This window comes from Artemia sp. Qi Xiang Cuo, chromosome 15, assembly GCF_049724085.1.
Source record: "Artemia sp. Qi Xiang Cuo chromosome 15, ASM4972408v1, whole genome shotgun sequence".
NCBI classification, from domain to species: Eukaryota; Metazoa; Arthropoda; class Branchiopoda; order Anostraca; family Artemiidae; genus Artemia; species Artemia sp. Qi Xiang Cuo.
In genome coordinates this window covers 24,457,730-24,527,268 of record NC_142808.1, presented here as the reverse complement: position 1 = coordinate 24,527,268, position 69,539 = coordinate 24,457,730, and the positions used below count along the sequence as shown (strand labels likewise).

Here is a 69,539-nt window from a genome sequence, read left to right as displayed (position 1 = left end):
TTTGGGGGCGCCGGTGTCCCTTTGGGAGCTTGGGGGGGCTTTGAGGACCGGGGGCTTCCTTGGGGGTTGGGGTAGGAGGATCGGAACCCTTGGGGGTTGGGTTAGAGGACCTCACAACACTGTTCAATTGAAGCTTGTGTATTATAACGACCACACTCAAATTCTCTTCTAAAATCTCTTCAAAAATCTTCTTTTAAAATGTCTCTATCTGTTTCACCAAAATAGTTCCATAACCTGTCTAGAAAAGTTTCGCCCAAATTATCCTTAAACATAAATTCAGCGCTTTCCTTCGTTATTGGCATCTCTGTGCAAACGCATTTGAAATTAATAGGAAACCTTCTCGCGCGCTAAAACAATTCATCACTAAGATGTTTCTTGCCTAATTGTTTCCATGGCCTTGGGTTATTAATATCTTTTGGAGTTCGACCAAAAGAGTTGTTCCCGAGGCAAAGACATTAATGACTTGGATCTATTCCTGGAGCAGTACCTGTCAGACATTACTAAACTTTGCCCGGAAACAATTTGATTAATGACTGACAGCAAAGTGAAAAAAATACTGTTTTTCCATTCTCACTGACAAAAACCATGAAACATACATAAATTGCTGTTGACATACATTAAAGTGATAAAGTTACTTTTTTTCCATTCTCACTGACAAAAACCATAAAACCATCCAAAATATGAAAAAATTCATGTTTTTCAAATTCTCACTGAAAAAAACCATAACACATCCAGTTTTTTCAAATTCTCACTGACAAATTCAATGAAAACATACAAAAATGTGAGAAAATTCCTGTTTTTCAAATTCTCACTGACAAAATCCATAAAACCATCCATAAATGTGACACAATTCCTGTTTTTCAAATTCTCACTGACAAAGTCCATAAACCACGTGGTTCTATGCCCATATATGGTGTGCCAGTAGGAGATATTATGGCATCTCTACTGACCTTATATACTTTGGGCTATATATTTGCACATTAGGAAGGGGAGGTAAAGTATAGCGGGTCTCCCTGCAAAATGTGTTAGCTACATTTATTCTGCACATTATGAAGTAAAAATTGTTTTCTAACTTCACGCTGACCAAATACTTTACCCCCAACCCCCTAATGTGCAAATGTATAGCCCAAATTATATAAGTCCAATAGGTACTTTTGTCTTATATAGCCACCACACTCAAGGTATTGTATCGCGAGCATGAGACAATAACCGGTTTTTATGGTCTTTATGCCAGACAATATTAGCTTCGCTCGGTGGGAAACTACATTGTAGCTATATTTTAATTAAATATTTAGTTGGTATTTTGTTTAGGTTAGCTTAGGTTAGGTTAGGTTAGGTTACGTATTCAATATAATGCGGTCGGGACGGCCCCCATTCCATAATTCTGTGTTGCAGTTTTCATAATTTTGTTGAAAAAGTAATGTATTTTCATCATATTTTGTTTTATTTCATTAGCATTAACCAAATTTCACTTCTCGGCAGAACTTGAGCGTGGTGTTGAGAACTTGAGAATAAGACACTAGTGCCGTTGAATGTATTCTGTCACCCGTCTCTTGTCTTTGCGGCTATGAAACCGGTTTTCTCTGATCCAAAATCCCTGAGTGTGTTCTGACTAACTAACAAGTACCGTATTTTTATTTAAAACATCAAGAATGAAAGAACTTATTGATTCGCATTTCCTTAAACAATAAAAGTATCAGTTCAAAGGTTATAAAAGGCAATCGGATAAAAAAACTTGCAACTCTTTATTAACCACATTTGTTACACTCGTAAACACTGTCAGTAGAGTATTAAGAAACTTTAGTCTAAAGAGTCGAGTTTGAGGAGGCGGCACTCACCCTTACGTATAGACTTTATTGTGGTTATTTTAAGTTTTAATGTCACTCTTTACTTTAGCTTCAAAAGAATGAGCATTTCTTTATTTAATCCTAAAACTAGGAACGGGATCTAAGTCAATCATAAATTGGAATTAATCTTAGTGGACAAAGGTACTGAAAACCCAGGTTATCTGGAAACAAAAGACCTAATTTTTTTTTATGGAATTTGCAATCTTTAGAGCACATGTTCCTCTTTTCGGATTATCATGGGGTTTACTCAACTAAATTATAATCGAAATTTAATTGCAATAAAAAACTATATTTGTCAATAATTTAATTGTACGTTACCCAAACCCCAAAAAGAAAAACTCGGGTAGCCTTTAACCGAAAAAAGAAAACAATTCAACCAATGCTTGCATACCTTGTCCTTACATGGGTGGATCCAGGATTTTTTAGGGGGGGGGAGCAAAATAGGTTGATCTGAAAAAAAAATTAGGGGGGGGGCAAAATAGGTTGATCCCATAAAATTGCGTTAGGAACAAATTTAATTAAAGCAAACTTGAGTTAATTAAGTAAATTAGACTACTTTAGAATACGCTAGGGAGGGCCGCGCGGCCCCCTCGCCCCCCCCCCCTCTGGATCCTCCACCGAGTCCTTACCCCAGCTCCTGAGTGTGAGTGTTGCCATGCGATTATTCTCGATTCTAACAATCATATATAGAGCAAGGTAAAATTACTCTTTAAGTATATTAATCTTAGTATGCAACAAGCATTTCCATTTCGAATCTATTTCTGCGCTAGTATAAGCTGACACCTTTCGATTTATTTTTAATTGATTGGACCTGAATTTTCCTTATATTTCTTGATCCAATTTCCCAGATCGGTTACCAAGTAAATTGTCTCCTCAACGCCCAGCAACCGTTTCTCTCCTTTTGATTGGCTGTCGCTTTCTGCCTTCCTATTGGCTAAGGAGCTTATTTCTGTCAACTATTATGTAGAATCCAGAATGCCTCCAAGAGAACGAGGATCAATATAAGTAGTTTCATTCTGATCACTAGATGGCCTTGTACATCTTCAAGACTGGAAATTCTCGAAAGGTGTTGCAAGACTTTTTTTTTTTTACAAATCGAGTAAGAGCTAAATTAGGATATTATCAAAAAACTTATTTCTTCTTCGGCCGAGAAATTTCTGATATTTGTAATTTTTGGAAACGATTACACAGTAGAAGTAGCCTGTATGAACACAGATCAACTAGACTATAGTCTTTTCCCTTAAATGCTAATTTCTTGGTTGTTAATGTTAATTCCATTAACTGATATTTCTTGGAATATCGCACATATCATGGAATAAGCGTTAAAAAAAAATCAAACTAAAACAGCAAAAAAGGAAAAATGCTTGACTGATGAAAATAAAAACTGGGAATAACACATATATATAATATATATAATATATATATATATATATATATATATATATATATATATATATATATATATATATATATATATATATATATATATATATATATATATATATATATATATATATATATATATATATATATATATATATATATATATATATATATATATATATATATATATATATATATATATATATATATATATATATATATATATATATATATATATATATATATATATATATATATATATATATATATATATATATATATATATATATATATATATATATGCATATATTTATACGTATATATTAATATATGTTAATGTGGTAATGCAGTAGCTAGAACACATAATTAGTGCTTTCTAGCACACGGAAAGCTATGCTAAATGCTAATACCCTGAATTTATTTCTTAGATTTGAAAATAGTATATAGCGTGTCTACGAGTATTTACAGTAAAGGCCTAAACTACATAAGGCTTACAGAGCATATGGATGTAGCTGATTTGTAAGCTGGTTCATTCAAAGAAAAATCAAGTAATGTGTGACTGCCGCCCTATATTTTGAAAAAAATAATTTTTTGAGGATTTCCGTCAAAAAGTGTTATGTTTGGGATATCCATTGAAAGAAATTGAAAAAAAAGTTTTTTTTTATTTTGATTTTGATGTAGGATGCTAAAAAAAAACTGGAGTAAAAAGTGGTAAAAGTAGATGATTTTAAATGAAACAATTTGGAGAAGCCAGTTCATACATTGACTTTAAATTTAAAGGAATTTATTAAGCAAAGAAAAATGGAAACTTCGATTTGTACTAAGGAACAAATTGCTCGGTCCCGTCCAGCTACATTTTTTTTACTATTATCTTCGTCTGACAAGCTCTGCTAAAGTAAATTAACAATGCACAGAACTCAACTCACTCTGAGTCTAATCAGGCTATTTTCTATACTTTTTTTTTGGAAATTTAGCCGGATAATAGAGAAAAAAAGCCAATAACGCTCCCTGTGGGTAGGTCAATAACTAATATTTCCATTAGTCTCCTATATATCAAAATAAATCAGTACACTCTTATACCAGTAGATTTCTTAAACCAAGCCTGTCCTTCCAATGCCGAATTATATCTTAATTTTTATGTTGGTATCAAGATTCTTATTTCAAGCATTGCATTAACACAAAGAATAGCAAGTTACTACAAGAAGTTTACAGCTTTTTGGTTTGTTTATGTTATATTGTTCCCAATCTATATTATATTTGCATAATAGAGTATTTATGTGCAAGTTGTGCTACACCAATCAACGTAGCGTTCTTATGGAAACTAAGCATTAATAAATAGATGGGGAAACGATGTGAAAGTTACTTTAAACTATCAAAAACGTAATAAAACTTAAGTAATGTTTGCGGTAGAGGGGGAGACTGATACCAAGGCCATATCCAGGAGTGGGTTAGGGGGTTCACCTCCTCCCTCTGAAATGATTGTACGACTCGTAAAACGTAACAAAATGATATATAAACAAATTTCGATGCGTTTTTTAAGTTTTTTTGTAAGACCCCCCCCCTCACCCAGAACAAAATCATTTTGTACCCCCCCCCTCCCCCAAAAAATCCTAAATGCGGCCCTGTCTGATACTAAATCTATTTTTATTTTAATGAAGTCCATTCAAAACATTTTCGTATTGCACTTAATGTTTTCGTTTTCATAAGAAATGAACCTATTTTTAAAAGTAGCAGGTTAAATTAAAAATGGTAGTTTTTGGCTGTTATCGCTTTTTTATAAGCCTGCATCTTATAAATCCTCAAAACCACGCCATTTCTGACGGCTTTACACTAGCAATAGGATTTTTTAGTAATATTTACCACGACTAAGTCTATTTAATTGTAATTCCCTATAGGCAATCGTAACTATTTTTGGTACTTGTATGATAAACCCTCTACCGCTCAAGTCGTCCATTCATTGACGCATTGCAGAACTGATTTTTTCGTTTGTTTCTTTCAGCTTAGTTTGAGACAATACAAAGAGAAGTGAAATATAGATAATTTGTAATATAAGATAATAGATAATATATAATTTGGGCTTTATATTTGCACATTAGGGAGGGGGATACAGTATTTGGACAGTGTGAAATTAAAAAACAATTCTCACTACATTATATGCAGAATAATTGTACCTAACACATTAGGTATGCAGACCCAATACGTTTTACTCCCCCCCCCTAATGTGCAAATATATAGGCCAAATTTGTTTCTAAAGTATTATATTTTTATCAAACTTTGGTATATTTCATTGGGATTGAGCGTCAGAAAAACATATTAGAAGAATATTAGGTCGGGGGCTATATCATACAAGTACCTTTTTTATTTAAAAAAACATCTACATATATTATGAAAAGAAAGCGACTTCTAACTAGTTTAAGATGATTTCATAAAGTCAAAAAAGGTTATTTTAGAATAGCCTCTAGCAGCAAAGCGGGTCCCCTCCTCACTATCTCCTTTTTATATTATAAGAAAAACATTTATTATTTTTTGTACAATATTAACATAAGTTTAGGCTCTTCTATAGTGCTTGGGATTTTTCGCAAGTATTCATATTATTTTTTCAAAAAATTACAGGTTGACGCCAAGATTCGAGATTCACAAGTTTTGCACCATTTGAATTTGTCACCATTCATAATTATCGGACCAAATGATAAATGTCCGTTTGATCCTTTGGGTATTATAAATAACTTCCAGGTGACATTGTACATTATGATGGTCATCATAAAAAATGTCCAAAACAAATATTTAAACCAAAATAAATATTTGCAATAATCTTTGGCACATATTTAAACTTTTTTATTAGTCAAAGGTATGTGTTAAAAATTGAAATTGGTTCTCTAATAATGAAACAAAAATATTATTTTCTTTCACAAATAAAATTGTATTTTGCCTATCCAATTTAATTCTTAAAACGTCTGAACCCAATATTAGCCTTTCCTTTTTATTAAAACAAAAGCAAGGAAAAAAAATTCTGACAATTTGAAATTAATTAAAATATCATCAAAGTACTTCCACAGTAAAATTTTTAAATTGATATTTGCTATTCGTTGAGTTAATGGAAAGCTTAAACCAGTGTTGCTACAAATATCACCCTTTGGATATCAGCATGAAAGTTAACGACTCTTTTTACGATTTTGCACCCGTGCATAAGCATTCCCAAATAACTTGAGGGAAATCCTTCTCTGATAGTAAAATTTTTATGATTTTGCCACTGCATTCAGCAAAATATTATGAGCAAAGTTGTAAAACTCTAAAATGGAATGGCCTGTTTACAATCGACAGATAAACCCTGAAAAGTTTGGCTCAGAAAAGGGAACTATAAAAAAAAGCGGGAGCTAAATGCGGGCTAAAGTAATTTCATGCTTTTATTTGCTGATAATTGTTTAAAGTCCCTGCTTTCGCAAGTTTTTGAAAAACAAACCAAGGCTAGGAAAAATCAAAAGATAAGCTAAAAAGGCTTATCAGGGATTACAAAATATTTTTACTTTGCTAATGAAGACATTAATTATTTATTATTTATATAAGAGTCCAGAACAATAATCTTGATGTTTTATAAGTAAAGTTATCGAGTGGACAGGCAGAAATTCTAGAAAAAAATACACTGCGAGGCTTAAATATTTAGATTTTTTTTCTATATTTTACTACTAGATGAGATATTTCCATAAAAAGGGTGTTGATTCTTTTTATGCTTCTTGGAGGAATTCTCTTACTACAGAAAAAGACTTGATCCAATGACCTCAGGTTATTAGTATTCTTCCAATATTGTTTGAAGTGTTCCTTCAGGTGTAAGGAGGCTTCTTGATTTTCAACAATCTACAGGTATAATATGTAAATACAACATATTGTAATATATGGAATATAACAATCTACATAATGAAAAAAATGAAAAACAAATTATACATCTTTGTGTTTATTACTCGCTTCGTTCAGCGAGTAAAAAAAATTTAATAAAGATCAATATGGTAATGATAACGATGGCTTGCAGTAATTGTCAAGAAGGGGGGGGGGGGTGAGCATGCCAAGATAAATCTAATCTAACGACTCAGAGATAGCAAAATCAGCCTCATATTTAAAGCAACAAGCTAAGAGCCTCATAAACACAGAAAAGTATTAATAACTATTAAATTTCTAATCCTTCGAAAACATATAAGCGCTTTCGGGCTCTTAGTAAAAGAAAAAAACTTCACACAATTACATGTTCAGCATAAAAGAACTTGGCCACTAGAAAATGGAAAAAAAAAAAATGCATAATGAATGAAATATAGATTCATAAGTAAATTATAACACATTTAATTACCTTGAGTTTATTATATCCATAAATAATTCAAATATATAAATAAATTTATTATAAACGCTGCCCTATTATGCCAAATCATGTCTATTCCAGTGGCATAATTTCGTCAAAATTGTGGAGGGGCAAAGCTGGAGCCAATTTTCCCAAATCAAGTGAAAATTAAATTAAAAAACGAAAAATGAGCCATGTAGTACCATAAAGGCGCTGACTTAGTTCTCTGGATGGTTGAGTTATGCAGGCTTATCTTATTTTTGACAAGATTTTTTGCAGAAACTAAATATCAGCTGGGGGGCAATCTGGGGTCTGGGGGGCTAAACTAGGGTCTGGAGGGGGTAATTTCCCCCTGATCAATAGAAACTTACGCCCATCGTCTATTCTGCTATATCTAATCGCCTAATTTTTAAATTTCAAGATTTATTTTACGGTAAAAAAATGAAAAATTATCCCTACAAATTAATTTTTAGCAAAGCTCGGATTGTTACATTAATTTCAGTTACTAATATGTGCTGTCGCATATTTCTTATAAAACGCCGATTAGTAAATCATGCCTTTTCATTTTCCGCTGTTCTATGAAAAGCGGGAAAGGGGCTTCACTCTATTCAAAATAACACCAAAGACATTTAATAGTAATAAAAAAGAATTTTGTCTTCTGCAATATTTCAAGCATGAGACTATTAAAACATTTACTTACAAAGTTAAATAAAGAATCCTAATTATTAATATAAAACATAATCTAGATATTTTAAGTTGAAACAATTTGGTTTAAAACAACCAAATTAAAATGAGTCAACAACAGGACACTTTGTGCAAATAGACATGTAAATTGTTTTTAACAGAATACCAATTTACAACCCATTGAATTTACCGTAGTAAAACCCAAATTGAAATACAATATGATGAAAATGTGTTTATTCTAGTTTAGAAATAGGAAATACAAATCTTATTTTATTTAAGCTTATGATGTTTTAGGAGTTGGTATGGGTATTAGTATCTAGTGCAAAAATTATGATAAGCGGTTTCTATTTTATTTAAGAGTAGTTCAAGTGTCATTAACCAAGGATGGAAGAAATGAAAAACGGATTAAAATGACAGCTTTAAAGGTGAATAGTGTTTTGTTCGTAATTAATGAATTCAAGCTAGAGAGAATGATAATGCACATAATTTTAAATATTTGACAATAAATACTATAGAAAAAATCCATTTTCTTCTGAAAATATTAACTGAATGTTCTCTTACAAAGGATATTTTCAAAATTTACCTTTCTGTTGAAATCAAAAGTGATATTTTCATTAAAACAAATCAAAGATCTTTTAGATTCGGTCTCCGTTAAGCAACTGAAATGCTATCCAGGCGATGCTAACTTGAAAATGAAATCAGGACGCATAATACATGACAAACTAATCAATGTTTAGAAGCCATTTTCACCATGATTAGCGTTTAACATACCGCATAATGAAGGCCTGATTTCCTCGTTAATGATAAATATTTCTCAAGATAATGTAAATCGAGCTTTCTGTTAAGGTATACGCTAACGAATTAGTTCTTGAGTTTTTGGTTCTGAGAGTCTGGTTCTAAAACTATGAAAGCCTACTTTTAGAGACTTCCATGTGCGTAAATATGAACCAAATTCTTATAAATCTTTTTTTATTGGCAGAAAAGAGCAGCTTTTTCTGTGATTTCTTTTTGAACTATAAAGCTTTATAAAGTTATAAACCTAAAGACAAGGTGCAGTTTCTGCGTGACATGAGCCGGATAAACTGGTCTTAGAAAAATAAATAAGAATAACTTATTTTCGACAAACTATTAATTCTTTTCTTTAAATAAAATAAAAGGTGATTTGGGGACCTTTTCAAGAATACAGACCAACTGCTTCTCAATGTAATGTAGAAAAGTTTCATCAAGAGTTTCTAGTTAATCCAAGGAATTCCAAAAACTAATAAGACTTTCCATATCCTTTTGGGAACTATTCCATTTTCCAAAGTCACCGAAATCCTGATATATGCATTCGTATATTCAACTCTGTTAACGAGAAATTTCTCTTGTGTCAAGAGATCTTTCCTAAGGTGGAAATAGTTGTGCATGCGGAGGGGTAGTAAATTCTACTTTCATTTTCCCCATCTTTATCCTTCCTATACTTCCCTATTAAATTAAATGGACGGTGACAGTTATGTTTCCTAATTTACAGAACAAGCATTGAATTTCCCGTCTTCTTTTGTTCTTCTAAAACGATGGTATAATTTTATAAGTTTTGGGATAGTATATACCGAGGAGCATTGCAAAAGATAGGATTTCTGTCACAAATAGAGCATCATTAATCCGGAAATGAATATCTTATATTCATGTAACAATAATTGTTTCGTTAGTTAGTAATAAATACAAAGTGAATAATTCTTAGAAGCAAAAAAAAAAAAAAACGCAAAACAAATAAAAGTTAAATATAAAGTGACAAAACAATGTTCAAATACTTTATAGGTGAATTTGACAGTCTATTTTACTACAATTTCATTGTGTTATCTTCTACAAGCCCTTTATAAGGACACTGTTTTTTTTTTTTTTTTTTTTTTTTTTTTTTTTTTTTATGAATCAACTGAGGTATTCGATTTTTTCCTAACGGAACGAAGCTAATTTACGTAAGTTTAATTTATAATATTCTAACTTCTGTTAATTGTTAAGCTAACTATTTTCAATTTTTTTAGTGATAATAAAAGAGCAATGTTATTCATTTTTTGTAACATCCACGGCAGAGTGAAAATAGCACTTTAAATTGGGCATTAACCTTTTTTTTTTAAACTACCCATTTTATTTAAAATGAAGATTTAATATATGGTTTTGCTACATATTATGACATTACAGGCGTGTGGAATATTGCAAGAGAGAAGCAAAAAACAATTCGTAAGCTTTTAATTCAAAGCAAAAGTTTGGTAAAAAATTTTAAAACCTGGATAAGAAACTTCTTATATTTAAAACCTCCTTCAAAAAGCCACAACTAAACTTAATATTTTCTTTACAATGATAATTCACCTATTTTTTTTAACTCAATGTTTTAATTACGAATCAAAACTATAAACTATTAATGGTATTCCAAAATAACCATAGATATAAAAGGTAATCTATCTATAGTATATTTTTGCAAATTCACTTTAGTTTTCTCATTCCAAAGGTCGGTTTTACATACAAGTCTTAAAATTCCAAGGTGAATTTCACTTAGAATACTTCTTCTTTTGCACAAACAGCTGCATCAACAAACCAGTACATGGGCGCACATATGGGGGGGGGGGGCACCCCCCCTGGCTGAATGATGCTGCCTTATTCTTATATTTTTGTTCTGAAATTTCTATTATATAGCATTAAAAGTACCAATTAGAGGTTTGCCCACCCCCTTGGAATTCAGCTTATGGGCACCCATCAGGGGCGTCGTTTGGGGGTGGCAAGGGGGGCAGTTGCCCCCCCAAATAATGTGGAAAAAAATATTATGCATCCCATGCCCTTTGACTATCGGGATATGGACCCCTCTCCCCCCCCCCCAATAAAAATGCTGGAGATTCGCCCCTGGCACCCATGAACCAGTAATCTGTTATAATTGTTAATTTTATGACACTACGCTAACAAAGACGCTTACGAAAGAATTTTGTCTGGTCCATGTTCCAGCAAGAGGCATTTGTCAAAAAGCACAACCTAATTTATAGTATACAAAAATTGTAAGAAAGTACGGACGAAACCTTTATACCAATTTTCTAACAAAATTGCAATCTTAGTAAAGTGTGTTTAATCAAGAAACTTTTGCTATCAAGAAACCAGAGAAACGCTTACCTATCAAGGTCAACCATACAATCAATTAAACGAAAAAACGTCTCCGCTTCTTAAAAAAAAGTATTGCTCTGACAACGACACAAATACCACTGTCGTTTCGGCTGCAATATGAGAAAAAAATAAAAAAAACGAGTACTTGAATATCCCAATTGGTTTGATGATGCAAATAATAGGGATACAAAACATAAACTATTTTCCCTTATGTGGTCCATGACTGAATACATTTGAAGAACTGACCAATTGAAACGTCGCTAAGATTTTTTTTTGTCAGTTGCAAAAACTAGGAGGAAATTGCTTTTTCTGACAAAGTAAAAAGGGTTTACTTTTTTTAATCAGACATGACTCCACAATTGGTACCCATAAAGTGAAAGGCTTAAGTTTTTATATGCAAATCTCGAAAAAAGGGTTCAATTAAAATGCGCGTCTGTGCAAAAAAAGTCGGGTAAAGGGGTTTCCACATTTTTCGTCAAAAGTCAGAAGAAAAAGATTGAAACAGGCGTGTTAACCGTGAAATTAGTACAGAAAAATTTATAAGTGAATGACAACCAGAATTGAAAATTGTAGCATCTAAACACTAATATGGACAATGAACGTAATTCAAGCCTTGGATATACCTCACTAATAAGGTGAATATGAATGATACGCGGAGGCACTCTTTAAATTTTTGTACAGGAGGGGGAGAACAGTTTGGAAAAATTGTCAATTGACAATAATTTTAAAGCGAGAAAATGAACAAGACTGTAAAATTTATTAAATTTATATTTTTCAACTTTTGCCACAGACGAGAGGTGGAGGAACGTTTGTGGTCCACAAGTCTTTCTGTAAAATCTCTTCCAGATAAGAAGAGAGAGCAGGATAAGAAAATTTTACTTTAAAGGACCAAAAACGGTAGAATTATATGGAAAATACAAGAAAATTCATGTGGAATGGTATTACGTAAAAAAAACTTCTTCCCCGCTGTACGCGCCGGCTAATACCCATGGAACTTTCTGGGAAGGGAGCCCTCTGTGCTCTGTACCATATTATAGGACATATATTATATTTCAGATTTGCACGAAACTCTGGGCAAAATATAAAATTTCAAGGTTTGGTTTTGGTGATATTGCCTTCCTCTCGTTTAAGCTAAATAAATAACTCTAAAACAGTGCCGCGTCCAGACTTTTTGTTCGGAAGAGGGGATTGTACAAAAAAAATTCTTAAAACACACCTAAAATTTGTTTATATCCATTTTTGTTACACTTTTATGAGTAAAAAAAAAATTTCAGGGGGGGGGGGGCAAGCTCCCAAGTCCCTCTTCAGGAAACGGCCTTGTTCTAAAGATATCATATATTTTTTGAAAGGTAAACTAATATGTGGTACAGGTCCGTATTCATTAAATTACTGTTACCAATTTTCCAAAGAGTAATGTTTGATTTTAATGAAAATATTATAGCACAAAGGTTACAACTGTATCTTCAAGTAATAGAAACATAAACAGGAGAAAGAGGCCTATTCCCCCCCCCTAAAATTATTTTTAGTGGATGAACCTATTTTGCACCCCCCCCCCCATAAAAAAAAGAAGAAAAATCCTGGATCCGCCCCTGCTATAGAAAACGTACAGATTTTTAAAATTTCTTTAATAGTTTTTCATGTTTAATTTTAACAGTTTGACTGTTTTTGTTTTGTTTTATTTTAAATCCGTCCCTTAAAATAATCTAGAACAGGATTTTTAATCAGTGCGTGTGGGCTTTTTCTAGAAGCTTATCAGATTCAGCAGGGTTGTTCGGAAATTAAAAGAAAAAATTATTTAATCGCATATTTTGAGATAAGTTTAAGGAATCCTTAAAAATTTAATAGCTTGGAATAATAATTCAACAAATAAAAAGTTTTATAGAGTAAGAAATTATTAGTGTTCCAAGTTATTTCATTTGTATTGAAGTTAAACTCTTCAATAAAATGTGTGTAAAGATCACAAGGTGTGTCAGTAGGTCCAGGGCTGGTAGATTTGGCTAGTTATTGAGGAATACAGGGTTCAACTCTCACGACAGTCAGGGGCGTCGTTTGGGGGTGGCAAGGGGAGGAAGTTGCCCCCCCCGAATAATGTGGAGAAAAAATTACTATATATCCCATGCACTTTGACTATCGAGATATTGACCCCTCTTGCCCCCCCCCCCAATAAAAATGCTTGAGATTCGCCCCTGACGGCAGTAGCCGTTTTATTTCAACCGATTATCTTCACTTGGAAAATTCTTAAAATACAAGTTCCGAACTGGGTATATACCCTCTGAATTTATTTCAGGGGTCAAGTTTCTTCGAACAACCAATTATTTCAAGTAATTTTTATAGGTAAAGGTACTGAAAGTGTTTTTTCCAAGTCAGAGCTCATCTCCTGTCCTTCATAAGTAATAAATATGGCTCTCTTAGTGTGACCAGTGGCTAAATATCTGTTACTGAAATGTCCCTCAATTTTAAACTTTTTTTCTGAAAGGTCTTTAGCATTCTGTTTCATTTTTGTGCATGGCAAAGGAGCTCTGCTATTCGCTAGAAAAAAATTACTTTATTCACTGCTAATCTTTTGTCTTATTTCACTTGAAATATCGCAGCTTCAATTATGTACTTTTTTTTAATATAAGATTACTGATTATTCCGATACTTCAGTATTTAAATAAACTGTTTGCCACCCAGGCCTTGAATATATTCTTATAAGTTGCTCAATATAGCTTCAAACTTTCATACTTTTTCTCAATTAATTTTAATTTATGCTCAGTTCACAGGAGTGTAAGCGCCTATATAATTTCCAACTCCAGATGTAAGGAAAAAGTAGCGTGAGATATGTTTATGAGTAATGACAGCTGTGTAATATAAGAAAATTTTTCTAAGGAAAACCTCAATAACCATGCTGTGCGCTTTTGTCAAATAGCTGCTTGTCAAATATACAAAAAGTAATTGCTAATTATATATTTCGAAGAAGAGAGAGAAAGACAATATTAGATTAGGTTGGTGATTTGCTGCAAGAAGCATACTTAGTTATTCGATATAGGTAATGATATATGTTGGCGCTCTATACGCAGTATAGTGACTTCGTTATACAAAACCACCCCTTTAACGTGTGCCGTTTGATTTCAGGTAACAAGCAGTTTGTGGTAATAAACTGTAAGTATGGAGCGACCCGGCTCAATAGTAACCGAAACTCTAAGAAAACGGAATTTTGATACCGATAGATCCATTAAAAGAATTTGATGCTGATTTCAAATATATAGCCTAAGTTCCATCAAGTTTAGTCTTACCCATGAAAAGTGACGAGCCTGAGAAAATTTGCTCTATTTTCTAAAAAAGGGGAAATATCCCCTAAAAGTCATATAATCTTAATGATAATCGCACCATCGGATTTAGCGTGTCAGAGAACCCTACGATAGTGGTTTCAAGCTCCTATCTGCAAAAATATGGACTTTTGTATTTTTTGCCGGAAGATATATCACGGATGCGTGTTTATTTGTTTTCTTTTTTTTTGTTTTTTTTTCCCAGGAGTGATCTTATCGACCCAGTGGTTCTCTAATATTGCGAGCAGTCTCATTCAAACGAAAATTAAAAGTTCTACTGCCCTTTTAAGTGACCGAAAAAATTGAAGGCCCCCTCACATGCTCAATTTTTTCCCAAAGTCACCGGATCAAAATTTCGAGATACCCATTTTGTTCAAAATAATCGGAAAATCTAATAACTATGTCTTTGAGGGTTACTTAATCCCCCCTAGTCCCCGGTGGAAAGGCTGAATGTTATGAACTTTGCCCATTATATTTACATATAGTATTGGTTATTGGGAAGTATATAGACGTTTTCAGGCGGATTTTTTTCTGGTGGTGCAGGGTGGGGGTGGGGATGGGGGATCTACGTGGGATAATCTTTCCATGGAGGAATTTTCATAGGGGAAGGGAATTTTATATGAAGGGGGTGCAGGATTTCCAACCATTATTTAAAAAAAACGATCAGAAATTAAATAAAAAACAAGTTTTTTCCACTAAAAGTAAGGAGCAACATTAAAACTTAAAACGGAACGAAAGTATTATGAATATGAGGGGGTTCGCCCCCTAGTCAATACCTCGCTCTCTACGCTAGTTTTTTTAGCACTTTCAAAATAACTATTTATTCTAATTAAACGGCCTTTGTGATTTAGAGGTCATTCTTAAAGAATTAGTCAAATTTCAGCGTAAAGAGCGAGGTATTGACTAGGGGGTGGACCCCTAGCCACCATAAAGTTCAATGTAAGATCAAAACTATGTTGAGCAGTATTTTTTTATTATTTTCTTGCTATAGTTGGTTTTTCCGGCAAAGAGGATTTAACTTTAATTATTTAACTTTGAAAACCCTTATTCTGATACTTGTTATTTAGTTGCTTATTTTAATACCAAATTAACAAATTAACATCAAATTATCTGATTTATTATTTAGAGAATTGTTGAAACGGAAAAAACAAAATATCCTGAACAAATAGACAGGTGACTCCCCCCTCCATCCGTTCCCTATTTATGCTATAGCCTAAATTATACTTTTTAAAAGTATAGTTAATATCTACAACAAGCAGAATCTTTAGTACAAAGAGCGGAATTTCTAGGGGAAAGAACCCCCCCCCTCCGCCGTACATAGGAGAATGAATATTTGTTTTTAAGCTTCAACGTTACATTTTATTTTTGTAGGATTTCATTAAATGACGTGTTTTTCTTTAATATTCTGTTTAGAGCTATCCTAAATATGTGACTGCTACCCCTACAGACTCTCACTCTTTATGCTAAAGCCTAGCATGTGCCTAAAACTTCTTCAAAAGCAATAATCCTCTCTGAGAAAAGTACAGCCCTTAGTTTATTTATTCTTTTTTTTTGCTGGAGGGGGGGAGGGTCTGAAATTATTAAAACAACCTAACAGGAAATAATATGTTACTTCTTAAATAGAAAGGAGGGATTCATCAAACAAATATTGCAAGGGGTGCTGTCGACCCCCTAAAAATCTATATTGCAAGCTCAATCCAATGTATTTGTCCACATTAGGCGATGATAGAGAGTGACTCTCTCCTGAAAATTCTGAGATAGACAATCAGTATATAACTATCAAAAGGTTCTTTAAATGGTATCTAACTTTCGGATGGTGCCACGCACATAAAAAAGGCACCAATATCTGCCAATTTGTCCCAAAAAACAAAATATTTGTTTGACTAGGGCCAAAAAACTATCAAACACAATATCTTGTACATCGGATCGGTTTAGAACTATCGTAGCACTACCCCACAGTTGCACATTTGTCACGATGCATATATAAGACGGGTTGTTACATACAAAGCATATAATAATGAAAGGATGTTATATAGAACGAACATATATACAATATTATGCCTACAGACGGTTATACAGCGTTTTTTGTTGTGATGTAGTATTTGAATTGGGGAGGTTAGCGGATTTTATTTTAGGGGGAGGGGTAGTAGAAGCTTGAGAACTGTAGTGTAGGGCCAAATTTTCAAAATCCCATGAGAGGTTCTTCAGATCAGCATTTTTTTCCCCTAACATCCATTTTCTCGAAAGGATATACTTGGAACAAGGGTATGATATTGATGCTAAAATGGTTGTGACTCGCCGCGTATTGAAAAAATACTTTTATTTGCAATATTAGATTCAATTCTTACATCAAAGGTGTAACCTACAAAGTTGGGAGAGGCTGGTCCATCCCCCAAATCCCCCCCCCCTTAAGAATCCAGACCCTGTAAAATGAAAAATAATTTTCGGAAGTTACAATGGTTATAATTAATTACTATGCAGTAGCATACAAGAAGTACTAATGACAGCAAATAAAATGAAGTTTATGAAGCCGATAAATATATCGGCTTTGCTGCCAGAAACCCTTGTCAATAGGAAAAGCAACATTAGAAGACTCGGCTAAAACATACTAATTAATAGTATAACTGAAAGAAAACATTATAAGTAAAGAAAAAGATAGAAAAACTCACCTCTGAAAAACTATTTGTTTTGCGAAAACTCCCCATAATTCCTTCCAATGATAACACTGCACGCAGTTCTACTGAAGCTGAAGCAATAACAGCGCACAGGTCCAGCATAATGAATACTGTCTTCTGACATGAGATTCTAACGAAATGACTTCTTTTTTTATAAACATCTTGAAACAAGCCTACGTTAAAGTTAATTAAAATAACAGAAGGTTAATGACCTTTTAATATAACGAAGATTAAAAAGAGAATGTTTTTTTTTTTTTGGTTGCTACTCTAGTTGAAGCAAGCTGGCCTCAGAAATTATTATGAATTTCTTCAACGTTCATTCAATTACATTGACCTTCACTAGACAAGTTCAAATTGTGAGCGTGCTGACTTTCCAAAGTTACATTTTCTTCTTCTATAATCATATTATACGGAGGTTTTGCTTAAGTGGGGTTTCAACTATTGTAAATGGAGTTCAATCTTTAGCCGCTTTACATTTCTGTTTGTTCTCTTACCCTCATTAAATAAAAAAAACAGGTTTTTTAAACTGAAAGTAAGGAGCGACATTAAAACTTAAAACGAACAGAAATTATTCCGTATATGAAAGGGAGTGTCCCCTCCTCAACGCCTCGCTCATTACGCTAAAGTTTTTTATTGTTTTAAAAAATAAGGTTGTGAGACAGAGTCAAACTTTAGCGTAAAGAGCGAGGCGGTGAGGAGGGGACAGCCCCTTTCATATACGGAATAATTTCTGTTCGTTTTAAGTTTTAATGTCGCTCCTTACTTTCAGTTTAAAAAACTTTTTTTTTATTTAATTTTTGAACGTTTTTGAATAAATGCAGGTTTTGATCTTGGCTCACCGTACATGATTTTCCATGATTTCCACCGTACAAAATTTTCATATTAATTTACTTTTATTTAGTTAAATGGCTTTCTCGAAACTTGTTTAATTTTATTTACGAACGTTTTTATTATTAATAAATATACGTAACTTACGAATTAACTTATTCCGTAACGAACTTCTATATTCATATATTTTTAATACGTTTATTAGGGGGTTCGCCCCCACTGTCAATACCTTGCTCTTTAAGCGAAAGTTCGAATTGTGTTCCAATTCTTTAAAAATGACCGCTTAATCACAAAGGCCGTTAATTAGAATAAATAGCTCTTATGAAACGACTAAAAAACCTTCGGCTTAAAGAGCAAGGCGTTGACTACGGGGTGAACCCAATTATATATGTAATATTTTCTGTCCGTTTAAAGTTTCGATGTTGCTGCTGTTGCAGTTGAAATACTTGTTTTTTTATATTAAATTTCTGATCTTTTTTTAAATAATGCTAGGAAGTCCGGCGTCCCCTTCATAGCAATGTCCCTTCCCCCATGAAAACTTCCTTCATGGAAAGGTCCTCCCACATAACCCCCGACCCCCCCCCCACTACCAGGAAAAATCTCCCCTGAAAACGTCTGTATACTTCTAAATAACCAATACTATATATTAACATTGGGTAAAGTTCATAACTTTCAGCCCTCCTCCCGGGACCTTCGGAGGATTAAGTCATCCTAAAAGACATACTTAAAATATTTTAGAACATGCTGAAAAAAATGGCTATCTCATAGTTTGGATCAGGTGACTTCGGAAAAAAATGGGCCTGGAAGGGTGGCAAGTTGCCCTCCATTTTTTGGTCACTTTAAAAGGGCACTAAAACTTTCAATTTCCATTCCATTGAGCCCTCCCACGATATTCTAGGACAACTGGGTCGATACGATCACCCCTGGAAAAAAAAACAAAAAAAAAAAAAACACGCACCCGTGATCTTTCTTCTGGCAAAAAATGCAAAATTCCACAATTTTGTAGATGGGAGCTTGAAACCTCTACAGTAGGGTTTTCTGATACGCGGAATATGATGGTGTGATTTTCATTAAGATTCTATTACTTTTAGGGGGTCTTTACCCCTTTTTTCGAAAATCAGCCAAATTTTCGCAGGCGCAAAACTTTTGATGGGTAGAATTAAACTTGATGAAACTTATATATTTGAAATCAGCATTAAAATCTGATTCTTTCGATGTATCTATTTGTATCAAAATACCGTTTTCTAGAGTTTTGGTTACCATTGAGCCGGGTCGCTCCTTACTTACAGTTCGTTACCACGAACTGTTTGATAAATATTTTTTTTTATTTTTCTGAAGCTTTTTAAAAGTCCAACACAGTTGCAAATTATTTATTTCTTTGAAATATATACAATGATGCCGAACCTCAAATTATTCCATGAAAGCTGAATCAAACTTTTCTGGCAAACTCTATGTCATACGGTAAAGAAAAACTGAGAAAAACTGAATAGCCCTCTGGTATACTGCATAGTAAAAGCTATTTGATATACAGCATTGAATTGTTGGGTAGTAGCTGTTGCTGGAGGGTCATTGGGCTTTTCTATGGAAGGGAGGGGGGTACTAAAATATACAAAACTGTATTTTTAGAGTCTAGTTTTTGAAATATGTGTGAGAGGTCCTTCTGACAAATATGTACAGTTTTAACTCTCTACAGGAATGGTTCCGAAAAAGAAGGGCACGATTTGCCCCCTCACTAAACAAATATAAGCCTGTATATTATTTTTACATGGGTACTTACGTATATGTTCAACCAGGCTATGACTTCTATTGATCCCAGGATTTTATTTTACTCCTCCCATTACGGATAAGCTTCGTTGGAAAAATAAAAAAATTGCTGTTTTTACTCGTATTATAGAATTCAAATACCCTCCCCCTACCAAATGAAATAAGCTGACTCCGGATCATTGCCTTCTATACCTCACGTCACTTGGAGGAATTCATTAGGGATAAGTGGGCAATATGGACTATGAATCACGTGGCAATTCCCCTCTTATTGAGGGATCGGAAACGGTGTTTACGCCAAACTTTAGTTTTTAAGTATTGAAGCAATGTGAGTAAATTTAAACGTAAGCCTAAAGAAAATTTCATATCTTATATTTCGGAAACTTTTATTGTATTATGCAAGGCCTAATTCACCCTTGTTCTCAAAGTATTGTTATACGCACAACTATTGAAATTTGGCAAAGAGCTAAGGGTGCGGTGGCCCCCACAATATTTAGATTACCAAAGTTAGGATATTAAAAAACAAATAAAAATTAATTCATTGCTAGTATTTTTCCAATTAAAATAAATGGCGAGATTAAATCCGTGACAAACAGAAACTATTCATTAGATGACACGTAACACATATATGAGTCACTATTATTGAGCTCTTTCTATAGAATTATTCGTGCAATAGGTGTCAAATTCAAATCAAAAGAAAATATCTCAAATCGGAATCTTCGGTATTATATTTCAAATGTGTAAAATATATAGGATTTCTGTTTCAATCAAATTATAGAAGAGATAACATAATATTCTACAGGCACCTATTCATGTTTGATTGTTATGAGGTTTACCTTCGAAGACAAGGAGTTAAACTTGTACAAAATGTAGCCCTCCACAAAATCAGATTTGAAAAAGTGAAAAAAACACGAAAGGAATTATATTTCATAGTAATTTTTTTAGATAGTCAAACAAAGTTGTCTCTACAAAGTCAACAGACATCTATACATAAAGGCAGCTTCAAAAATTATTTTTGAGCAAAAATTATTTTTGAGCAAAAATTATTTTGTGATTCATTCTCATGAAGCAGAGTTTATGCGTATTTTTGCGTATTATGCGTATTTATGCTTATTTTTGTGCGTTATTATTTCAATTCCTAAAAATATTCTGAATCTTTTTCTTATGGTTTAAAACAAATAACATCTGGTAGTAGTCAGTGCTGCTTGGTTTCTCAAAGTCTATCTTTGATGCCAGAAAACTAGACAAAAAGGTAGCAAATTTGGAAAATAGAATAGTAAATAGAAAAGTTACTGAATTAATTTTTTATAGGGGGGGGGGGGGGTAAATTAATATATGCATATTTTCTTAAAACATCAAAACATGTCTTTCTGCTATTAAAAAAAATCTATGTTTTCCAAAATAAAAGTTTCTTCTAAAGATGTCAAGAAAGAGTGATGGAGATGGCCACTCTAAAAAAAGTTGAGCTCCATAAGAAAAAAATTATATGTATCAAATTTTATAGATCCTTACGTACTTTTCATAGTAGGTCCGTTGTTCGTAAAATAAAAAAGAAAAAAAATGCGTAGCAAAGCTAAATATTGGGATTTCAAAATCGATTTTTCCATTATTGTCTGAGGATCTCGAAGAGACACGATATTTCATTCAAAGGTCTTCAAAGAGATAACTCAATGCTTTATCCAAGGTTCCTATTATGGATTCTCTAAGGAATTTTTCTCTTATATAATATTTAGCATAATGCAAAAAGTTTGAAAAAATTACTGTTTGTTTAAACTGCAATGGAACTTGTCTTTTCCATTTTACGATTACTATATCCAAAAAAACAACCATTTCAATTTCGTATATCTGACCGTTTCCGTGCTGCTGAGAAAAGGAGAACAAAAAGTTAAAGCAATAGGTTGCTAACACCGCAGCGAACCTAATCATTTATCTCCACCATACCTGTATCTCGTCCTTGTGAACATATATGTTATTACTATTAATCTTTTGAATTTTGTAGAAATACCACCATTTATTGATGTTTTGGATAATTTATGCAGCTTATGTTCTCACAATATCTCTCATTGGAACTTGTAAGGGAATATAGAGAGTAAAACGGAGGTGGGACCAGAGGTAATTGGTAGTTCCCTCCATTACGCAGGAAGGTATGAAATGAATTGACTCGAGGTCTGTACTTTGTAACAGGCCGACTTACCACCCTTTAATTTACGAGAATTTGGCGTCAGAAAGTCCCAGAGAACCTACTTCCTTTAAAATAACATAGTGTTACGTAAAGGACACGAACAATTACAAAACCCACAAAATTATAATAAACTTGGTTTTTGGAATCATTGTTATTTGTAATAAATTGACCGGGTGTCACTGTGGTAAGGGACAAAATGGGGGCATGGGGTTTGAAGAAGGGCGGGTATATGTAGGGTTCTATAGGAACTGGAGACAAACAATTTTATTTGCACATCTCCTCTTCATTTATGTTACAATTTCTTATATGTTGTAAAATAATAAATTGTGTGGGACATTCATAATGTGTCAATATCTGCAATTAACTATTAACAAAATAAGTCTGGAATACAATTGTTAACAAGCTTGGAATGGAAATATGTTTGGAATACAATTGTTTTCGCTGTCGAGGAAGAATTTCTTCTAAGAGCAATTTCTTCTCTTAAGCAGCAGAATGGGAATCAAATAACTTTTATCTGGCTTAGTACAAAAATGACTTAAGATAATAGACTACCTCGGATAATAATATAGATCTGTCGTAGGAGGGGAGTAGGGCAGATCGAGTACTATAGTAATGCCAACATTCTTATAAATTAAAGGTATCTAAAGGGTTTAGAGGGTGGGAATGTTTTGGTTTTTAGAACTCTCACTTTCAAGGCGTTCTAGATTTTACCTTGAATCTGCTAAACTGCAAACAATAGGATTCGCTGGAAAGCGTACAACTGTATAAACATTTAATGTAATTCCAACATGGCCTTTTCAAGACTATTCTGTTTCAAACACTATTGTTTGTTCGTGGCACCAGCCAAATTGCCGGCATTTTTATTCTCCTGGAGGGTTGGTTAGTTTTTAAGGTTTTCGTTATCCTCTGAAATAACAGTTCTTGAAAATAAATTTTGAGAAAACCAGAAAAGTTCATGGCATTCTGCAATTTTTTGAAGTTTGATGAATTGCTAAGCGTGCCATGTGATGTTCAAATCCGAAAAGCTCTTGCAATCAACCAAAAAGAAAATACTTGCTGAAATGAACCAAAAATAGAGCTGTCCAGAAGCTTTGCAAAAACCCTCTCCTTCCCTAAAAAAATTCTTTACTCTCGGGTCCTCCCTTTTTGGAAAACAACTGAAAAGTATGATTTTCAACACAATTGCTATTTTGACACGCTTTAGCATGTCTCTGTCAGAAGAGATCAGATGGTATATGACAGGAAAATGCCATAATCTTCTATCCTATAAAGCAGAGTTAAAAGAGCAAAATTAGTCATTTGAGACATGCGCTTCAAAACTTATAAGAACTAAAAACAAGGGACTAACTACCCTCACTATGAATCTCGATCGAAAGAGAAATTTTTTTATCCCTTGTAATTTTTTGCTAACAATTTCAAAGAATTTTCCCCAAAAAATTCAGTTATTTTAATCTACTAGATGATTGTTAAGGAAAAAAAATTTTCAGTGATATTTTTCAAACCCTTCGCAGCTCGTACAAAATCATTTTTTAAAGCTTTTTGTGGAATTCTTGTTGTTTAGAAAGAGAAAAATTATTTTGCTGATTTTTTCTTATTTTACAATGAAACTGATTAAACTTTTCAACACCAAAAGTTAAACGGAGAAATTCTTATAAACAATAAAATTGTATTTTTGAAAAAATAATAAGATGCAAATTTTACAAAAAAGGCAAACTATACTGTTATAACTATTGCAAGCTATTTGTGAAAACATATAAACACAGCTTTGGGCAAAAGTTAAGCCCGGCAGTGACTATTATTCACATATGTTTTCATATTAGTGCCTAGATAATTGCAAGAACCAAGCTTGACTATCTTTACACCAGTCCTTCAAATTTAACAAAGATGAACAAAGAACTTCCCCGAAATATCTATTTTTATAAACAACAATATAAAAACAAATATGAAAATTCTACACGAAAAGAGCATCTTTAAAAAATTATCCCGACGCTTCAGGTTTGGTTTGACTTGAAATAGTTACATCAAACAGTTCGTGGTAACGTACTGTAAGTAAGGAGTGAATCGGCCTAATGGTAACCAAAACTCTAAAAAGAGAACTTTTGATAACATTTATAACATCAAAAGAATTGGCTCTTTATGTTGATTCCAAATATATAAAGTTCATTAAGTTCAATGTTACAAATCAAAAGCTGCGACCCTGGGAACATTTCCCTGATTTCGAAAAAGGAGAGAAACACCCCCAAAAAGTCAGTGGGTCTTAATGAAATCACATTGCCTGTTTTAGCATATCAAAGAGCCCTAGTGAAGAAACCTTTTTAAGAGACCAAAAATATTGGGGGGCAGCTAGCCCCCATCCTACACCGCTTTTTGCTTAAAGACATTCGCTCAAGATTTGGAGATTTGTTTAGCATAATTGAAAGGTCCTATAACTATGCTTCTGGGGAAGACATAACCTCTCACGGCCCCTGGAGTATGAATCTAATTTATGTTATTTGCCAATCGTTTATAAAACGTATTTGTTATTGGGAAATGTACGGATATTTTTTGGGGGAAGTTTCTGCGGGGGAAATTTTCCAAAATGAGGGTTTCCTTTGGAGAAGAAAGTGTCCGGGAGGATTTTCCTGGGGAGTTTTTACACTGAAGAAATTTGCCAGAATTCATTTACGAAATTCTTTTTATTGGTCTGAATTTCTCTATGGTTACTCAGTTTTACATATGCATAGACTATTCCAGAAGAATTATCTGGGGGAAACTTTCAGCGGGGAAGGGATTGTCTAGCTGGATTTTCTGCGGGAGAAATTTTTCATACAAGAATTTTCCACGGGAGAAACTTTCCATAAGGGGAGGGGGTGATTTTCCGAGGGAACTTTTCCGTAGAGGGTGGGGGAGTATTTCCAGAGTGATTTGGAAAACGATCAAATTATATAAAAAGCAAGTTTTTTTCAAATGTTTTGATTTTTAGAACTCTCACTTTCAAGTCGTTCTAGATTTTACCTTGAATCTGCTAAGCTGCAAAGAATAGGATTCGCTGGAAAGCGTACAACCGTATAAACAGTTGATGTAATTCAAAGATGGCTTTTTCAAAGGTATTCTGTTTCAAACACCATTGTTTGTTCGTGGCACCAGCCCAATCACCGACATTTTTATTCTCCTAGAGGGTTGGTCAGATTTTGTCAGATTTTAAGGTTTTCGTTATCCTCTGAAATAACAGTTTTGAAAACAAATATTGAGAAAACCAGAAAAGTTCATGACATTCCGCAATTTTTTTAATCTTGTTAGAATGCTACGCGTGCCATGTGATGTTCAAATCCTAAAAGCTGTTGTAATTCAACCATAGAGAAAATACTTGCTGAAAGAATTTCCCAGGGAATTCTTCACAGGAAATATTCTGGGGGGATTTTCAACGAGGGAGGCATTGTCCAGAGGAACTTTTCTAGTGAATTTTAGGCTGGAGGAATTTTTGCTGGAGCAATTTGTATGTGTGTGTGAGGGGGTATTTTCCAAAAATTTCCCAACATTATTTGAAAAATTATCAAGAATAGAATTAAAAAACATGTTTTTACTGAAGGTAAGGAGAAACGTTAAAAATTAAAACAAGCATGAATTTTTGTATATGAGCGGGCTGATCCCTTCTCGATCCCTTGCTCTTTACGCAAAAGTTCGACTTTTTGTCCTAATTCTTCATGAACGACTCCTGAAACATTAAGGCCGTTTAATTGAAATCAGAAGCCTTTAGCGTAACAAGCGAGAAATCAAGGAGGGGGAAGCAATTATTTTACATAAGGCCCCTCTTATATAGAATAATTACTGTTCGTTTCAACTTTTAATGTTCCTCCTTTCTGTCAGTTACAAAAACTTGTTTTTTTTAAATTCAATTCCGGGTAAAAACAGATTTCTTTTTTGCTTCCCTGCAAATTCTTAAATCAGATGCAAGTCATGTCTTGCTGATTAATTCTAAGTGGTGCCCCTATATCTTAACCGCTTCAAAATACCAAACATTCAGAGTATTTATATTTTTCAGAATTTCTTAAAGAATTATTCACATTAAATCTGAATTCATTTAAACAGTAGGATATAAAAATACCGTTCGCTAAGTAAAACAAAACGGAGACACATTCTTTCGATAGAAATCGAACTATTCTTTTCTATTGCGTTTTTGTATTCCTTTATTTTGAATTATAGTACAGAATATCGGAAAATTAACCTTGAAACGGTTTATAAAGGAAATAAATTCAAACTTTTTACAAAAAGTTATCAAAGGAAAAAATAAAACATGGCCTTGTCTGGTATTAAAATCAGATAGGCACTACACCTATACTTTGTCACAATATAATTTGTAAAAAAAAAAAAAAAAAAGGTAACCGTAATGAACAGAAAAAATATATAGTAAATGGTATGTGCTCTTAGTCAAAGGACCTTGTTGGGCAGAAACATGAACTGTGATATATCAAAGCATCGTTTTTGCAGTCAACCAACAATATATAAATAATGTGAAGAAGTAATTGGTCATAGATAGATAATCTATTAGTGACTAAACCGGAAAACCGATATTTCACATCTACAACTACAAAAACTGTAAAACACTAAATAGGGAGAAATAAACACGAGAAAACCAGGAAGGAGAAAAAATGACTACGAACTAAAAATAGGCATACCACTTTAGAAATCAACTATGGACATGATCAAATCGGGCCGTATCAATAAGAAGTAATTGGTCATAGTTACGCAAAAACGCATCTGTCTCAAGAAGGTTTGAAGCATAGTGAGGACATTAATTTTTAGTCACATGACCCATTATGATGAAAACACCCAACCCTAACCGGCTGTATGCAGCTATTTTGCAATTTAATATTCTAATCCTTGGCTTGAGATTTTGCTAGCCCTTTCTTTGCAGAAAAGATTCAAAACTTGGGTGGTTAACTGTAATATGGTATATTATTATTTTATATAATTAAGCATGTATAATTGTTTAGATAGTTAGATTTAGACTTTGTAGTTATTTTTATGACTGATTTTTTTGTTGTAAAATAAAGTCTGAATGTTAGAACCGAACTTCCAGTAAAAATCTTCAATAAGTATACTAAATGTTTATTTACCTCTTTGCTAGATTATTGCCCCCCCCCCTGTCCTGGATTTCTTAAAATACTTATCATATGGTTGCGGAAAATACTCCTTTTTGAATTTACAGCAAAAAATGCCCCTCCATCAAATGCTGAAAAGATTATTTCCCCCCCCCCCCATTTCAATATTATTATAAATTAGTGCCAGAGTTTGTAATATATCACCTAAAGATGAATTGACTCATAATGATTGGTAAATAATAGAACTAATGTGATTTTGAAAGGTTTCATTTCGTGTGAATTTTCCTAGTTATTCCTCCAAGGCCAAATTTCTCGTTGAAGTTTTTTTTTCCATCCAGAGCTCAATGTTCTCAATGGCAGTAGTTACATGTTCTCCCAGTTCTCCTTTTAAGGAATGAGGTCGACTTAAGCGTCAAATGTTTAAATTACTTCAGATTACTTAGGGTGTTTCTGGTTGCCTTGGAGTTCCGATGTTCTTTCTCGTTAAATAAATGTTTGTTAAGCAACGGTGAGTTGTTGTAATTCTAAATAACAACCATCACAAAACTCAAAAGGTAGAAACGTGAAAGGGGATTACTTTACTTCTATAGTTCTCAATGAACAGAAAGCCAGCTTGAAACAATTGAAGTTGGATATAAATTATAGCTCAGCTATAGGCTCTTTCCCTAGAGGCCTATATTCCGGTTGCCTACCACGCTTGTGATTACCATTCCATTTCGGATGTCTTGAAGAAATCTCTTTTGAACTTGAGATTTTAACATGAGTCAAGATGTCACGTTCCGAGGTCTGAAACTTGAAAGGGCAAAGCTGGTAGGTGCAGTCGACGTGGACAGGACATCAATGAAAATTTGCTTATTTGCTGACTGTTTATTCTGCATCCTTTTGGTAGGAAGAGAAATTGTAAGTTCAAGCCGTAAAACTATAGATTATCTAATAGGTTTTACCAAATATCTTAGTTCTAGCAAAATACGTGGGCCGAAGTGTTCCTTAATTATAATGGCCATCTAAAAGATACTAATCCGCCCGCGAAATGTCGCGCAACGTCATTGGACTGTGTTTGATGACGCTCCACCCGTGCTTGGATTGGATTGGATAACTCTCACCCCGCTCAATGTCATTGGACATTGTAAACCCTTAGGAAGCCAAATCATCTGATCGGAAGACTTTTGAGGTTTGCAGAAGTATCGAAGTGAGAAATCTGTGTAAGCATCAATATTCTGTGGTTCAATCATTTTCAAGTTGAATCATTTTATTATTAACATATACATGTATATAATTTACATAGGCCCATGGGGAGACAAACTTGAAAAACTAGGCCTAGATAGAAACTAGGTGAAAAACTAGCTCGAAAAACTATATCTCACGCAATTGAGACAAATAACGTTCCAGCGAGAGCTTGTAACGACCATGAATCAGATAACTCGTCTAAAGAGCACTATGTGAGCTGCATAGCCTCAGAGGACTGCTGTCTAAAATTCAGGGGGTGCACTTGAAACATTTAATATGTCAAAACTAGGATTGCGCAACCTCTGCTAGGATAAGTGTGGCTTGTAATTCTCCGTATAAGAAATTAGCTGTTTCAGCTATCTCGGCACAGCTTTTGTAAAAATTTGCTGAAACCGAGAAACACTGGCATCCCGTGGCAACTTTCTACCTATAAACTGAAAAAGATATGATAAAGTATTGGCGAGCATTTTACTTTGACTTATGATGAAAGCTAAAGTCACTTTGTGATCTTGGGGAAAAAGTTAGACAAAGGATACTAAAACTGATAATTAGGCATGGCCATGTAGACAAAGACATTCGCCAAGAAACTTTCTCTTCTCTCCCTCACCCAACCAAAATTGTAAGGCTTTTACAATATTTTCTTGGCTTTCTGTAATTTCCAAACAATTTGCCTACACTTGGGCCATTTGACAATGTTATAGCATAATTGAGTGTTAAGCTCTTGATACTTAACGTAGTTTTTCGTTTAAGTTCATTAAAAACCTATTTTTTATTTTTCCTGCACTTCACTGCTGAAAGGGAATATGCAAAGAGGTAGGGGGAGGGGTCCAAGGAGACTCCCTAATAAGATCATCCCAAAAGACCGCCTCGTTAAGAATATTACGAAATAAAATTGTTTTGCAATTAGGATAACAATACATAGTTTTTCGTAATCATTTTGATCACTAACCAAAACTCATAAGGGCAAAATTCAACAAAGCAAAACTCTTGTTCTATGACAGAACAAGCTGCAAACGCATAACTTTAAAGGGTTTTGATTAACATTTCTTCTACTTCATTCTTTGTAATCGAAGCAAAAAATACTGAAATTTTAACAGCTAAAGAAAAGATAATCTATTTCCTCGTCAATATCTCTTTAACTTATTCAGCCATTCTCTTCTTCCATTATTGCAAAAAAAACAATAAACACTATTTATTGGGCTAATTCTCTTTTGATGAATGTGTATCGAGGATGTTATTGGATTTTGTTTACATTTGCTGCAAAAGTTGAAAGTAATGATCTAGAAATTATTGTTCTGCTTTATCACTTGAAGTATTAAAATGGCCAAGTGCTGGAAGACTTGAAAGCTTTATATCCTGATAATATCTTTCAAAACTTCAATTTGAATTTTTCGACAAAAATATCAAGTCATAAAAGAATAATGGGCAATAATTTTTCCGAGTAAAAACAAATCTAAAGCTATGTTTTCAACATTTCGTGTTTCTGCCAAAAGCCATAAAATCACGATTGTTTCTGCAATAAGATTAACCACGCCCAGACCATTTTAAAAGACATTGTATGGAAGTTGTTTGATCTCGTTTAGATAAAAAAGAAACATATAATTTTAAATCCTAAGAATTTCCGCGAGGAATTATATAGCTATACAAAAATGCTTTGTTACTTATTCTTACATCTTTAAAGGCCAAATTTGAACTTATTTTGGTACTTGCTAATAAAATGAAACGCAACCAAGAAGTGAAGTTAGGTTAATCCCAATGAAATATAACCTTCATATAACCTTTAATTTATGAAATAATATAATTTGGGCTATATATTTGCGCATTAGGGGGGGAGGGGTAGATTATTTAGACAGCACCCTTAATCTAACCGAACCCCCACCCCCGTAATGTGCAAATATATAGCCCAAATCATACAAGGCCATTACATTTTGCCATCCGTCATTTGTCTTTGTGGCTATGAAACCGGTTTTCTGAGATCTAACCTGAGTGTAATTCTTGAGTGTGTTTCGTTTGATTAACAAGTACCCTTATTTCTTTGAGATACATGTTATCTAGTCCACTCTTAGAGTCATTTAAAAAAAGGTAGTTAAACAGAAGGGGATGCAAAAATTTGCTATTCATGTTCAATCCATAGTTGATCTTTATATCTCTCTTATAAGAAGATTGTACTTGTTCCAGTATGGTAGAAATTTTGAACTTTTTGTTAATTTTGTCTTAATGTGTTCTTATTTTACAATAAATTATGTAAAAATTACTACTTTGACACGAGAAACAAATTTTTATATTTTTTTCGGTTTTATTCATTATAAAACCGAAACAAATTCATTTTTATTCATAAAAATTCATTTTTATTTTATTCATTTTTATTCATAAATAAATCGGTTTTATTCATTAAACAACGTTGATAGGTTAGGTATCAATATTTTCATTCGTTAAATATCACATCTTAAATTAATTTCCTCGCTAAATAAATTAAGTTGTTCAACGGAAGAGAAAAAACAAAACCAAAATGAGAATTTCCTTAGAATAATGCTGTCCAAGAAATCACAAAATCCAAATTAGAAACAGGCAGACCATCTCGAAGAAATAGACAGATACAAAAACAATCATAATAATCAAAAGAGTTCGGAGCCAGACCTAGAAGTACGGTAGTGAAGGAATTTTGTTTAGTGATTAAACCTTTCAAGGAGTTTCACTTTCACTCAAAACACCGCTGCACAATTATTAGAGCCAGCACTTTACCCTTGAATGACTAAACAGCAATGTATGTCTCATGGATTTTCCCTCCAGGGTAAGTTAAAACAGGAGTGGTCGTAGAAACTTTAGAGAGACCCCGTTTTATCAAAAATCAAATATCTACTATACTTCTTAAGGGCAAACGTGATTTGATGCTGCTTATGCATCCTACCAATGTTATTTCATCATCCAGTATCCCCGTAGCTCCCAAAGGCACTAGATCTAAATTTGAGATAGCAGTTTCACTAAAAATCCTGAAGGTTTTAAAGATTTGCGTACCGGTGGAGAGCTTAACCCACGTATTACTAAGTGCTCTAAATTATATACTTTTCCTCTCCCTTCCCCCAAGACCGCCAACTTTTCAGATGCAAGATATACGTGGTACATCACCTCTATATTGGAATCTTGCGAGAATTTTCTATGTTAGGGGAAAACTGCGCTAAGTCCAAGCTTTGAGCTAATTCCACGCAAAACGAGCCAAGTCCTGAATCTGTCTAATAGCGAGCTAAGTCTAAGTCTAACTCGATCTAAAATTGAAGTATGTAATTATCTAGTGTAAAAATCTTGAATCACCTCAAAATTGAGCTAAATCTTTATTTGCAAACATGTCCTAACTCGGTGTAAAAATGATTTGAGTCTTGGATACGGACTGACTTGATATATAAAACGAATTAAGCGTCGACTCGGTGTACAAAGGAGCGATTCTTCGACTTAGTGTAACAACAAGTTAAGTACTGAAATCTGAATCAGTACAAAACCAGCTACGCCTCAGCTGCAGTCACTGACTCAGTGCGACAATAGGGTAACGCCTGGCTTGGTTTCAAGCTAGTAAAGTCCTGATTTGATGTTTACAAAATCCTATTCTAAGCCACAAACTAGCTAGATATAAAGAAGAGATAAGTCTTGAATATATTCAAAATGAGCCAGCCCTAACTATGGAATTTCAATGACAGGATGTAAAAGTGAGCCAAGTACTGACTCGGTACAAAAAAGAAACTCAGTCGAAGCCATGGAATATCGGTGAGTTGGTGCAAAAACGAAATAATAAGTCTGGATTGATGCAAAAATTGACTAAATTCTGATTTGATTAAAAAATAATTAGGTCCTGGTTCGGCCCAGAACCGTACCGAGTCCGCACTTGCTGCAGAAACGACCGAAGTCTTTGCTCGGAGTGAAAAATGATCTACTTCCAACCTACGAAGTTCTGGCGACGTTGTTTTAAACAGGCTTGAGCTTGACTCGGTTCGAAATTCAAGCTATGGACTGACTCAGTGGGTGTCAGAAAGGAGGACGTGTTGCACCTTATTTGAGCCGCATTTATGCAAACAGTTTTGTTCCGAATGATTCGAGAGACAAAGTGAGTCAATAGTCCCTCCCAAACCCTTAAAATTGCCCCCTTGCCCAACTTTTTAACCGAATGGTAGGTATGTTGCACCATGTTTGAACTGAATTCATGCAATGTTTATAGTTTGTACAACTGGAGGATTACAGTGAGTACGTAGCCCCTCTATCACCTCCTCTTTCTTCACTGAGTTTCTAGCAGTAAGGCAGGCACGTGCCTCCCTCTTTGAACCAGCGTAACTTAAGGATTATCAGAGTATTTGATCTGAAAACCACCACTAATTTTTTAGCAGAGAGTTCTTTTATCAGCTTGAAGCTTGCAAGGGGAGCTCAAACCCACACTACTACTACCACTACTAACAAATCACCGCAAAACCGAGCCGCCTGAGGTCATCTCAGCCACGCACGCCCCTCCTCCATTCCAATCTATTCAAAGCCTCCCTAGAAAAAAAAAAGAATTTACAGAGCCCCATACCCCTTCACTGCCCTTTGTACAAGAATACTCAGATCCCCTTCAATTTCTGGGGTACGTACCTTGGAGAAAAGGAACAGAAGGACACAACTTCACTAAAGTATACTGCTTCGGAGTCCCATCTACCATCTGCAGGACGGTGCTCAGATTTGCATAACATTTCTTGAGCACAAATCCATGGCCAAGCTTATTCTCCAAATATTTTAGATGAATGTTTTTTTTGTTGTTATTGAGGCCTTAGCAGGGATTCAGATAATTTCTGAGACCACACTGGCTAATCATGACAAAACGAGAAAAAAACATAAAGAAGAGAGAAACGAGGATAATACAAGCCAGTGAAAAACGTAGATTACAATGCAAATATTTCGGTCAAGACCTCCGCTTGACCGTCCTCATTGTACAATATTAAAAAAAAGATATTGATAAAAATCCAATGATAATATAAAAAACCAAACCTTAAAATAAACACAAAAATAAATATGAAGAACCTCTCAAAGTAACGGTGAAAGGGTAACTGAATAAAAATACAATTTTTTTAATTTTTTTTTTAATTTATGCATAGCATTTTTAAAAGCCAGTTGCTTCCCAGGTAAGATATTTTCACATATTCTGTTAGGTGGCAAAATATGATTTTGTTGGTTTATATAAAAACGATCAGAATTAATCCAGTGCCTCGATTGAGAGTTACCTTTCGGTGAATGTGTTATTTTGATCTCAACCGCCTCCCTGAAAACTTACATGAGACCTTTAACGGGGACAATAACGGAAATGTTGTCAAATAAAATGAAATGCTGTGGATTGTCTTAGACATGTTGATCCAAGGCGGAATCAAAAGCCTCAGGCCTTTGGCGTAGCCCCCTAGCTTTGTCGTTTGAGGACCTGTGTTCCAACAGCCTGTTCCGCAACTGCTAGTGGGTTCTTCCAATATAGAAACAACAGTAAGGATAGGGAACCTTAAAAAACACTGCTGCCCAAAAGGCGTTGAGGAGGAGACAGCCCCTTTTTATTATATATATATATATATATATATATATATATATATATATATATATATATATATATATATATATATATATATATATATATATATATATATGGTTAAATAAAAAAAAGAAGCTTTTTTAACTGAAAGTAAGGGGCAACATTAAAATTTAAAATGAACCGAAATTATTCCGTATATGAAAGGGGCTGTCCCCTCCTCAGCGCCTCGCTCTTTCCGCTAAATCTTTTTATTGTTTTGAAAAATAGAGTTGTGAGAAACAGTCAAACTTTAGCGTAAAGAGCGAGGAGTTGAGGAAGGGACAGCCCCTTTTATATACAGAATAATTTCTGTTTGTTTTAAATTTTAATGTTGCTCCTTACTCTCAGTTAAAAAAAAATATTTTTTTTATATTTAATCATTAAACTTATAAGTGCATAACAATAGTCAGTAGTATGGGTAAAATACAATGATTCCCGAAAAGTGGCCATCAATTAGCATCATAGCCATCAATTCCTATGTTCCCAAAAACTTCCTAGCAGAATTCAAACCTAAAACTATAAAATACAAATTATAGAAATTTAATTATAAAATACCAGGGACAGTTGTATTAAACCAGTCGCTCTAGAATTTCGGGAAATTTTTCACTTCAACCGATAATGCCCGCTCTAGTGGCATTTATAGGGCAATCCTGGCTTCTTCGTACCATATCTCACGCCCCAAAACCTATCACTACCAGACATGGTGCCGCGTTATATTTTATGGATAGGTGGGCTTGTCATGCATCCTTGACCTAAGGATTTTATGGACCTTTTAGGTCATGAGTATTTTAAGCTTTTCAAACGACGTTTCAGAGGAATAACCTCCACTTATGCAAACGACTAGCTTCAAATAAATAAAAAACACCTGTGAGCTGCAATAGAAAGGTGAGATTACACCTTGTTGGACTTGGATGGCATAGAAATCATATTTGAAAAATATTAGGATCCATGTTTAATCTCCTTATTAGTCGAAAACGTAACCTAACCTAACCTAGGTACCTCCCCCTCCCCCTAAACCCCAAAAACAATAGTTTAAATATCGTATACGCAATGAAAACCACGCTATGCATTCCATTACTCTATAGCGGTGTCTTAAATTATCCCGTCAAAAACGGGTTTTTCGTGACTTGTTTCCTTGTAAAGGCCCATATAATGGGAAAGTACCCAAATTATATTATTATATAAACTAAGTATTATATTTTCATCATGTTTTGGTATATTTCATTATGAGTCATCCTAATTTCATTTCTTGAGTGCTTGGTGTAATACATAAGTACCGAAAAAAACTTGCATTCATCAACTGAATATATTTTTTAATCTTTAATAGATTTTAAATTACACCATTTAAATATCAGCATTAAGAGTAGAATATAAGAGTATATATATCCTCATATAGATGATAGTTTCGTTTTGACTTTTAACGTTACTCTTTACTTTCAATTTTTTTTAATCTGTGTTCACTTAGGCTAATTAATTCAGCATAAAAAGAAGATTTTAACGGTGTACTCTTTACGCAATATACAATTTCAATTTCTTAGGTTTTCGGTTTACAATGAAAACTATTGTTCTTTATTTTGACAGGTTAACTTTAAGATGTCAGGATATGTACCAGGAAACTGTCAGGATATGTGCCAGGATAGTGAAATATTCAGCAAAAAAAAAAAAAAAATTGACCTAGAGTTACAAAATAGTGGGTAAACTTTTCGTTATTTTTATTATTGACTTACGAATAAAGTAAACATACCACCCGCTCGACGCCTTTTTTTATGCTCTTTCCGAATATAATAATCATTTTTGTCGGAAATGAAGCTTTACCCCCACCCTTATATGTACCAATTCAGGGTATATATTTGTAAATTAGAAGGGGGCAGGTAAATCTTATTTCTGATGTAAATGAGAATTAAGTTTAAACTTTCCCCCCACCCCCTAATGTGCAAATATATATAGCCTAGCCTGAATTGGTATATATAGGGGTGGGGGTAAAATTCATTTCCGACAAAATGATAATTATATTTGGAAAGAGCATAAAAAAGGCATCAAGTGGTATGTTTACTTTATTTGTAAGTCAATAATATGAATAACGAAAAATTTACTAAATACTGTGCTCGGTAAGGATTCATCGAGGCCATTATAGAATTCAGATCCTATGATGGCCTACTTTTCCAAACTTTCCAAGAAATACGAGCCGAAATATTGTGTTATATGTGTTTTTTCCTCCAAACACTGTGTATTTTGTGTTTTTTCCTCCAAACACTTCACCTAGTCGTACTTTAATAGATATATTCTTTTTCGCAAAACGAAAGTCAAACAGGCTCAAAGCTCCTCATCCAAACTCACTCAGATGGATTGAAGTATTGAGTTAGGAGTCCTTCTGATGTCATCAACCTATGCTGAGCTCACTAGCTAGACGTGGGTAACAACAAACAAAACAAAAACGCGTGAGTATTAATAAACAGGCGTTTATCCTCGTTTAGTTTCAACCAATAAAAAGCTTAGCCTACTCATTATAAAACGAAGTGAAGCAGACCAATCAGAAGCTATCGGATAACGCGGCTTTCAAAATAAGGAGGTGTCACCAAAAGAATAAACCTAGGGGTAAAAAGTAAATTCAATAGCTTCTTAGATGGCGTTTCAATCACTCATAATTTAGCTAATTTTATGGTGGCGCATCAAATATAAGTTTGCAATTTATAGCGGCTAAAACTAGACAATAAAATAGCCGACAGTCACGAAAACTGGTATAGCTTGGTAGTAAAAAGGACAAAAATGCATACAGTTTCCTAAATCACCGTTCTAATCAAGATATTAAGGAGTTGATTTTTATAGGCATGTTAGGTGACAAAAGAATTCTAATTTGTATTGTTAAGATTATAGCCTAGTAGGGACTGAAAAAAAAGAACTTTAGAAAAGTACAAGGAATATACATTGCATTATCATAGTTATGCTTCCATAAGTAATTTATATTACATTAGGCTATAAGGCTATAGATATATCTTGAAGTATTTTCGTTTTACTCGTGAATTCTAAATTAGGATTTACACGCTCTAATGCTAGATGCCTATGCACGGTTTTAGTCGTAATTTTAGAGGATGGTAATTTAACAAAACTCTTTTTTTTACAGAAGTGTGTCAATTGTTTACATATACTTTCCCATACAAAGGAGTTAAACTGTGAAATGACCTTAATAGTCTAGTAAAAGTACGATTTCGACCCGTTATTTTGAGCATCAAAATGTTCAGTAAACTTCGCTTAACAACATATCCAAAATTGGCAGAAATTGGCCTTGCAGAAATATCCCTTTTTTTAGGGAAAAGAGGGGGATCCGGAACTTAAATTTTTGCAATATTTTCTGTATTGAAAGGATGTTTACTATGAATTTGAGTCTGGAAAGACCAAAAATCAGACTTGGAAAATTCTATCGCTTAGCAGCCTGTTTCCACCCAAGCAAGGTCAGAGGGGTATGAAATGTCAGAATTTTAATTTGAGGAGTTCTTCATGGATCGAAAGTCCGTTTCCAATTAAATCAATTCTGGAAAGGGCCGAAAATGACACTAGAATCAAAAATTTCCAGCACTCAGTACCCCATTACCCCCCTAAGCGGGATTAGAGGGGGTAAAATACCATTTGTGGTATTATATTAATATAATACATAACTGGAAAAAATATATAATTGAATGGTCGTAAAATTGAAAATTCCATTGCTTAATACCTCATTTCTACCCAAGCAAGGTCAGAGGGGGATGAAAAATCAGAATCTTAATCGTCAGAAGGGGTAAGAATAGCATTCGTGATATTATAATAATGTAAAATATAATTGAAAGAAATAGAGAGATGGATTAGGCTACTTAGTGGTGGTATTTTAAGATTCTGATGTCATTTTTAGTCTCCCCGGCCTTGAATTTATAGGGGATGACCTTTCAATCCCAAAAATTATTTTTTGGATCCAAATAAATTATTTGTTTTGGATCCTTTCAATCCAAATAAATTCGAGATCCCCCCCCCCTTTCCCATCTTTTTCCCGAAAAAGAGGATATCACTCAAGTCGATTTTGGATATATTATTAAACAATTTTTTGTAACATTTTGGTGCCAAAAATATTTATGTTGCTCAAATGCAGAGGTTTGGCCTTTTTTCGCAGTTTTACTGGACTATAATTACCATGACATAATACAGATATAAAGGACATCAGAAAAATAAATATGTGATTAGTGCTTGATAATTATCCAGAGAACACTCAAGAATTTTGATATGTAAGATCTCAGAAAAACCGGTTTAGCTGTCTGTATTCGGAGACACTTAGCTTAGGCTCAGCGGGAAAACTACGTTTTAGGTATATTTTAATTAAATTTTTAATATATAGAGTTGGTATTCTGATTAGGTTAGGTTATGTTAGGTTGGGTTAGATATTTAATATAATGCGTTCTAAGCGGCCTGCTTTCCATAATTCACTTTTGTAGTTTCCATAATTTTGCTATTAAAGTAGCATATTTTCATCATATTCTGGTTTCTTTCATTAGGATAACCCAACTTCAATTCTTGGGTGTGTTCTATATAAATAACGAATACCATATGATTTGAAATGCCCTTTAAATTTTTTAAATGAAACCCAACAACAATTAATACTTGCTAATAATTTTATTTTTCTTAAGGAAGAGGAAAAGGCATATCCATATTTTACTCCAGTAAGACTTTTTATGTCATATCTCATTAATCGATCAACCTCAGAAAAAAACTGGGTTTGACTATTTTTAAGGAATTCTGGAACATACATGGAAAAAATAAAATCATAGTATTGTACAGAACGTACTAAAAGTCCAAAAACAAATAGAAATATTGTTAAACATTGGAATATAAATTTTCAATAAATAGCAATTCAACTAAATATACTGAATAATCGGTTGCAATTTGAACAATATTGGAGTCTGACCAACTGGATAGCAAACCAACTGAATAAATTGAGTTTAAGATAGGGATTCGAAAATGAGACATCATCAGATGAATTTTTTGCCCACTAACTTAACAAGTTAATCAGCTAGTTTAAAATTAATTTATTAGCTTAAAAACCAAAATATTATAAACCAGGGGCATTTCCATGATTTTTTTTTGGGGGGGGGGTACAAAAGTATTTTTAGGGGTGAGGTTACATAAAATCTTTTAAAACGCAACAAAAATTTGTTTAGGCTATATCCATTTTTGTTACATTTTTACGTGATGGACAAATATTTTTTGAAAGAGGGGGTTCCAACCCCCCCCCCCTTTCAACTGGATACGGCCATCTATGTAGCTGTTCTTTCTTCTTCTTTTTTATACAAAATATCCTCTAACAATTCTATCCAATCCATAGTGTTTTCATTCATTTTAACTTAAGATGTTCTTTTCGTCCTAACACAGACAGTAACAAATTTAATCTTTGGTACCCCGTCTAAAATCTGAGATGAAATACAGAAATAGTTGACAGCAAAACAGTAAATATCTTTAGGATCTTCTACCGGCACAAAATTCTTTTCGAAAGCGAACAACAAAGCCAAAGACCTTTGTTAACCACTATTGACAACTATTCTTTGGCATAACGCATAATCTTATAAAAGATGTCTTTTCTATTGGAAGAAAGAGCACGAACTTGAAAATTTGAAGGCTGTACAACCGACAGAAAATATTTCTCTAAATGTATTGTTAAAGAAATTCAACAGTGATTTTTTACTAGCTCCAACGCTGCTGGTCTATATGAACAAGACTTTTGGGAAGGATCAACAGCCCAAATCAGCCCCCCTCCAAAATAAGTAATTTTGCATGTTGAAATCTCCCCTCCTTTTTGACTCCTAATTGACGTCTCCAAAACTCAGAAAACTTTCATGTTGGGTAAATATCAAACAGTTCGTGGTAACGAACTATAAGGAGCGACCCGGCTCAATAGTAACCGAAACTCTAAAAAACGGAATTTTGATACCAATAGATACATTCAAAGAATCAGATTCTAATTCTGATTTCAAATATATAAGTTTCATCAAGTTTAGTCCTACTCATCACAAATTATGCGCCTGAGAAAATTTGCCTGATTTTCGAGAAACGGAGGAAACACCCCCTTAAAAATTATAGAACCTTAATGAAAATCGCATCATCAGATTCAGCGCATTGGAGAACCCTACTGTAATGGTTTCAAGCTCCTATCTGCAAAAATGTGGAATTTTGCATTTTTTTTTTTTTTGCCAGAAGAAAGATCACGGATGCGTGTTATTTGTATTTTTAGTTTTTTTTTCCCCAGGGGCAATCGTATCAGCCCAGTGGTCCTAGAATATCGTGGGAGGGATTATTCGAACGGAGATTAAAAGTTCTAGTGCCCTTTTTAAGTGACAAAAAAGGGCAACTAGGCCCCCTCCCAAGCTCATTTTTTCTCAAGTTCACCCGATCAAAATTTTGAGATGGCCATTTTATTCAGCATGGTCGAAAAAATAATAAATATTTCTTTAAGGATAACTTAATCCCCCAAAGTCCCCGGGGGGAGGGCTGAAAGTTATGAACTTTACCCAATGTTTACATATAGTGTTGGTTATTGGGAAATATACAGACATTTTCAAGGGGGATTTTTTCTGGTAGTGGGGGGAGGGGGTTCGGGGTTATGTGGGAGGCTCTTTCTATGGAGGAAGTTTTCATGGGGGAAGGGACATTGCTATGAAGGGGTGCCGGATTTCCCACCATTATTTAAGAAACGATCTGAAATTAAATAAAAAAACGTTTTCAACTGAAAGTAAGGAGCAACATCAAAACTTAAAACGAACAGAAATTATTATGTATATAATTGGGTTCGCCCCCTAGTCAATACGTCGCTCTTTAAGCCAAAGATTTTTTAGTACTTTCTTAAGAGCTATTTATTCTAATTAACGGCCTTTGTGATTAAGGGGTCATATTAAGAAAATTGGAAAAAAATTCGAACTTTAGCGTATAAAGCTAGGTATTGACTAGGAGGCGAACCCCCTAATATACGTATTAAAAATATATGAATATAGGCGTTCGTTACGTATGTTAATTCGTAAGTTACGTATATTTATTACTAATAAAAACGTTCGTAAATAAAATTAAACAACTTTCGAGAAAGCCATTTAACCAAATAAAAGTAAAATTAATATGAAAATTTTGTTTTAATTAATCATGTGTGCTAGAATCAAAACCTGCATTAATTCAAAAATGTTCAAAAATTAAATAAAAAACAAGTTTTTTTTTACTGAAAGTAAGAAGCGACATTAAAACTTAAAACGAACAGAAATTATTCCTCATCTGAAAGGGGGCTGTCCCCTTCTCAACGTCTCGCTCTGTACTCTAAAGTTTGGCTCTTTCTCACAACTCTATTTTTTTAACAATAAAAAAAGTTGATGTAAAGAGCGAGACGTTGAGGAGGGGACAGCCCCTTTCATATACGGAATAATTTCTGTTCGTTTTAAGTTTTAATGTCGCTCCTTACTTTCAGTTAAAAAAACTTGTTTTTTTTATTTAATAACTTTTAAGAATAGATCTTAAGCTCAAACATGAAGTTGAAAAAAGTGTTTTCAAGCTTCTACCCCAACGCCTTCCCTATTTTTAGGTGCCGCGCATCCGTTCGTGCGAGTCCCATGCACATGCATGTGAATCATTTCAAAAAAAAAAAAACACTTAGGTTATTTTTCTTCCAATGAAAAACTTCTTGTTATATTTGTCTTTTTTATTCATTCAGTGCCAAAACAGTGATAGATTCTGAACAACTTCAAAAACATTGTTTTAAAGACGTTATTTTATGGCCAATGCTTATAACTTTGCTTAATGTATACGCTATTTCTGAAGTCTTTCTAATCGCTCAAGTGAACAGTTCTATGGATTGAATTGATCGAGTTTTCTTATCCAATAGCCAATCCAATTAGCCAAAGTGGGGATTAGGTCTCGTAACACCCTGTCCTCCAGGTAGCTGTACAACAAAATAAGTTTATCCAAATAATAATTTATTCTATTTAAAGCAATCATCTGGAGGTAATGGCGCTTACCTCCAGACTTCGGAGCGACGTCATCAGTTATATATCCTAATAATCTAGGCAGGGACAATTTTGCGTTTTGTTTAAATGAAAATACTAAAAATGGGTATGTTTCAAAATCAAGGGAGGAGGGACAAAAACATCTAAAGCGAGGGGCATCTGCCCCTCCCCCAATTTATACCACTGTAAGAGATATTCCAAGAACCTTTTTCTTCTACCTTTGGAGCGTCAACTTCTCAAACTATATTTCTATTAACATATAACAGGCATCTCAAAACAAATATTGTAATTTTTCGGTGTAAATACCGAAAAAATAATTTTTCATCCTACTTATGAGCGTATTGTGGCTAGTAAATTGTTCAAATGTTCAGAAATTCAAATTAATAAGAAAAAGTGTACTTCAAACTATTACTTCAGCATATACCAATGTAAAATATGGAGAAACCTCTTTGTTTATGCTGACGATCATGACATTTTATCTTCTCTTTTAAAGATTTGAAAATATTATTTCTGCATTTTGCCTTCAAAATATGGGGCACAGCCAAAGCGGACGCAAGTTTCTGTTTCAGAGGAAGAGAAAAAGCACAAAAAGGAAAAACTAATAAAATAGGCAATTTAAATAAAAAATATAGTAATTTACATTATGAATATAATATAATTATGAATCTGAACCAACTATCAAGGAGGATTCAGTGGATCTTTTGATTAGGAGGAGAGGGTGGATTCTTGAAAAAGTGTTTTATCAGACTCAATTTTACGACTTTTTGAGAAAATTTGTTCAGATAGATATTGAGGAGGGGGATATTTACACAACCCCCATTCCGTACTGCTCTTCATTTTGAAGAATATTTTTGAACCAAGCAGTGCAGCAGGAACTATGAGGGTAGTAATAGATCCTTTCTTGACATTGAACTAGTCTAATGAAAAATGATACACTAAATTATAATTTTCCCTGTAAAAAGGTGGTAGGGGTGGACTTTTAAGAATTTTTTTCATGCCTCCCTCCCCTTTAAAACTTGCAAGACCTCAATATTTATATTCGCCATTTTTTCAAATAATACAAAAACCATTATATGTTCAGTCTTCTTGGGGACTGAGACTCTGTTCTCTCCTCTGTGAGTTCTTTCAGAAATGGCTAAGCAGAAATTTAATTCAGGGCACCTAAGTTTATTTTTTTTTTTTTTTTTTTTTTTTTTAGGAAGGTAGGCACCACTTTCTGCTAATAGGCATGTTAAGAGGCACCTTTTTAACTAAAAAAGCCTCGGTTAGGGTTAATACTTAACCATTCATTTTGTTGGAAGGGTAACATATGAATAAGTGCAATACATTCTTATAAATGGCTGAGTTTCTCCAAGAAAATCAGTATTTTTAAAGCAGTGGCAAAAACGTTTTTGAGGTTCTGAATAAAGCCTTATTTAGATGCCAGGAATTTCAAGAAAGTCTTCAAAATTGCCTTTATTTAAATGCTATCCATATCTTTCACGGTTCAACTATGGAGCTAAAATGTCTTTTTACCGCCTTTGTATTCTTTTGCACATCTTTGGGTCAAATTTTAGATAGACTACAAAGAACCTACGGCTCTGCTATATTTTAGCCAAAATAGATAAAACTTTAAAAATTCAAAAACGAGGTAAATCAATGGGAGTTGTCGAAAAAGTGTCCAGAGAGCCTGCCACAGCTTTTATGGGACCACTGATCAGGTTAGTTGAGTTCTTTCTTCTTTCTTTCATGGATTAAAGTGTGTTTTAAATTTTATGCGATTGCCTCCCCCCTCCAAATTTAAATTATAAATACAATTTTGTGATTTTTGTACATATTACGACACAAAATACCTGTAAAGATCTTTCTCTTAATTTGAGTTCCACAAAACTTACATCTCATGCATAGTCTTAAAAAAATACTTTGGGGGGATTTTGAAAATCGAGCAAAGCAAGACCTTTTAATTATCACTCAATAACAGTACCCATTAACAGAACATTAGGAACGTCATCAACACACTTATGTCTAATGACAATCAGAAGCTAAAATTATCCCAGAAAACTAGTCCTTGCCAACAGTTTCCACCACCGATCCAATATCTTACTAGAAAATAACATTGTTTGTTTTCTTACTTATTCTAGGACCATGCAACACTGTCAGTTTTTTGCTTCTTGTATCTTTTTTATTGCCCAATCTTATCTAACTCTATTACGGTGGAGTACTATTATCAAACAGTTCGTGGTAACAAACTGTAAGTAAGGAGCGACCCGGCTCAATGGTAACCGAAACTCTAAAAAACGGAATTTCGGTACCAATAGATACATCAAAAGAATCAGATTTTAATTTTGATTTCAAATATATAAGTTTTATCAAGTTTAATCTTACCCATCAAAAGTTACGCGCCTGAGAAAATTTGGCTGATTTTCGAGAAAAGGGGAAAAGACCCCCTAAAAAATATAGAACCTTAATAAAATTCACACCATCATATTCAGCGTATCAGAGAACCCTACTGTAGAGGTTTCAAGCTCCTATCTACAAAAATGTGGAATTTTGCATTTTTGCCAGAAGAAAGATCAAGGGTGCGTGTTTATTTGTTTTTTGTTTTTTTCTTTTCCCCAGGGGTAATCGTATTGACCCAGTGATCCTAAAATATCGTAAGAGGGCTCATTGGAACGGAAATTAAAAGTTCTAGTGCCCTTTTTAAGTGACAAAAAAAATGGAGGGCAACTAGGCCCCCTCCCACGTTCATTTTTTTAATCCCCCACAGTTCCCAGGGGAAGGGCTGCAAGTTATGAACTTTGCCCATTGCTTACATATTGCATTGGTTCTTGGGAAGTATACAGGCATTTCCCGGAAGGATTTTTTTCTGGTGGGGGGGGGGCTGGAGGAGGCGGTTACTCGGGAGAATCTTTCCGTGGAAGATGCTTCTTTGGGGTAAGAGACATTTCTATGAAGGGGGCGCCTTATTTCCAGGCATTATTTAAAAAACGATCAGAAATTAAATAAAAAAAACACGTTTTTTTAACTGAAAGTAAGGAGCGACATTAAAACTTAAAACGAACAGAAATTATTACGTATATGGAAGGGACTGTCCCCTCCTCAAAACCTTACGCTTTACGGTAAATTTTTTATCTGTCTTAAAAAATTATTTTTTAAAACAATTAAAAACATTATCGTAAATAGAGAGGCGGTGAGGAGGGGACAGTCCCTTTCATATATGGAATAATTTCTGTTCGTTTTAAGTTTTAATGTCGCTCCTTAGGCTACTTTCAGTTTAAAAAACTTTTTTTTTTTTATTTAATACTAACAGACTCCAACTAAGAAAGCCCAGGATAAATACAATATTTTCTTTGAGTGACGTCACAATTCATTTAATAACTAAAAGGAAAAACATTTTTCTGTTTGTTCTTTCTGGTGAATTTTTCAGAATTTGCTACTCCGTTTTGATTTGCCTTTGAAGAATTATACGCCCTTTCTTGAAAGTTAAAAAAAAAAAAATCCGTTGATTTTTATAAAATGAAATAAATAACATAAGATAACACAAATCAGATTAGAATCAATTGCCAACATTCAATTTTGGATAGTATTATTTTTGGCTTACCGTTTCTTTCATAAGACTGGCGAACAATCCAAGATGTTGCTACATTGGAATCTTGACAAAAGCCACTGTGGGAATCCAGGCCCCTAGTCGTTGAGACGAATTAAAAATCTGGACCACATCCAAAGTTTATCTCAGAGATATCTCTATGGAGCTCTTCAAAGAAAAAAATACGTAGATCAATAAGCTTAATGTTTACAAAATTTGGAAAATTTTTATCATTATTATTAGCTCTTAAAATTTAATGCTGGCATTTTCATTGAGTGGTAGATTTTGTTATATTGTTTTTGATTAAGAGAAACCTTTTAGCCTTCCAAACAATACTTGTGATTCATAGTAACGAATGTCTTAAGTATATTTACTCTTAATAGCAGTAAGTAACAATCCAAGGCCGTACCCAGGATTTTTTTTGGAGGGGGTTTTACTCAAAAAATTGGGGGGGGGGGTTACACAAAAAAAGACTAAAAAAACGCATACAAAATTTGTTTAGGTCCATTTTTGTTACGTTTTTACCAGTCAGACAAACATTTCGGGGGGGAGGGGGGGTCAAACCCCCGACACCCCCCCCCCCCTGAATATGGCCTTGTAGCAATCATGTTCATATTTTACTTGGGAAAGGTTTAGTTTGTGCTCAAACTTAGTCTTGTTTGTTTAATTTTTCCTTATTTGTTGTTCTTTCTCTCACATTGTTCTTATTTCTGCACGCGCTTTAGTTTCTTGCTTAGGGTAAAAATTGTGCTTTTGAAGGTTTTTTTAATAATAGCATTTTATAGTTATTATTCTAGCTGTCTAATACAGAAATTAGTGTGTTATAAAGGAAATTCCATTAGAAAATTTTACATTATAAGTTAAAAAAGTAATTCAACCGAAGAACTGTAAATGGAATTGTAAGCTTAAATCTGGTAGTAATCATTAAACGACAAACGGAACCTGCTCGCTAGATAGACCACAAATTTCAATTCTATTTCTTACTTCCTTTTAGGTTCATTTTATTCTCATCAAGTTTGGAAGGTTCCATTACAGGTCGATTTCTTTTCTTTATACTCTTATTTTATTGATGTACAAGAACCATTTTCTAATATTAGATTAAAGATGTCCGTGTTTTGCTCTAGGTCTGAATTTCTGCTTTCTAACGGGGAAATTGAGAGGGAACAAAATGTCCTAATAAATTGGAAACTGCCTTCGAAAGACTCGAAAACTGAAGGTGGAAAATCAGAAATTTACGTCCCGTAAAGCTTCACAGAAATCCTGTATCTTGACTAACAGAACTTGGAATTGCACAAACACAATCAAGAACTAGGTTTTATGGCAAGAAGTTCTGACAAAATAATTGAAAATAAAGAGAAAATAACTAAAATTTTGAAAGTCGAAGTGGTTGTAGTATTGTTAAGTACCATATTTATCTTGAATTGAACTTGCATTGTTAGTTACAAAAGTATTATAGGTGAATTATTTTTTAAACAATTATACGATAGTACTAAAAAGTCCTCTGGCTTTTATTATCAAATATTATATTAAATATCAGCAAAAACGATAATTTACATTATATTTCTATTTAAAATTTTCCGTTAGCTTTTTAAAAATAGCTTTGTTTAGAATTATAATCTAAATTATGCTACAAACAATTCTTGATAATTACCATTAAGGAGAAATTAAAGTCCAGTGCGAAGATTTAGTGTATGAAAAAAGAGATGCAGTAAAAAAAAATCCACCTATAACTCTGGGTCTAAGGGAGTAACGCACTGATTAGTTCAATCATGATGCTCATAAGCTTTTTCTAGCAAGATTTGGGGCTGCAAATCCTCTCCCGCGTCCGATTAGCCCAAGTAATTTATATTCTAATCTCTGTATTCCATTCTCATCGAATCATTTTATCTTATCTTACCCTAAATTTTTCTCAGTCCGGTTTTTTTATTTTTTCGCGTGTTTCTCAGGTTTATCCCCAGTTATCAGAAATTCACCAGCCAAATGGGATAATTCGTAGATCTAAAGATCGATATGTTCTTTTTTTGGGCATTCTTGTTGATGACAACCTATCTTTCAAACGTCACATTGATTTTTATTAAAATAAAGATATGCAGGAGTCTCGGTATTTTAAGGAAACTTAGACATACTTTTCCTGGATCAATTTTGAAAATCCTTTTTCACTGCTTGATCCAATCTTACGTTTCTTACTGTCCAATAGTGTGGATGTCAACCTTTCCTTCACTATTAAAACCACTTTCTAAGGTTTACAATAAAGCTAGACACATCATTCAGGAAACTAATCGTTCATTAGTTATGCCATTACTTGATCTTGAGTCACTATACATTCTTTCATGTCCATATTTTATTTTTACTCAGCTTCATGGTGACCTCCCCAGACCCCTAAGTGTTCTGCTATCTTTTACCTCTGATCAAAATAATCATAATCTTCGTAATATGCCAAGTCATGTTAAAGTTTCATTTACTCCTTGCATAAGGCCAGATTTTAATCCTTTAACGGCGTGTCATATTGTTTGGAATAAGTTTCTTGAATCGGCTCGAAGGTGCCACTCATTCAGTTCGTTTAAAAAAATTCTTTGGCTTCGTAGAAGTTATTCTTATCTGTTTTTTTTTATTATTATTATTATTTTTTTATTATTGTTATTATTTTTTGAGTCTATTTAATCTACTTAATTAATTTAGTTTTATTATTCTATTTTTTCCTATAGTTTTATTTTATCTGTTTTCTTTTCTTCTCCTTTTGCTCTCTTCTGTCTGTGAGTAAGTGATCATTTTAAATTTTCTTTTGTTTTTCATCTCTGAGTAAGTAACTCATTTGTCTTCCCCCTTCTTTACAGGTCAATGAGACTCTGGGAGAATAATAAACATGTATCATTGTATGTGTATCTGATGAAGGATAAATCTTATCTTACCTTGTATGTCATTATAGGAATTAATATTTTGTTTTAGTTGGTAAAACTCGATGCATTTTTTAATAAGAGCAACTTTGTCAAAAGTGTCCTATGTCAGTCCTGGTGATGCCTAGGAAAGTGAATTATTAATTTATAAACATTTTATTACTCTTTTCATTTATTATTTTGGAAATTTGTATCTTATACTCAAGAATTTAAATTTATTTCTGCTAATGCGTTTCCCTTGGGAAACCGACCATAATTTATGATTATTTGTGTACCAGGTACTGTGCGTGTTTCAGGTTGGTGTTATTATAACTGTTGTAATTGCTATTATTGCCTGTTTTCCAATATTTTATATGCACTATACCTGGGGGTAAAAAAGATGTAGAGTAAGTAATGAAGAAAAAAAAATTACAATGATTATGCTCGTAAGGCATGATTTATGCTTTTTTGGCATAATTTTTTACATAATGAATCACTATTTCCTGTTCATCTTTTAAAACATAAATCACAATGATACAATCAATCTTTAAATCATCATTACAAAAACAGAAAATATATACTACCCATGATACAGCCGTACGATAATCTTATGGCTGTTTTCGGGTTAGGAGACACATCAGCCAATAGTAAATTAGGTCTTAACATAATTCAGCATTTTTTCGGTTTTCCTACCAAATGAAATTTAAACGGGTTAATCTCAAAGACTATTCAATTGCTGCTATCAAATCTAACCAAGAAAGGATTTAGTGGGTTGTGGTGCCTCTTTGATTTTATTATAGGGTTATTCGTGTACAGTTTAATTTGTTAAAGTCTTTTTTGAAACAAGTACGTATTGTATTACCTCAGTTATTGGTTGTAAAGATAAGGGTGTAAATATATCTATCAATTTCATGATACTTCTTTTCCCATGTTAAGAAATTTCGCCTGACCTATGATGATACTGATCAAGAATAAGAGCAAGTTAGAAATTCTACTCTCTGATTTATAGTGTTTGTACCAGTTTTACACAAATACATGTCGGATTATTGAGAAATGCTCGAGATGGTTGCTTCAAAGAAAAAGAGATCGCTCTCCTATAGTTTTATCTTAAAAAACGTGACTTAAATTCATTGGTTTATTTTTGTGACGCATTTTTGTAAGCCAACCACAATCTTTGTGTGCATTATTTTGATTTTTGACGTTGAGGTGTGATACCCTTCGAATATATTATGCCTAGTAAACAATACGATGGTTTTATCCAGCTTTCTAGGGCTAAATAAGAGAAAGGTTGAGATGGCTAGGACATATTCTGCAGACGAAGGATGACAGATTGCCAAATATTGTCCTTTGCAGACAACCATCTAGGACCAAAAGAAAACCAGGTCACCCCCGAGTGGGCGGAGGGTGTTGTAAAGAAATATTTAAGGAAATTGGAACTTCTTGGGAGTGTCATGAGGGGGGCTCTGAATAGACTGTAACGGAGAAAGAGTGTCCGTAGATGTATTCGCCTTCGGCGGCTTGGTGTTGCAGTAGCTTGTCAATAGTAGTAGTAGTAGTAGTAGCATTATTTTGATACACCTTATATTGGCACATCGGTTCATAATAAATGTTTTGCGCTATTGAAGATAACATAAAACTCGATTATATCACATTTCAAAGTAGCAATACTTTTTTGAGTTACAAGATTTTTTTACAAGTAGACCCTCTTTTCTCTGTGATCATTTATAAGAAAAAATTATTATTGTAATAAAGGTCATAGTTTCTGTTTGGTAGAAAGATAAGAAACGGAAAATACAAAACGGATGTGTCTCGATCAAAAACTAAGGGTTATTTAAAATTCCAAATTAATTCGTCAGAACTAATCTTACACCCTTAGTGACACGACTTCGTTTTTCTTTCTTTTTTTCAACTTGCACGAGAAACACATGCGTGCGAAGCAAAGAATTTGAGGGGGAAATTTTAAGGGGATCGACTTTTTTAACAAAAACAAACTATTCGTAAGAAAATCAGACACTTACAGAGGACAGAAGCCTTGGCTTTTATCCCCTCAATATTTGGCAACTTTACTACTTTTACAATAATTTCTTTTTTTCTATATAACTTTTTTTTGTTCTTGCCCGATTTTTGCTCCCCTCTTTAATAAATTCTTGTGTAAACGTCTGATAAATCTTCCTATGAAAAATGTCACGAGATTTTTTGTTTGGAGATTGAACTTTATGTGCAAATACCCGTTGAAAAAGTAATTTCGAACCAAAAACGAATATGTAAAACTAATCAATGGATCTTCAAACATTCAAAGAAGAAGAAAACTGAGGTAGAAATAAATATACGCCCAAATTTAATTAGAGCATCGGAAAGGAATGAATATTAAATTAAGAAAATTAAGAAATCAATTAATATTAATTAACATAAAATATAATATAAAATATAATTATAATTAATATAAAATATAATATAATTATATTATATTATATATAATTATATAAAATATATTTATAATTAATATAAAATATAAAATATAATTTTCTTAATATAAAATTAAGAAAATTTAAAAGGAGGAAGAAATCACTTGACTTGGATGCTATTTTAGGTACGCTTTTCAACAAAAACGGATAAAATCTAAAAACTAAGGGTAACACCTGGGAGCAAAACTTTCTTTGAATGACAGTTTGCACAAAATTAAGCACTAAGGCTGTCTAGTACTTTTGTTGAAAAGTACTGAGACTTAGTCCCATAAGAAGGTGGAAGAAATAAGTCAATTGTCTTTCATAAGCCCGTCTTAAATAACCAAATGGTGCAGTTTGAGCCGTAGGTGCATTTGGAGCTCTCAGCTCCATAACAAGGTGGAAGAAATAGGTCAATTGTTCTTTGTAAGACCATTTAAAATACCCAGAAGGTGCAGTTTGAGCTTCAGGTGCCTTCGGAACTCCACTTTATAAATCCAAAATATCTTAGGCTCAAACCATTTGATTAACTCGCAGCCTTGTAAGATCAAAAGAAACTATCCGAAAATTTGGAACTGATTCACAAAATTGACCAGAAACATTTGGCAGTTAAACACCGAAAAAAGTATATGTCTGTTGGATCAACTCTGTACTAATTATACTTAAACACGTAACGCGTCCAATCTCATCAAAAAACGTGTTTTTGAAAAAAAAATCCAAATGCGTCAAATTCACAAAATGTACGTTTAAATTTGCTACGTAAAATGATAGCAGTGCCAAATGATTTGTGGAATATTGATTGTAACTGAGGATATCTAGATAAAGATTTAGTATTTTTCAAGATTTTTCAAAACTAAACATGCATCATATATTTCAGCCCTTTCAGGAAAGGTTAATTCCTCGTTGATGCCCCAACTCCAACCCCAACTCTTATGGCACAAATTTATTCACTCCTTTTTTCTAATTCCCAAGTCTTTTTTGACAATATCAATTTAAGGCTAGCCTATGCTATTATAGAAAGTGCCGTCACATTTTTTAAAATAGAATGACCGCTGTCTCTATGAATTAAAATTTCAATATGAACAGATAAGCTTCATTTTGTGGCTAACACCGTGTAAAATCTCTGTCAATATAACGAAGTAACCCAGAACAAAGATTAAATCATTTTGGCCCTAAACAACATACAAGGGTCTATACTAGACCTGTGTATTTTACGTCTCTGTCCTATGTTCAAAAATTTCAGATGAAATTTTTTATTGTGTTTGTCTTTTCCCTTTCCCTTCATAAGACTTTCAAATTGTCATTAACGTTTTTGCTTTACACTAAATCCTAAGTTTTGGAATTTAACGGTTAATATTTATTTTACATAGCTCAGTTACACAGTTGATATTCATTGAAAAAAGGAACTGAATCTCTTGGAATTCCAGATTAAAAAATAAGCTACAAATAAGCAGTCGATTTCAATTTGGAAAAAATGAGGTGTGTATTTCGCTCTTTTCTCATCAGAATCAATTTTATAAGAGGTATTTTGAAATATCATTGGAACATAACCTGGTTGGTATTTTACACCACTAACCTTCAATGACAAATTCTGTTAGTCGAAGTCGAAAATTCTGTGAAAAAGGTCGTTTATACCCCTTAAGTATAACTTCCGAACCATGGGCGCCCATATGGGGGGGGCAGGGGGCTCTTGCCCCCCCCCCTGGATGAATGATGCTGCCTTATTTTTATATTTTTGTTCTGCGATTTCTATTATATAGCATTAAAAGTAGCAATTAGACGAAGTTTGCCCCCCCCTGGAATTCAGCTTCTGGGCGCCCATGTTCCGAACTCCTACTTTATTTTGAAGATTGCCAATGCCTTTAGATCTTTTCAAGACAATAAAGAACTCCTAGCAATCTTGTGAAATATTTTACATGCTTGTTAAAAAAAATAAATAAACATAGCAGAAGAAGGATGTCAATAATCCTTCCATTGCCTAAGGGTAGGCACATGATGATACTACCTGTCACTTGCTGAAAACCAAAGAAATTTAGAAAGGTCCTCCTTCGAAAAATGGAAGGAATACTGACAAGAAGTTTTATCCTTTACTTATCATATTTCTTAGATTTTAACTTTGACAAATGCTTCAGTCTTATAAGCTTCCAATCTCCAACTGAATCTAATAAATCATTCAAATAAATTCTGGCTTTTTTTGTATCGCTCAGAGCTATAGACAGTTCTGGACTAGAAACAATTTAGGAAAATCCTTTCCAAACTCGTATATACACACACACACACACACACACACACACAATATATATATATATATATATATATATATATATATATATATATATATATATATATATATATATATATATATATATATATATATATATATATATATATATATATATATATATATATATTTGAAAGATTAAGTTGGGCAAATACAAAAAATATCAATATTTTTTTTACAAGGCAGTTGAGCCTCTTTTTGTTGGTTCAAAATCCACATTGTATTCAACCCCTCTGCAATATTATTTGTCAACTGATGATGTTCATGATACCACCACCGAAGTGCACGAAACATTGCCTATAATTGCCAACATTTCAAGTAAGATTCTACTTTATTCCACAATTTTTTACCTCATCTGTTGTAGCATGCAAGTAAGTTTTCATGGCAAAGATTAATTACTGACATTCTCTGAACATAATGAGAAAATCAACCAATAGAAAATGACTCTGTATGGCGCAACCAACGGCTCTCTTCGATCCAGTTTCTAGAGACGAAGCACATAAAACTTTTATTGGAAAATTTTTGAAGAATTTATTCCATGTTAGGTTATGAAAAGTGACAAAATGCCAACAAGATAGGATATTAGTTTCTAAAGGAAATTAGCTCTTAGCCAAGAAATCTTATAGCCTTCCAAAGTCGAAAATTTCCTTTCCAAACATGGTACATTTATGTTTTTGTTCAAAAAACAATCTAGCCAAACTGTTCAGTAAAATGGATTAAGTTTTTTCACCCTGCTCATTGCGGCTCGTGTAAATCTCTTAGTTTAGGGTTTTAAGCAAAAACGCTATTGCCTAGGAGAGTAGTGATTTGAACAGAGGTGGTTTTAGGGACAGAGGCAGGGGCGGATCCACGATTTTTTTTTTAATCAAAATTTATCGTAAGTTATATTGAAAGAGGGTTTCTTTCAATTGAACATTTTAGGCTTTAGTGAAATTTTTAAGCTGCAAAGGAGGCCATATCACATTGAAGTCCCACATTCTAGCACTTTGCCTCATAAAAAAACAATTTGACCCGGTCAGGCCCAAAATGTTTTTGAGGATAAATTCTGAAAACTATTGGAAGGGTAATTTTTATATACTTCTTGTTGCAGAGGTCATTCTGGGGGGCGGTATGTTGCGTCCCTAACATGCACACAGTCATTGAAAATCAAATAGTTATTATAGATCGTTTATTCAATATAACTAATAGCTACGAGAGCATTGCATGGCTGCTTACCCCATGATAGGGTGTTGGCAAGACAATAAAAATAACCAAACATGACGGGACGCCCAAATTACAAATTTCACACATCTTCATGCGCATTCCCTGGTGAAAATACCTTAAGTTTTCTCTAGAACCTTCCCATCCTAACACATAACGGTACTTATGTATTATACCAAACACAGTCGAGAAGATTGCTTATGTACGGTCTATGAAAACAGGTTTTATAGCCACTAAGACAAATAACGAGCATCGGATATTTATAATTTTGGCAATATATTTGCAAATTAGAAGGGAGGGGCTAATTTAGGCTGCTTTGCCCCCCCCCCTCCCCTCCCTAGTGTGCAAATATGTAAACTAAAGTATTGTATTATATTTTCATCGTGCTTCGTTATACTATTAACCTAACTTCACTTCTTGAGTGTGTTACGTATAATACATAAGCGTTCACATAACTGTTTTTTTCTGACATAAATTTATATTTAATGACTTTTATTCCTTTGAACCCACTCATATAGCTAAGTCAGAAGTTACGTTAACGCACTAAAGTGTTTAAAATGACCCGTGAATAGCTAGCTAAAAAAAAATCCACCAATCCGAAACAGATTTATATTTTGATTGACCTTAAGGAAATCATTGAGATAGGTCTGCGTAGCTAATACGAACTACTAGAAGTAAGTCGTGCAGAAGTAATTTTTATTTTGGCCCATTGACAACATGTTGACAAGTAAAATTTGGTTAAATTGGAAATGTGCCTAACTGGCGCTGGTAATGATACATTTAGCATCCACTATTGTGCAAGTATTGCGCAAGAAATATCTTGCACTTGGGTCACTATGGAGTGCATTTCTCATTTGGCTTCAAGTTCTTTCAAAATGGGGTGTACGCCGACACCACTATTCTTTCATTTTCTACAGTGAATTGCCCGTGACCAAAAAGCTAACATTTGGTTGTCTATTTTCAAATGTCTAAACATAAACACCTGTATCCGTGAACAGCTTTTGCGGTTGGCAACCAATTAAATTTGAATTCAGTGCATTTGGTGAAGTGCTGGGTGTGATCAGGTTCAGTACTCATACTGTGGCTTAGAATAGAGTATAGAAAATCGATTTAATTTTTAGCATTCCGCTTTCATATATATCCAAGGTTTTATTCCCTGACAACCAGCAAGAGACATAGTTAAGAAAACACTTATATTTTCTTTTTTATCTTGGATATATTGCCAAAATTATGCAAGCTTCGCTTTCACGAATTTGTATTAAGATTCACATGCTATTACCGATTTACCATGCTTATTATATAGACAGTACGTATTTCAGAAATTTGAAACCGCTCTCAAAAGCACAAGTAACTCTATCATGCGCTAAACGAAATAACAAATTGGCGATGTTTAAAACGTCATTTAGCTTACGTTTACTTTATGAAATATGTTGTTTTGTTATTATGCTGAACTGAACGCAACTTGTAGAGTTTAAAAAATATAATTAATACTTTGCTAGCTCTCAAATAGGCTAATGGTGTTTTTTATTAGTGACGTTTTTAATTAGTGGTTCAAATAAATAGTGGTGTTTTCAGAAAAATTGTCGAATTTGTGTTCCAACCACAAAACAATAAATATGGCTAAGTCAAAAAAAGTCTCAACACTTTAATCAGAACCATTGCTAGGAGATGTTCCTATTATGAGTATATTTAGGAGCCGTCTTCAATAGTGTTCTGAATGCGATTAAGCCCTTAGATTACCAGGTTGCTTCATTCAATACGACATTTTTTTCTACCAACTTCTCCCTACTCGAAATTAAACAATTCAAAAACAATATATTTTTTCTTTTATGATAAATTTAGAGTGAAAGACTTATTAAATGAAAGACTTATTAAATATAATTAAATATAATAATTAAATATAATATTAAATATAAATATAATTATATATAATGAAAGACTTATCAAATATAAATATGAAATAAAAGTTCAAATAGGGATAAAATCCTTAGGGATAAAAAACTGATGGTTTTACTACTGATGACGGTCACTGCATATGTGACCGAAATATCTGGTATTTTTTGTGAATCTCTATCACTGTTTGTGAAAGAGTGTCTATTAAAAGGATTTATCCCTATTTGAACTTTTATTTATCGTCATGGAAAGGCAGTGTGATCTCGGAAATTATCTAAAACAGAATATTTCTGAAGATCATCTCTAAATGATGCCTTTTTAAGAGCATAGTTTTACGAAAATAGACACAGAGAATACGTGTAATTAATGTTATTTTAAATTCACTCTGTGTGCTGCAGAAATAGTAGGGATGTCTATTTTCGTGACAGAGGCAGCCCACTACTGGCTGCCTAAGTGAATAGCCATATGCCTTCAAAATATTATTTTTCCCTGGGCCTCTTCGTATAGATGGAACGGTTTTTCAAACTTCAAAGAGGTCTCTTTAGATCAAAATTGGAAGAGCTAGTGTTCTTTTAAAGAATAAAAAGTGATTAGAGGGCAGCTTATCCCTGGCGTCCCTTTTGGCTTTTTCCTAATACCCCTCTCGATAAACACGATCAAAATTCTGACAGTATAGCTACTTTGTTCTAACTAACACGATCTAACAAACATGCCCCTGGGGATGACATGGGCCCACAGCCTCTGGGAGAGTTATCTAGGGCCGGATCTAGAGCAAGTCTCGGGGGGCAGGGGGCAATGTGATAATGGCGTCAATAGGCAAAATCTTTGGGGGCCATTGTGACAAGTGTGTCAATAATTCACCAAATTGACAAGTTTAATTTTAAAAAAGAGTGAAAAACAGAAAACAAAACAAGGAATGAGGGTGCCAAGAAATATATTGGGGGTAGGGTATCCCCTCCGACCCCTCTCCTGGATCATTTTGGTAATTATTTTTTCAACATAGATTTATAATGGAAAAAGGGGCTTGTTTAACGTTAGGTGTGTGAATAGCTTAAAAGTTTCAGGGATTGTTCTCTAAGTAAAAAAGATCAGACGTTTTTCAAACATTTTACTGGAAAGGGGGAGGAATAGGTTGCCTGGAAATGTGTCCAAAGGATTTTGACCCAGGCAAGTTTGAAACTTGAAGCCGTGTTTCCTTTAGCCAAAGGGAGCTTAATGTGCAAAGAAATGTACCCGGACACCGTGGCTACTAAAATTTTCGTCTCCAATCTACCTAAAAGTTATTGCACTGTGAGTCTCCTTGAGACTTTCCTTTGCTGTGAAGTAGCAAGATAAGTCGACATAAATTACTTGTACCCTGGCTATCAAAACATCCTGTCTGAAATATTTTGAGAATGGCTTGGGGAATGAATTTGAGCCTTTCACGGAGCTTTGAGGTATATCGTGGTTACAGCAAAAGCTGAAAATTAGTAAAGAGCAAACAACAGCCCATTGAACGTTTTGAAAAAGTGAAAACTTGTACTTGATTCATGAATGGTAACTATTGTTTTTTGAATCTTAATAGTGAATTTTATTTCGAAATAACTTTATACATGGGTAGTGTTGATAATTCTCCTTTACCCCCTTTTTTGCATCCCAAGGATGATCGTATGGATCCAATGATCGTAGAATGTTTAAAAAGGCTCAACCAAACGGAAATCGCAACATTTAGTGTTTTTTTTCAATCAAAAACGAGAGTGAGCCACCATGAAGTGGTGTTTTCTGCCATTTTCCGTTACAGAATATCAATTTGACCTGAAGGGAGTCATAATGAGAAATAATAAAAATTGGAAGATAGATAATTGATTTTTTTCAAAATCCAAAGCCCTTAAAAAGATATTAAGCCACCTATTTTGAAAAGTAGCTCTACATTGGGCAGGTCAAGCTCTATAGTATGACAAAAATCCCACAAGGAGCTTCATGTTTATTCATAAGCTGTCAGCTGATAATAACATGAATGCAGTGGGGTCAAAATGGCAAGACTGCAAACTCTATGAATACCAATCGATTTCACAAGGTCCCCAATCTTCAATTGCAGGTTTTGAACCCCTTCCCGATCTAGAAAAACGTGGAAACGATTTTTTTTTTACTGTGATGTGTTGTTGTCCATTTAAAATATGATCCCTTGTTGTTTGAAATCCTTGAGCTTGATTAAGCATATTTTAAAAATGCGTAATTAAACCAGTGTTGTTACTAGATCAGATGAAGTATCAAACAGTTTTTTTGATGAAATAAAACGCTCAAAACCGCCTCTGAAAATTGCCAAAACACTCCCTTAGTCAACGAGAACTAAAAAACGAGCTTTGAAAAAATACGTAATGAAAGTAAGTCATTGATTCATTTTTATTTCTTGAAAAATAATTCAATTAATAATATTTATCTTCTCAGGGATGCCGATTACAGCATACCCCTGAAACTGTTCATTTACGTGACAAACTTATACATATCTTGTTGGAAAATCTAAGGATGTAAGAAGTGAAAAGCTCTATTTCAACAAAATTCATGCTGACCTCTTTAGTCTCATCATCAAAATTCCATCTTTTTCTAAGGCTTGCTACCTATATTTTAGACACAAAAAAAAAAATACACTAACTAACTATAATAAACTGATTCGTCGAATTTTCCTGTATACAGAATTCTAAGAACTAGGGCTTTAGTGAAAACTGAGCTTGCTCGTTTTTTTTTTCGAGAATTATAATTTTGTACTAAATGTTGTCGATATCATAGCCGGTGAAATCTACCAAAAGTTACAAACTAGTCTTCAATTTTCTTTTGGCTATTTATTGCACATTCTCTTCCTAACAGAACATCTTTTTTGGGGGGTCGGTTTTGTGTTTCAAACAGTTCGTGGTAACGAACTGTAAGTAAGGAGCGACCCGGCTCAATGGTAACCGAAACTCTAAAAAACGGAATTTTGATACTAATAGATATATCAAAAGAATCTGATTTTAATTCTGATTTCAAATATATAAATTTCATCAAGTTTAATCTCACATATCAAAAGTTCCACGCCTGAAAAAATTTGGCTGATTTTCGAAAAAAGGGGGAAAGACCCCCCATCCCCACCCCCCACCAAGTTATAGAACCTTAATGAAAATCACACCATCATATTCAACGTATCAGAGAACCCTACTGTCGAGGTTTCAAGCTCCTATCTACAAAAATGTGGAATTTTCCATTTTTTGCCAGAAGAAAGATCACGGATGCGTGTTTATTTGTTTTTTTTTTTTTTTTTTTTTTTTCCCAGGGGTGTTAGTATAGACCCATTGGTCCTATAATATAGTGGGAGGGCTCATTGGAACGGAAATTAAAAGTTTTAGTGCCCTGTTAAAGTGACCAAAAAAATGGAGGGCAACTAGGCTCCCTACGCTCAATTTTTTCCCAAAGTCACCCGATCAAAATTTTGAGATAGCCATTTTGTTCAGCATGGTCTAAAATATTATAACTATGTCTTTTAGGATGACTTAATCCCTCAAAGCCCCCAGGGGGAGGGGTGAAAGTTATGAACTTTACCCAATGTTAACATATAGTATTGGTTATTGGGAAGTATACAGACGTTTTCAGGGGGAATTTTTTCTGGTAGTGGGGGGGGGGGTTGGGGCGGGGGTTATATGGGAGGATCTTTTCATGAAGGAAGTTGTCCTGGGGGAAGGTACATTGCTATGAAGGGGGCGCCGGATTTCCCAGCATTATTTAAAAAAAGATCAGAAATTAATTATAAAAAAAAAATTTTCAACTGAAAATAAGGAGTAACATCAAAACTTAAAACGAACAGAAAATATTACGTGTATGATTGGGTTAACCCCCTAGTCAATACCTCGCACTTTAAGCCAAAGAGTTTTTAGTAATTTCATAAGAGCTATTTATTCTAAGTAACGGCCTTTGTGATTAAAGGTCATTTTTAAAGAATTGGAACAAAATTCGAACTTTAGCTTAAAGAGCGAAGTATTGACTAGGGGCCGAGCTCCCTAATATACGTATTAAAAATATATGAACATAGAAGTTCGTTACGTAAGTTAATTCATAAGTTACGTATATTTATTACTAATAAAAACGTTCGTAAATAAAATTAAACAAGTTTCGAGAAAGCCATTTAACCAAAAAAAAGTAAAATTAATCTGCAAATTTTGTTTTAATTATTCGGCCTTTGTGATTAAGGGGTCATTTTTAAAGAATTGGAACAATATTTGAACTTCAGCTTAAAGAGTAAGGTATTGACTAGGGGGTGAACCCCCTAATGTACGTATTAAAAATATATGAATATTTGTTCATTTGTTTCCTCTTTAAAACATTAGGAACTTGTCGCTTTTTGTGTTTTGCATAATTTTAATTCCTTGTTTTTGCAAATATTCTTCAGTTTTCTTGCCTTCTATGTCAAAAGGCACTTACCGCCATAATTTGGCAAAGTCGGTGTCCACATTAAAACTAATAGTTTTATAGTTGTGCCATACCCCATGTAGTATCCAAATACGCATGATGGCGTATATATTTTTCATGATTGCTGTTTTTATAAAACGAACAGAAATTATTCCGTATATGAAAGGGGCTGTCCCCTCCTCAATGCCTCGCTCTTTACGCTAAAGTTTTTTTGTTTAAAAAACGAGGGCAACTAGGCCCCCTCCCACGCTCTTTTTTTCTCAAAGTCACACAATTAAAATTTTGAGATAGCGGTTTTGTTCAGCATAGTCGAAAATCTAATAAATATGTCTTTTAGGATGACTTAATCCCCCAAAGTTCCCAGGGAAAGGGCTGCAAGTTATGAACTTTGCCCATTGCTTACATATTGTATTGGTTATTGGGTAGCACACAGACATTTTCAGGAAGAATTTTTTTCTGGTGGGGGGGGCTGGAGGAGGGGGTTACTCGGGAGAATCTTTCCGTGGAGGATGTTTCTTTGGGGTAAGGGATATTTCTATGAAGGGGGCACCGGATTTCCAAGCATTATTTAAAAAACGATCAGAAATTAAATTAAAAAAAAACAAGTTTTTTTCAACTGAAAGTAAGAAGTAACATTAGAACTTAAAACGAACAGAAATTATTACGTACATGAGGGGGTTCTTCCCTAATTCAAAACCTCGCTCTTTACGCTACAGTTTTTTTTAGTGCTTTCAAAAGAGGTTTGTGAATTAAATTTTTTTTAAACTTTTAACGTAAAGAGCGTGGTATTGACTAAGGGGAGAACCTCCTCATATACGTAATAACATATACGTAATGAACAAAACAATAAAAAAACAAGCGATACGGCTCAATAGTAATCGAAACTTTTAAAAACGGAATGTTGATGCCAATAAATGTATCAAAAGAATGGGCTCATAATTCTGATTATAAATATATAAATCTTATTAAGTTTAGTATTACTCATCAAAGGCTGAGAAAATTTATTTTATTTTTTAAAGAGGGGGAAACATCCCCTACAAGTGAAAGAATTTTAATGAAATCACACCGTCAGATTCAGCGTATCAGAAAACCCTATTACACAGGTTTCAAGCTCATATCTGCAAAAATCTGCAACTTTGTATTTTTTGCCAGAAGAAAAATATACGAATATAGAAGTTCATTACGTAAGTTAAATTGTAAATTACGTCAGAACCAAATTTAGAGACAGCCATTTAGCAAAAGAAAAGTAAAATTTGTATGCAAATTTTGTTTACTTATTCAATGACGGTGAGCCAAAATAAAAACTGCATTAACTAAAAAACAATCAGAAATTAAAAAAAAAACTAGATTTTTAAACTGAAAGTAAGGAGCGACATTAAAACTTAAAACGAACAGAAATTATTCCGTATATGAAAGGGGCTGTCCCCTCCTCAACGCCTCGCTGTTTACGCTAAAGTTTGACTTTCTCAAACTCTTATTTTTTTAAACAATGAAAACCTTATTCCTTATATGAAAGGGGCTGTCGCCTCCTCAACGCCTCGCTCTTTACGCTAAAGTTTTTATTGTTTGAAAAATAGAGTTGTGAGAAAAAGTCAAACTTTAGCGTAAAGAGCGAGTCGTTGAGGAGGCGACAGCCCCTTTCATATAAGGAATAAGGTTTTCATTGTTTAAAAAAAAATAAGAGTTGTGTGAAAGTCAAACTTTAGCGTAAACAGCGAGGCGTTGAGGAGGGGACAGCCCCTTTTATATACGGAATAATTTCTGTTCGTTTTATGTTTTACGAGTCAAACAAAAATTTCGGGTGGGGGGGGGGGTTCGAACCGGTTAACCCCCCTGGATACGGCCTTGCCTCCCACGCTTATTTTTTCCCCAAAATCACCCGATCAAAATTTTTAGATAGCCATTTTTTTAACATGATCGAAAATATAATCACTATGTCTTTGAGGATTACTTAATCCCCCACAGTCTCCGGGGAAAGGCTGCAAGTTATGAACTTTGCCCACCGTTTACATACAGTATTGGTTATTGGGGCAACTAGGTTCTTGGGGGCAACTAGGTTATTGAGGCAAAAATGGAGGGCAACCAAGCCCCCTCCCACGCTATTTTTCCCCCAAAGTCAACCGATCAAAATTTTGAAAAATCCATTTTTTTCAATATGGTCTAAAAATATAATAACTATGTCTTTGAGGATGATTTAATCCCCCACAGTCCCCGGGGGAAGGGCTGCAAGTTATGAAATTTAGCCACTGTTTACACATAGTATTGGTTATTGGGAAGTATACATAAGTTTTCAGGTAGAATTTTTTCTGGTAGTGGGGGGTCGGGGTGAGGGGGTTACGTGGGGGAATCTTCCATGGAGGACGTTTTCATGGGTGAAGGGACATTGTTATGAAGAGAGCAACAGATTTCCCAGCATTATTTAAAAACGATTAGAAATTAAATAAAATCAAACAAGGTCTTACAACTGAAAGTAAGGACCAACATCAAAACTTAAAACGAACAGAAATTATTACGTATATTAAGGGATTCACCCCCTAGTCAATACTTTACTCTTTACGCTAGAGTTTTTTAGTACTTTCAAGAGCTGTTTATTCTAATTTAACGGCCTTTGTGATTAAGGGGATATTCTTAAAGAATTGGAACAAAATTTGAACTGAAGCGTAAAGAGCGAGGTATTTTTTATTTAATTTAAGATAGGTCAGCTTCGAATGATCAAAATTCTTGATTCATTTGATTTGTCAAACAGTTCGTTGTGACGAACTGTAAGTAGTTTGTATAATTGAGAATGACGGCACTAGACCCTTAAGGTCCAAATCGGTGTGCTGATCTCCGTTTTATGGCCACCTGTAAGTAGAGAATGGCTCGGTTCAATAGTGGCCAAGTCTCTAAAAAAACAGTTTCGATAAAAGTTAACACATCAAAAGAAATGGCTTGTTATGCTGTTTCCAGATACATACAATTGATTAAGTTTAATATTACATATCAAAAATTACGATCGTGAGAAAAATTTGCCTGATTTCCAAATAAGGGGAAACCCTCCCAAAAAAAGAGTAATCTCAATTACAATCCCAGCATCAGATTAATCATATCAGAGAAACCTCCAAACACTATGGAGGTTTCAGTTTCCTATCTACAACAATGGGAAATGGTGTATTTCTGATCTATGTGTGTTTTTTTTGTCATTTGTCTCTTTATCTGTTACTTTTTCTTTTTTTTTCTCGGGTATGATTGTATTGAACCAATGTTCCTAGAAGATCGGGAGAGGGCTCATTTGACCGGAAATTAAAATCTTTAGTGTTCGTTTTGAGTGACCAATAGGATTAAAGGGCAATTAACTCCCTTCCGTACCTCTTTTCCCCCAAAGACATTCAACCAAAATTTGAGATGACTTTTTGGTTCAGTATGTTTGAAAGGCTTAATAACTATGACTTTAAGAATGACTAAGCCCCACAGCCCCTAGAGGAAGGGTTTTAATTATACAATTTGCCCATTGTTTACATGGGGAGATGTAAAATTTTTCGGGAGATGATTTTCTATGGGAGAATATCCCCATGGGAAAGAAATTTTACGGGGGGAATTTCCCAGGGAGAATTTTATACGCGGGTGGTGGATTTCCTGACGTGATTTGAATATCAGCTAGAAATTAAATAAAAAATTAAACATGTTTTTTTTAACTGAAAGTAACGAAGAATGTCAAAACTTAAAGGAACGAAAATTGCTCGGTATATGAGGGGGACAAGGCTGCCCTTCCTCATTCCTTGGTCTTTATGCTAAAGTTGGACTTCTTTAAAAATATTTTTTATTCTAATTCAACAGCCTTTTTTCAGAAGTCAGACAAAAACTTAAGACTAAGTGTAAACAGTGAGGGATGAGGAAGGGGTAACCACCCCTTAATATACGGAATAATTTCTCTTCGTTTTAAGTTTTAATGTTGCTCCTTACTTTCAGTTGAAAACTTGTTCTTTTTATTTGATTTCTAATCGTTTTTTTCAAATGATCCCAGGAAATTCACTCCCTCTGTGAGAAAATTTCTCCTGGAAATTTTGTATACTTGAAATAAGCGCAAAAATCAAATTTTTTTGACGTGATAATTGTTGGATGAATTTTCTTTTTTAGAATTTCAGTTACTATTGGTTCGAGTTACTTACAGTTTGTTACCATGCACTGTCTGATGTAGAAAATAAGTATCTGTGAACTTAATGACTGCCTTTAAAAGAGTGAGAGATTGCTATTCAGGAAGTTACAATTAAAAGAAGAAACAATTTTGCAAGGGAAGTACTGCCAGGCATGGGTGCCCATAAGCTGAATTTAAGGAGGGGGGGGGGGCTACCTGGTAAAATCAGCTGTTCCTATGCTGTATAATAGAAATCTCAAGACAAAAATATAAAAATATAACCCATCGTCATTCAGCCAGGAGGAGTGGCACCCTCATGCCCCCTTTGCCCCCTGGGTGCCCATGCTTTCAGGAATATCCTGAGATTTTTTGGGGGGAGTTATGGGCATCGTAGCTATTGCTAAATAAATTCCTAATCCGACGAGTAATTTTAACCTTTTGAAAAAAATTATTGAATGTCAAAAATTGGATAGGAATCCCAAACCCTCTTTAAAAAAAGGGAATATAAAACTTAACAATCTTCAAATATTTAAACAAAAGCTATTCTTCAGGTTTTGATATATATATATATATATATATTGCTAATGAATAAACCCCTTTATTTCTTAAAAATGGGTCACGGTCAATATAAAATCTTTGGTATCAATTGGTTTCATTTGAAAATGCACCGACTCAAGAACTCTGTTTATAGCGGCTAATATTTCGATTAAAAAAAAAAACAGAAAATCATCAAAATGCACGTGAATGAAATTAATAATATGGAGAATTAGAGCTAAGCTCCCAGGTCCAACTGGATTAGAAGCCCCCTCCCTCGTATTTACCTGCCTCTTTCCCAAAAGTAAATTGAAGTTACGGCACTGTATAGCATACGCAGCACCATTAATCTCTTTTTTCTTTCATTTTCAAATCCTGAACATATAAAGTACGCACTTTAAATTTTAAGCATTTCGTCGAAAAGTGTTACTGCAAGTAAAATCTTAAAAAATCAAACTTTTATACCCAACAAACAAACCATTTTTTTAAAGCCTTAATAATGTTAAATATTTAATGTTGTCGTTAAATCTTCTAAATTCGTGCATAGTTATTTCAAATAAATATAGCAATCCCAGTCACAAGAAATTATTTTTATTGCCTTCATAAAATTATCTTGATTCGGGCTGTCGCGCAACTTAGAGGTAATGATTTTTGGCAACTGTCTGCTTTAACAGCTATGCGCAACCTCAGGCATTTTGGCTACCGCAGATTATGCTATGGCTGCGAACCAAAACTTGCCAAATATACTAATGGTTAAGGCTGTCTATTAAGGCAAATTTTTTATGGTCAGAACTACCACCATAAATTTGATTTAGGTTAAATCAGACTTAATAAAGAATAATGGTTTTGGTCGTTTCCTCTGTTACTTATAAAGAGCTAACAAGGGGACTTGGCTTCTAATTAAGTGACCAAGATGCTTCATCAGTAGTTCTTAAGAAATATTTTGTGATATAGATACAATTGTATTACATGCTTGTTCTATTTTGTGCTATCGGTTTTCAATGAGACCAGATTCTCCTTGCAATAGAGTTGACAATTATTGTTTTGCAGGCAAACTGTTCCCTACTTAAATGACAGTAAAATCCCCCCCCTCCTGTTTATAAGCAATCTTATCCCTCATTAAGGTAAGCCATAAACTACAAGAATGGATTATACTATTCTATTGATGCATTTACTACAATCCTTTGAAGTGTGTCACATAATTTTGCTATTGGAAGAGGGACCCAATGTTTCAAAATATTATCTCTCGCTCATTTTACCCAGCTAGTTCACTCATTTTATGTTTGGAGGATTTAATCAAATAATTTGTATAGCATAAAGTGGCCTTTGGGGTAGTCTTTGATGTAATTAAATAAAAAAAAAGTTTTTTTAACTGAAAGTAAGGAACGACGTTAAAACTTAAAACGAACAGAAATTATTCCGTATATGAAAGGGGCTGTCCCCTCCTAAACGCCTCGCTCTTTACGCTAAAGTTTTTCATTGTTAAGAAAATAGAGTTGTGAGAAAGTCAAACTTTCGCGTAAAGAGCGAGGCGTTGAGGAGGGGACAGCCCCTTTCATATACGGAATAATTTCTGTTCGTTTTAAGTTTTAACGTCGTTCCTTACTTTCAGTTAAAAAAACTTATTTTTTTATTTAATTTTTGAACGTTTTTGAATTAATGGAGGTTTTGATTTTGGCTTATCGTACATGAATAATTAAAAAAAATTGAATGTTAATTTTACTTTTATTTGATTAAATGGCTTTCTCGACACCTGTTTAATTTGATTTACGAGCGTTTTTATTAGTAATAAATATACGTAACTTACGAATTAACGTACGCAACGAACCTCTATATTCTTATATTTTTAATACGTATATTAGAGGGTTCGCCCCCTTTTCAATACCTAGCTCTTTAAGCTAAAGTTCGAATTTTGTTCCAATTCTTTAAAAATGATCCTTAATCACAAATGCCGTTAATTAGAATAAATAGCTCTTATGAAAGTACTAAATAATCTTTGGCTTAAAGAGCGAGGTATTGACAAGGGGATGAACCTAATCATATACGTAATGTTTTCTGTCGTTTTAAGTTTTGATGTTGCTCCTTACTTTCAGTTAAAAACTTGTTTTTTTATATATATAATTTCTGATCTTTATTTAAATAATGCTGGGAAATCCGGCGCCCCCTTCATAGCAATGTCCCTTCTCCCATGAAAACTTCCTTCATGGTAAGATCATCCCACATAACCCCCCACCCACGCCCTCCCCCAACTACCACAAAAATCCCCTCTGAAAACGTCTGTATACTTCCCAATAACAAATACTATATGTTAACATTGGGTAAAGTTCATAACTTTCAGCCCTCCCCCCGGGGACTTGGGGGAATTTAGTCATCCTAAAAGACATAGTTATCATATTTTCGACAATGCTGAGCAAAATGGCAATCTCAAAATTTTGATCGGGTGACTTTGGGAAAAAAAATGAGCGTGGGAGGTGGCCTAGTTGCAGTCCATTTTTTGGTCACTTAGAAAGGGCACTAGAACTTTTAATTTCCATTCAAATGAGCCCTCCCACGATATTCTAGGACCGCTGGGTCGATACGATCATCCCTGGGAAAACAAAAACAAATAAAAAAACAAACAAATAAACACCGAGGGGTAACAACTGGGCATTTTGAGGGACACCTGGAGACATGAGGCACGGAGGCACGCCGGAGGCATATTCCAAAGGGCGCAACATGTAAATATATACAGCTTGCTTGTTATTCGGTATCTGTCGAATATTTCAGCACCTTCAAAAGCGATCTTTCAAAACTTGGAAAAAATCATTTACGGGTTTATTTGGCAAGGAAAAGAACCCCCAAGACTGAAAACAACTGATATGTACCTAAAGAAGAAGAACGGAGGACTGCAAGTTGTTGATATTCATGCACAAACTAGGTAACCCTACCATGGCACTGATGGTGTCACTTTTTCCTATTAGACATGCAGCGTTGCCATCGGTTCAAAAATAAAATTCCGATTTTTCTTCAGAAAAAGTCCCAAAATTTCAAAAAAAAATCCCGGAACACGGTTTTTAAGTTATACAAAATAGGGCTGCGCGGTGATGACGTAAAAAGCAAGGTGCGAAATTCAAAGTACCGTGAAACGCGGTTTTTAGTTGTAACTAACAACTGATTGTCAATATTCCTAGTATTATTTCGACGTGAAAACGGTCTGGTGGATTAGTAGGATCTACGTCAAATATTTTAGGCCAAAAGAATTCGGCAAAGTTCTAAAAAAACGTGTCTACATATTCCTGTTTCTTTCTTCTTTGAATTTCCCCACCCAGGAATTGACGTTACGCCTCGCAGCCCTCTTCAATATGACTTGAAAAGTGATAAAAGCTGCCTTTTATCACGTCTTGACATGGCCCTTTCTCTTTTATCATACCTGTTTTTCTGTTTAGTGGCTGTGCCAAAACGCACCCTTGGATCTCGGATTCTTAATTGTACTAAAAAAATAGGAATCTGCTGCTTTGACACGAAAGAATCTGGAAGACACACAGATCCCTTTTTCCCGAATGTACTTAAAATCCAACTTTCTTGGTATTAAACACAGACCTTTGGGTATTTGAAGAGAAAACTGTAAAGCAACAGTCAGAAAAACTGTTACTACCGAGTTATTAGTAAAAAGCGCTAAGTAAAGCAACCAACAAGAAAAAATAACTAGGTTCTCAGATATTTATTGGTACGTTTCAGTAATCATCTCGATAATCACAGCTCAAATGACAACCCTGAGAAACTGGACAAATGAGCTTCAGTAAATCAAACTAAGCTCGGTTAGCACAAGTATAAACAGTCTTCTACTACTAAGTCTTCTACTGAGCATAACAAGTTTTCCGGTGGTATTCATTGCTTCCGCTGCCCTAGATCATGGAATGCATTTGAGACTCATAAAATTATATCAAGAACTCAAGCAAATGGGGAACAGGGGGCACACGCACTTGAGCTGCAAAGACCAGCCCAGCCGTGGCTGTCCTCCTCGTCCGTAGGAGACATGGTTCAAGATTCTGTTCAGTCCTGTGCCCTCATGCACGTCGGTTATTTTTGGTTTTTTGTTGACGGGTTGGTTGCATTTTGTTTTTTTTTGTTGATTAAGGTTGGTCGTAAAAATAGCTGAAAAAAAAGAAAAAAAAAGATGGAAAATATTTCCACCGCAAGAATTGGTTTCTTGTGGACGAAGGACGCCCAGTCTAAGGGAGAGCAAAT

General features: G+C 34.0%; 2 long non-coding RNA genes across 2 annotated transcripts; one reads left to right on the top strand and one right to left on the bottom strand.

Moving 5' to 3' along the window:
• Window positions 1-11,210: 11,210 nt before the first annotated feature.
• LOC148943477 (uncharacterized) lies at window positions 11,211-45,696 on the bottom strand. Its single transcript, XR_016142967.1, has 3 exons — window positions 45,573-45,696; window positions 17,342-17,520; window positions 11,211-11,474 (listed from the first exon to the last, which is right to left on the bottom strand). It is a non-coding gene; the product is annotated as an uncharacterized LOC148943477 (long non-coding RNA).
• Window positions 11,867-49,643, top strand: LOC148943476 (uncharacterized). Its single transcript, XR_016142966.1, has 3 exons — window positions 11,867-11,999; window positions 36,299-36,433; window positions 48,392-49,643. It is a non-coding gene; the product is annotated as an uncharacterized LOC148943476 (long non-coding RNA).
• The last annotated feature ends 19,896 nt before the right edge of the window (window positions 49,644-69,539 follow it).